Source organism: Triticum dicoccoides, chromosome 5B (genome assembly GCF_002162155.2).
Source record: "Triticum dicoccoides isolate Atlit2015 ecotype Zavitan chromosome 5B, WEW_v2.0, whole genome shotgun sequence".
NCBI lineage: Eukaryota > Viridiplantae > Streptophyta > Magnoliopsida > Poales > Poaceae > Triticum > Triticum dicoccoides.
Genome location: NC_041389.1, coordinates 652,547,013 through 652,609,819, shown reverse-complemented (window position 1 = coordinate 652,609,819; position 62,807 = coordinate 652,547,013). Strand labels below are relative to the sequence as shown.

General features: G+C 46.0%; 1 protein-coding gene, 1 long non-coding RNA gene, 3 other non-coding genes and 1 pseudogene across 5 annotated transcripts; all 6 read right to left on the bottom strand.

Annotated features, from left to right (window-relative positions):
* Positions 1-3,759: 3,759 nt before the first annotated feature.
* LOC119312359 lies at positions 3,760-12,063 on the bottom strand. The gene is made up of 9 exons (XR_005151309.1): positions 11,476-12,063; positions 11,290-11,396; positions 9,324-9,720; positions 9,005-9,082; positions 7,614-7,717; positions 7,425-7,531; positions 5,169-5,267; positions 4,997-5,089; positions 3,760-4,245 (listed from the first exon to the last, which is right to left on the bottom strand). It is a non-coding gene; the product is annotated as an uncharacterized LOC119312359 (long non-coding RNA).
* On the bottom strand, positions 6,535-6,738 carry LOC119313495 (annotated as a pseudogene).
* Positions 6,782-7,002, bottom strand: LOC119313491. Its single transcript, XR_005151770.1, has one exon. It is a non-coding gene; the product is annotated as a small nucleolar RNA U3 (small nucleolar RNA).
* On the bottom strand, positions 9,827-10,047 carry LOC119313493. The gene has a single exon (XR_005151773.1). It is a non-coding gene; the product is annotated as a small nucleolar RNA U3 (small nucleolar RNA).
* Positions 12,064-14,245: 2,182 nt separating the features above from the next.
* Positions 14,246-14,465, bottom strand: LOC119313488. The gene has a single exon (XR_005151767.1). It is a non-coding gene; the product is annotated as a small nucleolar RNA U3 (small nucleolar RNA).
* A 3,649-nt stretch (positions 14,466-18,114) lies between these two features.
* On the bottom strand, positions 18,115-20,055 carry LOC119312356. The gene has a single exon (XM_037588084.1). It carries the CDS (start codon positions 19,362-19,364, stop codon positions 18,486-18,488), a length of 879 nt encoding a protein of 292 aa, XP_037443981.1. The 5' UTR covers positions 19,365-20,055; the 3' UTR covers positions 18,115-18,485.
* Positions 20,056-62,807: the final 42,752 nt, after the last annotated feature.

The window sequence follows — 62,807 nt, the reverse complement described above, 5'->3', positions numbered from 1 at the left end:
CTCTCGAGGACACCCAAACCCTAGAAAAAATGATGTTGGTCTCCTACCCCCTCCCACCGCGCCCCTACCCGACAAACTCTCTCGAGGCCACCCAAATTTACCAAGTTAAAAGAGCGTTGTCATCGAGGCCACCCCAAACCCTTGAATCGTTGTCGAGGCCACCCCAAACCATTGAAGCGTTGCCGAGGCCACCCCAAACCCTGGAGAAGCAGTGTCGAGGCCACTAATATGATTCCTTATTGTGATTAGCTAGCTATTTCTACGTTTGCCACTAATATATCCATCTGTCATGTTTAAATAATAATTGCCATGTTGTAAATATTTGCAGAAACTATGGAGCACCCCCGAGATGAAGCAACAGAAGCGATGTAGGGGGACATGATCGCAAAAGGAAGTGATGTTGTTGCAATGTTTCTCAACGACACTGATGGTCTGGAAGGACAGAGTAATGAAGAACAAAGCTATGATTATGATGGCTTCGGTAACCCATTAATGCCGGTACAAGAAGAAGGCTATGATTATGATGGCTCCGATGACCCAATGTCGGTACAAGAAGGAGACCGTGATGACGGCTCCGGTGACCGAACCGAGTCCGGCCAGCTATATATATTAGTTAAGCATGTGCTGACTAGCTAATTGATGCATTCATTGTTTTCGTATGTACACATATTAATTAACTCTCATATTTTATCTTTTTTCTAGCCCTCCGGATCGAGCACAACTTCGGTAGAGAGACGAGGCCCGAAGAAAAAGTTGCGCTCGGATGAAAGGTTTGAGATCACAGCAATCGCGCGTGATGGCAAGCCGATTGAACCGTACCGGACAAAGGAAGTATTTGTTAATCAGTGCGGGGTTCTTGTTAGGGACAAGATCCCGATCAGTATCCAACAATGGTTAAAGCCTAAGAATAAAGACCCTGAGGTGTCTTATGTCTCCGATATGCAGAAAGAAGATCTTTGGACAATGCTTAAGGCAAATTTCACCCTACGCCAGAGGAGGATCTGGAGAAGCCAGTTATAGAGCAATTGATCAAGTCTCATGCTCTTAAGAAGATGGCAGAACTATTCAGGAGGTTGAAGAATGAGCTAAAAACATTTGTCGACAAAGAAATTACACCAGAATTCACCGGCCGGTTTGAGAAGATCAGAGATCACTGGCCCGCATTTGTGGTCCACAAGACATCGGAAAAGAGTAAGAAGATGTCAACGCCAAACAAGAAAAATGTTGGGAAGAAGCATCACCATCGCACGGGGTCAGGTGGCTACCTCAAAGCCCGACCTTTGTGGGACAAGGCTGAGAATGACCTGATTGCTAAAGGGGTCGAACCAGAGACATTGAATTGACCAGACCGTTGCCAGACTTGGTTCTTCGGGGTTGGCGGAACCTTAGACCCTGTATCAGGTAAGTGCATTTGGACGAAAGAGCAACTGCGAATACCCGTCAGGAGGCTTCAGGAGTATATCGAGAAAGCGCAGCAAGGGACGTTCATTCTAGACAGAGAGAAGGACGAGCTCACAATGGCCCTCGGGAATCATGAGCACCCTGGACGGACACGAGGCACGCCAGGCTCCATTCCTTGGAAGGTTGGGTTTCCGGACGCAGGGGGTTACAAATGCCAGGAGAGGAGGAAGAAAGTGGAGCATAGCCAACTGCAGGCGCTGCACGAAAGGGTACAAGGGCTAGAGGAACGAGAAGCAGATCGCAACAAACGACCTGCCGAAGCTTCCCTTGAAGCTACCCTGCCATCTCAGCGAAGAAGCAGCGTGGCTTCCACCGAGCAGACTCAGCAGCTGGAGCCTGTCTTCACGGCTCCTGCTAGCTACCCCGTGGATGCTATCACTGAGTCTCAACATTGCGACCTTATGGCGCGATGGATGACATTGAAAGTCAAGGCAGCTGTTGGCTCTGTTTTTCCTACTGAACCTGGCACAACCTACCACGGTCGGTCGATTCCAGAAGGATATGCTAGGGTGATGGTGGATCAAATAACGGACGGATTTGAGGACCTTGAGCTTGACCACCCTACGGGTGAAGGGGAGATTCGGCTGGGTTCTTCTTTGAAGACTCCGTGCCTATGGCGGAAGGAGCTCATCAACCTTCCGAACTGGACGCCTCCGCCTCGTCCTCCTCCTCCGGCGAGTCAGGGCACTCCGCCTCCTCCTCCGCCTCCTCCTTCGGTGAGTGATCAGGGCACTCAGCCTCCTTCTTCGGCGCATGGCGGCACTCTGCCTCCTTCTCCGCCTGCACCGGCGCGCCTGAGCAGCCAGCCTTCTCCTTCTCCACCTCATCAACAAGGGCGGAAGAGACCCGTCGCCGCTCCGGCTGCTCCGAGGCGTCGTCCTTCTCCTCTGCCTCGTAAGAAAGGAAAGACAGCTGCAGCCGCTCCGTCTGCTCCGGCGTCTAGCTGTACAGCCAGAGGCAGGCAATACAAATATGGTCCTTCTCTGAAGACTTCTGAGAAGTTACCATATGAGAGGAGCCAGGAGGAAAACACGAAGATCGTGCAAGCCGAAGTGAACAACTTCTTTGAAGGGGTGAAAGCAAAGAAACATCCACCTCCGGAGGAGAAGATAGATCTGGTAAAAGCGAAGCATACTCTGGCTGCCCTGAAGAAACCACCAAAGTCTCCGGCAAAAGACAACTATGAGCGCATTCTTAAAAAGTCATCTATCGCAGCGGAGTGGTCGGGAAGTACTGTCAGTGGTCAAAGGTTAGCAGAACGACGAGCTGGGAAAAAAGTTGCCCAGCTCGGCGAACAAGCGAACCAATCGTTCCCCCCGCTCCAGGTGTCTAGCGATATCGTCGCTAATCATCCGGGCGAGATGGTGCCCGGTTATAACAATCTTGAAGATTACCTGCCCGACGATGTACATTATGATTTCTTGGAGGTGGATGAACACAAATACGTGTACGGGAAGCCTCTCATCAAAGATGAAAGATCTCTAACAACGATGATGCGAAGATTCCATGATTGGTACATGAAAACCTGCAGAGAGTCTGAGGGGAGGAATATTTTGACGTTGAGAGTTAGAGAGGAGCATAACCTCGTTGGAATTGAACTGTTGAATGTTCCATTTGAGGAGTTCTTCAAGTTTTTCAATCTAAAGGCCCTCGATAAATTAATGATCACTTGCTACTGCCTGTAAGTAGTATTACTTCTGTCATTAAGTCTCTATATATAGGTCAGCTCTTTCATTGCATGTATTTTTAATTATCCTCACTATATTATGCAGATTGAAGATCGCCGAATTGAAGAAAAGACAAATCGGTGATATTGGGTTCATTAACACAAATCTCATAGATGCATATATGGTTAAATTTCAGGCCAAAGATATCGAGGCCAAGCTGCTACAATCGTTTGTATTAAATCAAAACAAAGCTATAATAGTCTTCCCTTACGAATTCCAGTGAGTGTTACTGTCTTGTGCATATTCGGTTTCCCTTATTAGTCGACGTTATAGTAATGTAATTGATGAGTTATGCATGCGTGCGTAGCTTCCACTATATTCTCCTAGAGATTAAGCTTGAGCAGGGACTAGTAACCTTCTTAGACTCGAGACGAAAATATCCCAAGGAGTATGCGGACATGACTCAAATTCTAGAGAAGTAAGTTAAATCGATCATTATCGCACCATATCGGCAACTTCAATTTGCTCATTTCCTGATATCAAGTAATTGTTTTCTTTGTCTGGCAGGGTTTGGAAAAAATTCACCTCAAAAACTCCGGGACTGCCGAAGAAGCTGCAATTATCAGTCCTTAGTCTTCTCAGTGTTCAGTCATGAGATTTAGCTCTCTACTAATCTCCAGACCTTCATTTTTGCCGTGCTCTACAAGAATTCTTGCCGTGCTTTATTTATTTTTCTCAGTTTTAGGATCAGTTTTTAAACCTTTTAGTTCAAAAAACTTACCGTGCTCTACAAGAATTCTTGATAAAATGGAGTTAGCATATGTGCATGAAGTTGGTAACTGTTTAGTCCCCAGTCTTTTGTTCAGATTTCACTTTCTTCCTTCGTCTTCTCAGTATTCTTATTATTCTTCATTTTCTAGTCTTTTTTTTCCTCAGCCTTCTCGCTCTTCATTGATCCCAAATTACTGCCTGGATCACGCCTGTGCAGGGTGGCCCATAGGTTGAATGACACTGATATTTTGAGTAGTTATCGGTGTCTCATTTCACTTGTCATTCTTGTCATCCAGCCATTAGTTCTTCAGATTTTCTTGCCACTGTTATATTATGTGCTATATACCTGTCACAGATAATTTGAGATGTGTGATTGCAAATAGATTATGTGGTTATCCAGCCATTAGTTCTTCAGATTTTCTTGCCACTGTTATATTATGTGCTATATACCTGTCACAGATAATTTGAGATGTGTGATTGCAAATAGATTATGTGGTTAAAACTGCCCAAAAATGAAAAATCAGACAATGTATAGGAGACCGAAAAAAAGAGACTGGCTAAAAAGTTTTAGTAGTCTGTCAGACAACCCTCTGGGTAAAGGATGCAGCGGTACGAGCGTATAGAACAGATCCTGTTCAAGTAAGGTCATACTACCTCCTGCCGCGCCTGGCTTATAAGCTGGTTCCGCTCCCAGCAAACTGGCGAGGTGGGACTAATGTTAGGCGTGCAGCTGCGCAACAGCGGCCCCTAGGAGCTTTTAGAAGGTCTCGTGGGTGCTGTGCTCGCCCGTGAGGTTGGGCTGCTGCCTGCTGAATACACAAGCCCGGCCCATCTGAGAAACATCTGTCTCGTGTGCCTTTTCCTTTTCCTTTTCGTTGCATAGTATCTGAGGAATGTTTCTGCTAAAAAAATTTCTGAGAAATGCTTTTCTTGGCAGGGGTATCTGAGAAACTCTAAATTGTTTTTTTTTTGCGGGTAATTTTTTTTTTGACGAGCCTTAAGTTCTCACAGTTTATCAGCACACTTGTCAATGTTAAAGCTCTCTCTGTTCCGAAAGTATGTACCAACTAGAACAGTAATTGTGCATGACACATTACCTTGTGCCACGAGCCTTAATTTGCGGGAACTTGAACTCCGTGTAGTTTGGATTCATGCACTTGATCCTTTCCCTTGTTGGAGTACCCCAAGACCTGCAAAGCACTGTGACTGAATGCAGTTCGCGGGAGAAAACAGTTCCAAATGTCACAGTACCGGAGTACAAGATTTCACCTTGATAATCCTAACCGGCTGATCAACTCCACTTTCCCCAGGAAAAATATATAAGCAAACGCCAGCACAATTATGTATCGAAGCAAATGCTTGGCATATCTGCAAAGTTACGAGATTACAGGAACAATGATTAGACGACGACCTATAACAATCATATCTTGTGCTAATACTCAGTATCAAAAGATAAATAACTGAAGGAACAACTCTGCTGCATGGCTAGGACATTACATTTCTGAAATAAACAACTGCAAAGAGCAAACAGATTACAGATGCATGGCAAAAATCATTAACTCAAATTTTATCTGTGGCAAGAACAAAATCAGCAGAATTAAGCATTAGCTGAAGCTGGCATTAGATGGTCTATTGTAATCCGTACTACCACAAAAATGTGCAAATACTTATCTCGGAAAAAAATGATTCGCCTATGTGATATATACTAAGAAAATGGGACCTTATGATTAACTAAACAAGTGATAAGTGTATAGTTTGACATAAATGAGGGGCGCTCTTTGAGTGATTCACTCTGTTGTACTGTCTAGCCATCCGGTTTACTGTTTCTGGAACAATGCCTAATTTGCACTTCCCTGTTTTTGTATCGCTTGCCTTGGAAGAACCTTTGTATGGGAACCCGTTTCTCGACATTTGGCCTGAAGAGTTGACAATAACAGGTTATATGCCTTTGACAATTAGTTGAGCATAGACCAGTTCAGACAACGCAAATGTCAGAGGTTTACCTGAAAAAGAAAAACAGAAGAACCAGTTCGAACCACATGTTCAGCGATGTAACTGACCGGCTATTTCATTAACCATCATATCAGCAAATTTCGCTTCACAGCCTATACCTGTTTGGGCAGACCATTTCGGCCTGCATGACAGGCTTCTTATCAATGCGTATCTCAAGGCATGGGTCCTCGAGGCCAACGGTGTCACACCCTATCACAAGGACTGGCCATTGTCGCAGAACTGCGCCTTTGCGGAGTAAACCTGCAAGTGCAAGTTCCAGGCCAGATGCATGCTCAAGCTGCAGCTCGCGCCGCCGGACATCATGTTCCAGAAGGTCAAGTGCAAGCTCGCTCTTTCAGATACAGATGACAGACACAACTGTTAGAGTACTTCTGGAAAAAGAGACTGGCTAAAAAACGGAAGGAAAAAAAGTTTTGTAGTCTGTCAGACAACCTCTGGGCCACCCTGTCAGGCATGAGAGCCAGGCAGGATGCATGCTCAAGCTGCAGCTCGCGCCGCCGGACATCATGTTCCAGAAGGTCAAGTGCAAGCTCGCTCTTTCAGATACAGATGACAGACACAACTGTTAGAGTACTTCTGGAAAAAGAGACTGGCTAAAAAACGGAAGGAAAAAAAGTTTTGTAGTCTGTCAGACAACCTCTGGGCCACCCTGTCAGGCATGAGAGCCAGGCAGGAACGATCCTCTACAGCCGTTAGATTGCCCCATCAGAGAAATCCTGGCCGTTAATCACGCTCTGGCCCAGAGGTCAGAATACATCAACCAGACTGAAGTGCAAGCTCGCTCTTTCAGATACAGATGACAGACACAACTGTTAGAGTACTTCTGGAAAAAGAGACTGGCTAAAAAACGGAAGGAAAAAAAGTTTTGTAGTCTGTCACACAACCTCTGGGCCACCCTGTCAGGCATGAGAGCCAGGCAGGAACGATCCTCTACAGCCGTTAGATTGCCCCATCAGAGAAATCCTGGCCGTTAATCACGCTCTGGCCCAGAGGTCAGAATACATCAACCAGACTGAAGTGCTTGCCTCCTTAATGGTAAAGGATGCAGCGGTACGAGCCTATAGAACAGATCCTGTTCAAGTAAGGTCGTGCTACCTCCTGCCGCGCCTCGGGTTATAAGCTGGTTCTGCTCCCTGTAAACTGGCGAGGTGGGACTAATGCTAGGCGTGCAGCTACGCAGCAGCGCCCCCTTTGTGTGAGCTTAGAAGGACTCGTGGGTGCTGGCCCGTGAGGTTTGGCTGTGCTTGCTGGACACACAGAACCCGGCCCATCTGAGAAACATCTGTCTCATGTGGGCCTTTTCTTTTCTTTTATGTTGCATCAGCTTTTCATTTTTGTTCGCTGCAATTAATTTTCTTTTTTTGTTAAATATCTGAGGAATTTCTTGGCGAGAATTTCTGAGAAACTCTAATTTTTTTTTCAGCACTCATATTAGTTCATGCTAGATTAAACAACATGCCCGTGCAGCATTTCTGGACATACTAAAAAAAACTCATAATATATGCATATTACCTTGCGCCATGGATGAGCCTTAATTCACGGGAACTTGAACTCTGTGTAGTTTGGACTCATGCACTTGATCTCTTGCCTTGTAGGAGTATCCCAAGACCTGCAAGGCACTGTGACTGAACATGTCATTCTAAAGAATACATACAGGTTGCAGGAGAAAACAGTTTCAACTGTCATACTGCAAGATATCACCTTGATAATCACAACCGGTTGATCAACTCCACTTTCCCAGGAAAAGGAGGCTGCGTATAAGCAAATGCCAACACAAATATTATATAGGCAAATGCTCGGCATATCTGCAAAGTTACGAGATTACAGGAACAATGATTAGACGATGACTTATGACAATCATATCAAAAAATAACTGAAGGAAGAATTATGTTGCATGGCCGGGACCTTATATTTCTGACTTAAACAACTACAAAGACCAAACAGATTACAGATGTATGGCACAACGCATTAACTAAATTTTTATCTGTAGTAAGAACAAAATCAGCAGAATTAAGAATTAGCTGAAGCATACAGTAGATGGTCTATCGTTGTCCACACTACCACAAAAATGTGCAAATACTTATCTCAGAAAAAACAATGATTCACCTGTGTGAATATATACTACTCCCTCTGTCCCCAAATGATACATATAAATTCAGTCCAAAAGTCAATTCTTTCTAAGTTGACCAAATATATAGAAGAAAATGTCAACTATTACAATTTGAATAAGTACATTATATGAAAATGTATCTAATGGTGGATATGTTGATATTGACTTGGTATTGTTTATCGTCATATTTTTGTATATATACTTGGTCAAACTTAGAAAGTATTGACTTTTTGACAGAATTTATATGCCATATATTTAGGGATGGAGGTAGTAAGAAAATGGGACCTTATGATTAACTAAACATAGAAGAAGAAAGTTGTACTCCCTCTGATCCAAATTAATTAACGCACACAGAGTAGAGAGCAACACAGAAAACCCCAAAGAGTTTTTTTTTCTTTATAATATCCATATAAAAAAATCAATGATAAGCAAATGCCAACCTACAGCAAAGTTAATTCATGTCAAGTCTAGCCTGGTTTAATAGTACTCGGCCTGTTTCAGAGGCCCACGATTTTGACTGAGGTTTCAACAAAATATCCTGTATAAAGCGATTGATGAACCTAAAATTTTCTGTTGGGATGGAAGCATCAAGTGAATTAAATGCAATAAGGATAATTACAAAATGCAAACAGATATAAAGTGGTGTCCTTATCAGAGAGAGAGAGAGAAATCAAGCTCTCTGATTTGAATGTACTGTGTATGATTCAGGATAATACGCTATTTAATGTCAAACATCACAGCTGAAGTGGTCCAGCAAGCAGAAAGACTGTTTGATACCATCGATCATCATCGCTGATGTGGCGATGTCAATGCAACCTCCTTATTTAGAAAAGGAAAAGTAGAGCTGCACCCACCTTACTGGGTAGCAACACAATGCAGATGACTAAAAGAATAAGAAAAGTAATGCAGGAGAGCACCAAGAAACCACACAAAGGAAATCACAAGATGATCATTTTCTGAGATCTACAAAAATGGTACCAACCAAATTGCACAGAATATGGTAATCTTCAGTAGGTTTAAGCATCAGAACTCCATGATCCTCAGTTGGATTATCTGTCTCCTGCAAAAGATGGGCATATTCAGATAACTAGAGATAAGCACAAAAGGACTGTCATCAATGTAAGAGACTTGATGCTCAAGCGTGTCTTGATTCCTTAAAACCTCCACTTTTGCACATGGACCAAATTTACATTGTGATAATATTTGTTACTAATCATAAGGGAACAAAGGGGAAGAGCAATCATTAGACAATACTGTTACCATAAACAAATAAAATATAAATCTGAACTCTCAGTATATACCTTACATCATGACAGCATTCTTTCTTAGAGCATTGCCAGTTGAACTACTTGGAGCATTAGAACCGATCTCACTTGAGGCACAAACACGGGGGAGGGGAAGAGATGACAAAAAACAGTCTGGAATATCATGGGAACTTGCCAGACAATTCAAACACATCGTTTATGAAGATGACAAACCGAAAAAGGAAAAAACTTGCCAGTTATGTTTGTCTTTCATCCCTCAATCTTCAGTTATCGTTCCCTTTGATTACTCTTCAGTTCCATCTCTTCAGTTCCATCCGTGTTCATTTTCTGATAGGAGAACGCGACGGGGTTGTTCGAGGTGGCACTGTCGGGAGAGGTCAGCTACCAGGCGCATTACACGAAGTTCAAGTTCCAGGCCAGATGCGCGCTCATGCTGCAGCAACGTCGTGTTCCAGAAAGTCAAGTGCATGCTCATTATGCAGATACTGTATTACAGAGACAACTGCAGTCTAAAAAAAGAAGGGAAAAAAAGATTTCGTAGTCTGTCAGACAACCTCTGGGCCACCCTGCACAGGCATGAGCAAGGCAGGAACGATCCTCTACAGCCGTGGATTGTACCAATCAGGGGGAATCCTGGCCGTTAATCACGCTCTGGCCCAGAGGTCAGAATGCATCAACCAGACTGAAGTGCTTGCCTCCTTATTGGTAAAGGATGCAGCGGTACGAGCCTATAGAACAGATCCTGTTCAAGTAAGGTCGTGCTACCTCATGCCGCGCCTCGGCTTATAAACTGGTTCTGCTCCCTGTAAACTGGCGAGGTGGGACTAATGTTAGGCATGCTGCTGCGCAGCAACGCCCCCTCGATGGGAGCTTAGAAGGACTGGTTCGTGCGTGCTGGGCTGCTGGCCCGTTGCCTGCTGGATACACAGAGTCTGGCCCATCTGAGAAACATCTGTCTCGTGTGGCTTTTTCGTGGCATCAGCTTTTCAATGTTTGTTCGTTGTAATTTATTTTCCTTTTTGTCAAGTATTTGAGGAATGCTTTTTTTGGCCGGATTATCTGAGACTCTCGTCTGCTAAAAAAACCGAGAAACTCTAAATTGATGAGCGTTGATTTTCTCACAGTTTGGGCCACCAGGACGTCTTGGGTGACGCGGCTGGCCGGCGGAGCAGGGGTTGGACTTGGTCCTTCTGCTTGGGGCTGGTTGCTCTCCTGCGCGTGCTCCGAGCCCTCTCTGTCCATGTCAAGGTGGAGGCTCGTGGCTTGGTCGGGGTGCCGGGCACGTGTTTTGGCATCGGTGTTGAGTTGTTTGGCGATGCCGAGGCAGCAGCCCCGGATGGCGGGATCCACGATGGGCTTTCCGGCAGGCTCCATGGTGGCGGTGGTGCCTTCACCTCTTGGCCGTGTAGGTGGCAAGGGTGTAGTGGCGAAGGCTCTAGCCTCCTCTGTTGGTACCCATGTCTGGTGGGGTTGGCCTAACTCTCGTTGTGGTGGTGATCGAGGCGCCTCCTAGTGAGTTTGGCGAGTTCCCGAGCGAAAGCTTCACACTTGGCGCCCACAGGTGTCATTATCTTCTTGAAGACGTAGTCGTGGGTCTCGTCCATGTGCCAAGGCTCCAGTGAAAACCCTTGTTTGTTCACAGACTCAGCAGCGCCAACGCATTGCGCGGTCACCCTCCTGGGGGCGTTGCCATGGAGTTTTGACGTCGTCGGTCGGTCCTAGGCGAGGTGTTAGGCCAGCTCTGGCCTTTTTGTTATATCTTTCTATCTGCTTTGTAAGAGGGCTTTCTCACTACATTGTATCATTCAGCCATGTATTGCACTGTGTTGTTGCTTTATATATAAAGTGGGGCGAAAGGCTGTTTTTCGAGAATTTTATCTAAGTTTATCAGCATCCTAGTCAACGGTAAAGCTCTCCCTGCTCCAAAAGTATGCGCCAACTAGAACACCAATTGTGCAGACCAGGCAATTTTGCATGACAAACACAATACATGCACATTTACATTGTGCCACGGACGAGTCTTAATTCGGGAGAACTCGAACTTCGTGTAGTTTGGATTTATGCACTTGATCTCTTCCCTTGTTGGAGTATCCCGAGACCTGCGACGCACTATGACTGAACAATGTCATTGCAAAGAATGCAGGTCGCGGGAGAAAACAGTTTCAAATATCATAGTACAGGATTTCACCTTGATAAGCTCAACCAACTGATCAACTCCACTTTCCCTAGGAAAAAAGAGGATGCGTGAATGGATAAATATTTTGAGAACAAGCTAGAGAGCAAAATGAAAGACTATATGCATGAATAAAACCTGCCCGAGAAGCAGTTCTGCCGTGACATAGCAGATATTCAGTCTGCCGTAAAAAAAACAGAACAAGTCCATGTCAGCAGTATATTCAGTTGCACCTAATATCAGTTCTGGTGCAGTGGTGCTCTGTAATATCTTATGCAAATGTAGGAGATATTCAGCTCTCACTTGACCTGCATATATGCAAAACATTACTTTCAAAACGATTTTGAAATCTCACTCATGACTGAACATTTCGCGTGTTACTTGGTTAAGCTTCCTAGACACCTGACGCAGCATGTTTCGCACCTGCACCCCTCTTTTCTACAGGACTGGCCACAAATCCAGCAGAGAGCACAAAGAAAAAATAACATAAGTAGGATCTCCATGGAATACACCTTGGAAACAAGATTTATTTCTTGTTTTCCAAGTAGTCCACAGAAGGCCAGCAGCACCGGCAGAAACAATAACTCTGTCTTTGCCAGTTGCCTTTACCTGTTTAGGCAGACCATTTTGGCCACGGATTGTGCTTGCAAATATGTTACCATCTTCAGCACCAGAATCTGCAACCACATCTGGCTCGGTCTCCTGCAAATGAAGAATTGAGTCACTTCATCTAGTAAAACAGGGTGCTTATAGACGTCATGATGTCAAACAGGCCGAAACCAGAGCATAAAACCATGCATTCCCAGGATGTAAAATACACTGCAAATCTGTGGCAGAGTGAGTCACATATTTATTTTATTTTTTTGCGAAGCACATATGCTTGCAACGAAATACTGATTCATTACACACACACACGCAAAATCAAGCAAAGCCATATTCACTATCCAGGGAGGCCGTATACCCTGTCTGCATTCACTATAAATGCAAGCTTTTGTAAAGCTTCAAATATATTTGCAACTAACGAAATTGTAGCTACAATAAATCCCCAAATGAATGGTCAGGGACTAACAAACAGCACATTGTGTCCAAAAGAAGCGAACCAACCACCAAAAAGAAAACTTGTCATACTTTATGAGGATTGTTGATAAAATGGACTGTGTAGTCCACAGTCTTTTGTTCAGATTTCACTCTCCTTTTTTAGCCACATCACTCTTTTTTTCTTAATTCATTGTTCTCTCTTTGTTCAGTACCTTAGTTATCTTCAGTCTTTAGTCTTTTCATCAGTATTCTTATTATTCTTCATCTTCGGTCTTCGTTATCTTGGCCTTCTTCTCATTCTTCATTCATCTCAAATCATTTTTTTTCGGTCACTTCTCAATTTTATGTTTTAGTTATTAGTGTCATTGTTCTCTCTTTGTTCAGTACCTTAGTTATCTTCAGTCCTTAGTCTTTTCATCAGTATTCTTATTGTTCTTCATTTTCGGTCTTCTTTAACTCGGCCTTCTTCTCGTTCTTCATTCATCTCAAATCATTATTTTTCTGGTCACTTCTCAGTTTTATGTTTTAGTTATTAGTGTCTCATTTCACTTGTCATTCTTGTCATCCAGCCATTAGTTCTTCAGTTTTTTTGTGTGTGTGTGTGTGCTAGTTATCATCAGTCTTGAGACATTGAAGGAGTATAAGAGCGAGGGGTGGATGGTGATCAGTCCTTCATTCTTAGTTTTCCACTGTTACTCATTCCTTCCGTCATCAGTTATCACTGTCTTTCATCCCTCAATCTTCAGTTATCGTTCCCTCCATATATTTAATTACTCTTCAGTTCCATCCATTTTCATTAACTTGACTGGCAGCGCCGGCGTGGCTGAGTTCAGGAAGGGGAACGCTACAGGGGTGTTCGAGGTGGAGGTGGCGCCGAACTGCAGGTAGATCACTGTTCACCGATACAACTGCAGTCTGACTGAATGTAGAATGAGAGACTGGCTAAAACGAGCACAAGGCAGTTCACCGATACAACTGCAGTCTGACTGAATGTAGAATGAGAAACTGAAAAAGAGACTGGCTAAAACGAGCACCGATACAACTGCAGTCTCTCTTTGTTCAGTACCTTAGTTATCTTCAGTCTTTAGTCTTTTCATCAGTATTCTTATTATTCTTCATCTTCGGTCTTCGTTATCTTGGCCTTCTTCTCATTCTTCATTCACCTCAAATCATTTTTTTTCGGTCACTTCTCATTTAACTTGACTGGCAGCGCCGGCGTGGCTGAGTTCAGGAAGGGGAACGCTACAGGGGTGTGTCAGACAACCTCTGGGCCACCCTGCACAGGCATGAGCAAGGCAGGACCGATACAACTGCAGTCTGACTGAATGTAGAATGAGAGACTGGCTAAAACGAGCACAAGGCAGTTCACCGATACAACTGCAGTCTGACTGAATGTAGAATGAGAAACTGAAAAAGAGACTGGCTAAAACGAGCACCGATACAACTGCAGTCTCTCTTTGTTCAGTACCTTAGTTATCTTCAGTCTTTAGTCTTTTCATCAGTATTCTTATTATTCTTCATCTTCGGTCTTCGTTATCTTGGCCTTCTTCTCATTCTTCATTCATCTCAAATCATTTTTTTTCGGTCACTTCTCATTTAACTTGACTGGCAGCGCCGGCGTGGCTGAGTTCAGGAAGGGGAACGCTACAGGGGTGTTCACCGATACAACTGCAGTCTGACTGAATGTAGAATGAGAAACTGAAAAAGAGACTGGCTAAAACGAGCACAAGGCAAAAAAAGATGTTGTAGTCTGTCAGACAACCTCTGGGCCACCCTGCACAGGCATGAGCAAGGCAGGAACGATCCTCTACAGCCGTGGATTGCCCCCATAAGGGGAATCCTGGCCGTTAATCACGCTCTGGCCCAGAGGTCAGAATGCATCAACCAGACTGAAGTGCTTGCCTCCTTATTAGTAAAGGATGCAGCGGTACGAGCCTATAGAACAGATCCTGTTCAAGTAAGGTCGTGCTTCCATTTGCTGCGCCTTGGCTTATAAGCTGGTTCCGCTCCCCTTAAACTGGCGAGGTGGGACTAATGTTAGGAGTGCAGCCACGCAGCTCCCCCTCTGTGTGAGCTTTTAGAAGGACTCGTGGGTTGGGTGCTGGCCCGTGAGGTTGGGCTGCTGCCTGCTGGAAACACAGACAGAGCCCGGCCCATCTGAGAAACACCCACCTCGTCTGGCCCTTTTTTTTCCATTGCATCAACTTTCCATTTTTGTCCGTTGTAATTTATTTTCCTTTTTGTTAAGTATCTGAGGAATGCTTATTTTGGCGGGAATATCTGAGAAACTATGAATTGTTTTTTTCAGTATTGTATTAGTTCATGCTTGATTAAACAACACCCATTCACTAATTACCAACGTACCTGTGCAGCATTTTTGGAAAAAAAAAACGCCATGCACTTGATAATATGCACACATTACCTTGTGCCATGGATGAGCCTTAATTTGTGGGGACTTGAACAACGTGTAGTTTGGATTCATGCACTTGATCTCTTCCCTTGTTGGAGTATCCCCAAGACCTGCGACGCACTATGACCGAACATGTCATTATAAAGAATGCAGGTCGCAGGAGAAAACAGTTTCAAATGTCATACTGCAAGGATTTCACCTTGGTAATCACAACCGGTTGATCAACTCCACTTTCCCCCAGGAAAAAGAGGCTACATGGATGGATGAATACTATGAGAACAAGCTAGATAGTAAAATACTCCCTCCGTCCCAAAATAAGTGCCGTTGATTTAGTACAACTTTGTACTAATGTTTTACTAAATCAGCAACACTTATTTGGGACGGAGGGAGTAAAAGACTATATGCATGAATGAAAAACCTATGGGGGAAGCAGTTCTGCCATGACAGAGCAGATACTCAGTCTGCAGTGAACAAAACCACAACAAAATAATGGCAGATATCTTGAGTAAATGTAGGACATATATGCAAAACATTACTTTGAAAACAATTTAGAAATCATCATATCTGGGTAGGTTACTGGCATAAGTGCGCACCCTTTTTTTGTTCTTATCAAGAAAGTTTAGCATGTTCTTTTCAAAATCGGCAGTACTCGAGCATTTAAATTTCTACCTTATTATAGAAGATAACTTACCAAGACTTTTGCACTGCCAAAATCACAGATTCAGATTTTGAGCTCGTGTTATGTAGGTTAACCTACAGTGGAAAGCTTACTAGGTTAGTAAAATGTATTACTCCTAGGAGTGGTGGTTATTCAAATCTGATTGGTAAATGTTCTTCCAGATGTAAAGAAAGCTCAACTAGCCAAACAATTCTGCAGGATTTGACGGAAGATATGTAAAGCACAACAGCACAACATATTAAGCATAGAAAAGGAGGTTAAAGATCTCACGAGAATGCTCTGTGGTTTGATATCATGGTGGCAGATGACAACACAATTATGTATATAAGCAAGTGCTCGGCATATCTGCAAAGTTACGAGGTTACAGGAACAATGATTAGACGACTTATAAGTTATAACAATCACATCTTGTGCTAATACTCAGTATCAAAAGAAAACTGAAGGAACAATTCTGTTGCATGGCCGGGGCATTATATTTCTACTTGAACAACTACAAAGAGCAAACAGGTTACATACCTATGGCAGAACTCATTAACTAAAATTCTATCTGTAACAAGAACATAATCATCAGAATTAAGCATTGATTGAAGCATGTAAACAATAAGAATACACTAATGTGCGTTTCATCGGTTATACAGTAGATGGTTTATCGTAGTCCCTAGAGATAACCTTCGTACTACCACAAAAATGCGCAAATACTTATGTCAAGAAAAAAAATGATAACATCTCATGGCCTGTGTGGTAACTAAGAAAATGGAACCATAAGTTTAGAGCAAAGCGCTTTCCACTCATTCTACAGCAGTCCATGAATCCAGCAGAGAGCACCAAGAAAAAATAACATTAGTAGGATCTGCGGGGAATGATTTATTTCTTGTTTTCCAAATAGTCCAACGAAGGACAGCAGTACCAGCAGAAACTATAACTCTGTCTTTGCCAGTTGCCTTTACCTGTTTATGCAGACCATTTTGGACACGGATTGTGGTTGCAATTACGTGTCTTGCTCAGTGTCCTGCAAATGAAGAATTGATTCACTTCATCTAGTAAAACAGGTGCTTATAGACGTCATGATGCAAACAGGGCGAAGCCAGAGCATAAAACCATGCATTCCCAGGATGTAAAATACACTGCAATCTGTGGCAGAGCGAATCACATTTTTTTTCAGAATGTCATATGCTTGCAATGAAATAATGATTCATTACACACGCATGCAAGGTCAAGCAGAGGCATATTCACCATTCAGGGAGGCCATATACTCTGTCTGCATCCACTACAAATGCAAGCTTTTATAAAGCTTCAAATATATTTGAAACTAACCAAATTGTAGCTACGATAAATCCCTAAATGCATCGACAGGAACTAACAGCACACTGTGTCCAAAAGAAGTGAATCGTCAGCAAGTCGTTTAGCCACCAAAAACTGTCCATATGGAATGGTCTCAGTGCATGTTAAATAAATCTGGTTATGAAGGCTCTATTTCAATTTAAAAGACTGAATTGATAAGTTTGAGGTTGATCCAGACAGATGAAACAAGGTAGCCAAAAAAAAGGAAGCTTTGCATCCCAATTTATGTTAACCACACAATGTTCCCCTCAAGTCTATCTAGGTTTGGCTGCACACAGAGTAGAGAGCGATACAACAAACCCCAAAAGAGTATCTTTACAATATCCATATAAAACAAACCAATGAAACCAAATGCCAACCTACAGCATAGTTAATTCATGTCTAGCCTGGTTTAATAGTACTCAGCCCGTTTCAGAGGCCCATGATTTTGACTGAAGTTTCAAAAAAAAACGTGTATAAAGCGATTGATGAACCTAAAATTTTCTGTTGGAATGGAAGCATCAAGTGAATTAAATGCAATCAAGATAATTACAAAATGCAAACAGGAAAAGAAGATATAAAGTGGTGTCCTTATCAGAAAGAGAGAGAGGAAAATCAGGCTCTCTGATTTGAATGTACTGTGTATGATTCAGGATAATACTCTATTTAATAATATGTCAAACATCACAGCTGAAGTGGTCCAGCAAGCGGAAAGGCTGCTTAATTCCATTGATCATCATAGCCGATGTGGCGATGTCAATGCAACCTCCTCATTTAGAAAAAGAAACGCTTCACCCACCTTACTGGCTAGCCGCACAATGCAGATGACTAAAAGAAATAAGAAAAGTGCTGCAGGAGAGCGCCAAGAAATCACAAAAGGAAAGTCACAAGATGATCATTTTGGGAGATTTATAAAAATGGTAGTACCAACCAAATTGCACAGAATATGGTAATCTTCAGTAAGTTGTAGCATCTGAGCTCCATGATCCTCAGTAGGATGATCTGTCTCCTGCAAAAGATGGGCATATTCAGATATCTTCAGATAAGCACAAAAAGGACTGTCATCAATGTAACAGACTTGATGCTCAAGCAATCCATGTGTCTTTGATTCCTTAAAACCTCCACTTTTGCACATGGACCAAAGTTACATTGTGATAATATTTGTTACTGATCATCAGGGAACAAAGGAAGGGGGAGAACAATCATCAGACAATACTGTTACCATAAACAAAAATTATAAACCTGAACTTTCAGTATACACACATGACAGCATTCTTTCTTAGAACATTGCCATAGTTCAACTACTTGGAGCATAATTGGAACCGATCTCACTTGAGGCACAAAACACAGTGGAGGGGAAGAGATGACAAAAACAGACTGGAATATCACTGGAACTTGCCAGGCAATTCAAACACATCGTTTATGAAGACGGCGAAACCGAAAAGGAATAGAATAAATTGAAAGAACATATATTGGAGCTTCCCATGGCACTCGGAAGAAGAGACAGACACTGAATGGAACATCTTGTTAGCACTGGGAAGGAGGCGGCCGCAGAAGCAACTTATGATCTGCAAGCACCTACTCAATCTTCCATGCATGTAGGATGAGCGAGAAGCCGAGGCCCTGCAGCTGGGACTCCCTAAAAATCTGCGAGTACGACCACGGCATCGACTTCTCGGGCGCCTGGCATGTCTGGAACATGAACACGGCGTTGCTCGCCGTCGTCGGCCCAAAGAGCCAGCTGTGGACGTCCCAGAACACCTCCACCGGCAGGCCGTCGACGAGGATCGTCTGGTTTCCCCTGAACTTCCATGCCAGCCTCTTCACCTGCATCACCGGCTTCTTGTCGATGCGTATCTCGAGGCACGGGTCCTTGAGGCCGACGGTGTCGCACTCTATGACAAGGTCGTGGAACTGGCCATTGTCGCAGAACTGGGCCTTGGCGGAGTAAATCTTCTTGCCGTAGATGTGCTCCTTCCTGGCGACGAAGGCGGCGTTGAGCGCCGGGCGGTTGGCGCCGGTCTTGCGGTAGGCGTCCTTCTTCATGTCCCCGAGCAGGAGGGCCAGCTCGAGGTCGAAGAGCAGCGCGACGTAGAAGCCCTCGAGCGGCTCGGGACCCGCGCCGAACCTGGCGGCGGAGAGGTCCCAGAAGATGTCGACCTTGGCGCCGTCGGCGTCGAGGCTCTTGGAGCCCTTCTTCTTGGAGAAGAGCCAGGGCTTGATGTCCGCCTTGCAGAGGCTCTGGCCGGCCAGGCCGTCGACGGCGACGCTGAGGCCCTGCCCCATGAGGCTCTTGCTCCAGGTGACGGAGACGACGCAGGGCCGGCCGGCGAGCTGCGTCTGGTAGAGGCAGGTGACGAGGTTCTGCGCCGCGCCCTTGCCGGCGCTGCTGGAGGAGGAGGCCGCGTCCGCGATCTGGACGCCGCTCTCCCCGAAGCAGGACGGGAAGTCCCTCATGGCTCGCTCGCCCGCGCCGCGCTTTTCGGCAAACACCTTGCGTGCGTGGAGCCCCCGCTCAGAGCCCGGCGGAGCTCCCCGCAATGCCGGACAGGGGGAGCGGCGGCGCGCGGCACCCTCCTGCCCGCAGCTACACGGATTGCTGCCGCAGGGGATTTCTCGATCCGGCCGCAAGATCCCCCGCCTTTACTGCCGAAAGCGGCACCGCCAAGCACCGCCCGGAAAGCAAGCGACCCAATCGATCCGGCAGCAAGCTTCCGCCTTCACCCCCTTCGACCACAGTCAAGCTCGAAGCTCGCACCTTCACCGCAGAAGCCTCCGAGGGGGGCGTGGAGAGGGGAGCAAGCTGGAGTGGGGAGAGCACCAGCAAGCAACCAAAGCAAAGCAGCAACCACTGGAGTATCTACTATCTACTACTCTATCTAGCTAGCAGCCAGAGGAGGGGGGAGGTGCGAGGAGCGAGGAAGCAAGCCAAGCCAAGCCAAGCCAAGCAGCGGCCAAGAAGTGAGAACAAGTAGTAGTAGGCGAGGCGAGCGGCAGTGGTGAGGAGGGGAGAAAGGAAAGGAAGGAGACAAAAGGTCCGGGGGATCAAATCAATGGGGGCAGCCCTACCAGATAACAACGCGGCACGCAGCGCTCACTGCCAGCCAGCCAACTCACGCTCACGGTGGAGGAGGAGCAGGTGCCATGACCATTGCCCTCCTCTGCCTCTCTCTCTCCCTTTTGTAACTGCTGCCATTGCCCATGGTTTCTTTCTTTTGCTTGCGTGCCACTACAGTACAGCTTCAGTTAGCACTGGCTTGCTGAAGGTCGGGACATTGCTGTTGAGACACCAACAAAAAAAAGCAGGGGTAGTTTCTGATCTTTTTTTTACTGGCGTTGGAATGTTGGATGATATCTGGATCAGTGGGCGAGAGATTCCTGAGGTACGTGGAGACAATTGTCTCTCATGCCAATTTGCTGCTTGCAACTGTCCAAAAATGTTTTGGCCCTCTCTTGTGTGTGGTGGAGTACTTTCTCTTGGGTTTTTGCCCCTCTCTTGAGGTGAGTAGAGTCTGTCTACTGCCTTTTGCCATGAAAATGTTGGGAGTTGTGGGAGGAGGACAAGTTCACATGCATTACAGTGCAAAATGACTCGAGTCTGTACACTGCTACAGCGAATGCAGTCAGTGTTTACTCCATGCACGCCTGCCCTGCCCTGCCCCCATCTCTTGATGTTCTTTTTCTTTTCTAGAACAAAATTTAATTACCTGTAATTTCTTCTTGTAGTGTGTGTGTGAGAGAGAGAGAGAGATTTTAATTTTTTGTAAAAAAATATGTGGCCACTTGGTTGATTATAGTACAGTGGGTGCAAGGTGGCTCTAGTACTTGTTTTGTAGGTGATGATGCCTCCAAACAAATCAAATAAAAATTAAAGGCAACTTGAGACTTGTGTTGCCATTGTCACCCCAATTTTTTTTAAATTAGAGATGGTATACACTTACATGTCGACACATGCTTTCTCAATTATTGCCCTCACATCAACTGCTTATACTTATACATCATCACATTATTGTATTTCTGTACATGCACTCCATGATTGGGTCATTGGGTGTGGCAAGTTAAATTCCACTGCATAGAATAGTGTCTCCCAAATTTGACTTTAGATCATGTGAAGCAACCAGTGATGCCGATGGTACCGTACCATAAATATTTAATACCACATGTGGCGTATAATATTGAGTTTCTACTAGTGAATAAATAGGTAAAGAAATGGATTGGAAAAAGAAATCAAACTGGCACCTAATTTTCTTTTGGAGCAACAAACCAGAACTGCTGGCCCAGAACCAAAAGTGACGTGAGGTAACTGACATCAATGAGAAGGACAACGGTTTTCCTGGGCCTGGGGCCCGCCCATCTCATCCGTTAACTGCACACCCACGAGCAAGCATTTACTCGCCTCCTGGAGATCCAAGGAGTACTCTTTCCTTTCTCTCTGCTTCGTCTCCACGCAAAGGCACACACAAATTTTACATCTTTTTTGTTTTTAATAATGATCAGAACCAACTTGCTTTTTATCACATTCAGAAAACAGTGTTGCGTTCTTTCTGAAGGTAAACTAATAAACACAAGAACTTATTTACTTATTCAATAATACATGCGGAAATAAGGGACATGTTATGCTACTGTTCATCGATGATATGTCCATAACATGTCACTGGATCTCAGTCCACTTGAGCCGGCCACCCCAATATGTAGAAAAATGATACCGTTGAACGCACCAAGGTTGGGAGAGTCATGATTAACATGCATACGAGCACCTGCTCCCAACCCTAGCCGCCTCCTCCTTCCAATCCTAGCCGCCCCTCCTCCCTCCCTCGCCGCCGTCTGAGGCAGCCGTCGGGCAAGCCCGGGGACCCGGGGTGCCAAGGATGGTGGCGACGGGGCCTCGGTTGCCCTGCTGGGAACCCCAGATCTGGAGCGGCGGCTCCATTGGCAAGGCACGGCCGGCTACCAGCCGTGCGGGTGGTGGATCTGGTGTCCTGCCCGCGCGGGCGGCGGAATCCGGTGGTCGTTGGCAGTCGGCGGCGGCTTCTGCGACGGTCGGTGTGCACGATCTGGCGCGTCCCTTCCTCCCCTGTTCGGCGTGCGGGCCATCCTGGTCGGGCCGCGCTTCCTCTTGGTCGCCGATTCTGTACAGGAGGTGTTGCTGGTGGCAGAGATCTAGTTCAGGCGAAATCACTGGCCGGGCATGACCGGCCGCGCCGACGACGATGCCTGAGGACGCCGTTTCCCTCCTAGGAGGCGTCGGTATGGACTTATCTCCTCACTTCACCTTCCCCTAGGTTTTCCGGGCAAAATCCCTAACTCTGTTGGGCGGCGGAGGTGCTCACGGCGTCGTTACCTTCTTAAGGCGCCACTTTGGGAACCTTGGGGTTGGGCGACGCTTGTGGGTGGTGGGCGACAGCGGTGGTGCGGCCCTTTCCTAGCATGGATTTATGTTCGTTGCTTGGAGATGGAGTCGCGTAGGTGGAGGTCATCGGCTGGCGTCGTGGTGGCGTTAATGATGGAGGACCTGCCGAGGCTCGTGTAGGTGGAGGTCGTCGTTTGGCGTCGTGGTGGCGTAGATGGCGGATGACCTGTCAAGGTTGTCACCTCAATCTGCTCTGAAGATGGACCAGTGGATGATGGCGTCGACGACACATGTGAGTGCGTCAGACCGGTTTGAGCCTCGGACCCGGCAGATGGCTCGGTCGGGGCCTCCGGCTTTAGATGTTAGGCTTAGGTGAGAGGTATGGGTATGTGGCCCTGTTGGGGAACGTAGCATAAAATCAAAATTTTCTACGCAACACCAAGATCTATCTATGGAGAGACTAGGAACGAGGGGAAGGAGAGTGCATCTACATACCCTTGTAGATCGCTAAGCGGAAGCGTTTAAGAGAACGGGGTTGAAGGAGTCGTACTCGTCGTGATCCAAATCACCGGAGATCCTAGTGCCGAACGGACGGCACCTCCGCGTTAAACACATGTACAGCCCGGTGACGTCTCCCATGCCTTGATCCAGCAAGGAAAGAGGAAGAGGTTGAGGAAGACTCCATCCAGCAGCAGCACAACGGTGTGGTGGTGATGGAGGAGCGTGGCAATCCTGCAGGGCTCCGCCAAGCACCGTGGGAGAGGAGGAGTACTTGGGAGAGGGGGAGGGCTGCGCCAGGGGCAAGGGTGAAGCTCCCATGCGCCTCCCCACTAGATATAGGGGTGGAGGGGGCTGGTTTCTTGCCCTCCAAGTCCATTGGGGCGTTGGCAAAGGTGGGAGGAAAGAAATCCCATCATTTCCTTCCCCACCGATTGTTATCCCCCCTTTTTAGGGATCTTGATCTTATCCCTTCGGGATATGATCTTATTCCTTCTAAGGGGGGATCTTGGTGCGCCTTGACCAAGGGTTTGGGGCCTTGCCCCCACTACCCACGTTCATGTGGGTCCCCCATGCTGGTGGGCCCCACTCCGGAACCTTCTAGAACCTTCCCGATACAATACCGAAAAATCCTGAACATTTTCTGGTGGCCAAAATAGGACTTCCCATATATAAATCTTTACCTTCGGACCATTCCGAAACTCCTCATGACGTCCGGGATCTCATCTGGGACTCCGAACAACATTCGGTAACCACATACAAACTTCCTTTATAACCCTAGCGTCATCGAACCTTAAGTGTGTAGACCCTACGGGTTCGAGAACCATGCAGACATGACCGAGACGTTCTCCGGTCAATAACCAACAGAGGGATCTGGATACCCATGTTGGCTCCCACATGTTCCATGATGATCTCATCGGATGAACCACGATGTCAAGGATTCAAGCAATCCCGTATACAATTCCCTTTGTCTAGCGGTGTTATACTTGCCCGAGATTCGATCGTCGGTATCCCGATACCTTGTTCAATCTCGTTACCGGCAAGTCTCTTTACTCATTTCGTAACACATCATTCCGTGATCAACCCCTTGGTCACATTGTGCACATTATGATGATGTCCTACCGAGTGGGCCCAGAGATACCTCTCCGTCAACCGGAGTGACAAATCCCAGTCTCGATTCGTGCCAACCCAACAGACACTTTCGGAGATACCTGTAGTGCACCTTTATAGCCACCCGGTTACGTTGTGACGTTTGGTACACCCAAAGCATTCCTACGGTATCCGGGAGTTGCACAATCTCATGGTCTAAGGAAATGATACTTGACATTAGAAAAGCTTTAGCATACGAACTACACGATCTTTGTGCTAGGCTTAGGATTGGGTCTTGTCCATCACATCATTCTCCTAATGATGTGATCCCGTTATCAACGACATCCAATGTCCATGGTCAGGAAACCGTAACCATCTATTGATCAACGAGCTAGTCAACTAGAGGCTTACTAGGGACATGGTGTTTGTCTATGTACCCACACATGTATCTGAGTTTCCTATCAATACAATTATAGCATGGATAATAAACGATTATCATGAACAAGGAAATATAATAATAATAACTAATTTATTATTGCCTCTAGGGCATATTTCCAACAGGCCCAGCTTGCACCCCTTCATCATTTGGATAGGAGTAACGGCAGATGCTGCCAAGATGGCGGATTCAGGCATATATTGTTGTTATACTTTGTAAGTGAAGGAAATATGCCCTAGAGGCAATAATAAATTTGTTATTTTATATTTCCTTATATCATGATAAATGTTTATTATTAATGTTAAAATTGTATTAACCGGGAACTTGATACATGTGTGAATACATAGACAAAACATCATGTCCCTAGTATGCCTCTACTTGACTAGCTCGTTAATCAAAGATGGTTAAGTTCCCTAGCCATAGACATGTATTGTCATTTGATGAACGGGATCACGTCATTAGGATAATGATGTGATGGACAAGAGCCATCCATTAGCTTAGCATAATGAGCGTTCAATTTTATTGATATTGCTTTCTTTGTGTCAAATATATATTCCTCCGACTATGAGATTATGCAACTCCCGGACACCGGAGGAATGCCTTATGTGCTATCAAACGTCACAACGTAACTGGGTGATTGTAAATATGCTCTACAGGTATCTCCAAAGGTGTTTGTTGGGTTGGCATAGATCGAGATTAGGATTTGTCACTCCGAGTATCGGAGAGGTATCTCTGGGCCCTCTCCGTAATGCACATCATATGAAGCCTTGCAAGCAATGTGACTAATGAGTTAGTTACAGGATGATGCACTATGGAACGATTAAAGAGACTTTCCGATAACGAGATTGAACTAGGTATAGAGATACCGATGATCGAATCTCAGGCAAGTAACATACCGATGACAAAGGGAATAGCTATGTTGACATTGCGGTTCGACCGATAAAGATCTTCGTAGAATATGTGGGAACCAATATGAGCATCCAAGTTCCCCTATTGGTTATTGACTGGAGAGGTGTCTCGCTCATGTCTACATAGTTCTCGAACCCGTAGGGTCCGCACGCTTAACGTTTGATGATGATTGGTATTATATGAGTTATGTGTTTTGGTGACTGAAGGTTGTTAGGAGTCCCGGATGAGATCACGAACATGACGATGAGTCTCGAAATGGTCGATAGGTAAAGATTGATATATTGGAAGGTGGTATTCAGACACCGGAAGGGTTCCAGAGTGTATCGGGTACAAACCGGAGTACCGGAGGGGTTACCGGAACACCCCGGTGGAAGATATGGGCCATATGGGCCATGGAGGGAGGCTAACCAGCCCACAAGGGGCTGGAGCGCCCCCAACAAGGGAGGAGGCCGAATTGGACTAGGGAAAGGGGGCGCCACCCCCTTTCCTTCTCCTACTCCCTCTCCTCCCCCTTTCCACCTCCGTAAGAAGGAAAAAAAGAGGGGCGGTGGCTCCCTTGGCACGCCCCTGGTGGCTGATGTCTACTACACAACCTTCTTCTTGTAGACGTTGTTGGTCCTCCAAGTGCAGAGGTTTGTAGGACAGTAGCAAATTTCCCTCAAGTGGATGACCTAAGGTTTATCAATCCGTCGGAGGCGTAGGATGAAGATGGTCTCTCTCAAACAACCCTGCAACCAAATAACAAAGAGTCTCTTGTGTCCCCAACACACCCAATACAATGGTAAATTGTATAGGTGCAGTAGTTCGACGAAGATATGGTGATACAAGTGCAATATGGATGGTAGATAAAGGTTTTTGTAATCTGAAATTATAAAAACAGCAAGGTAACTAATGATAAAAGTGAGCGTAAACGGTATTGCAATGGTAGGAAACAAGGCCTAAGGTTCATACTTTCACTAGTGCAAGTTCTCTCAACAATAATAACATAATTGGATCATATAACTATCCCTCAATATGCAACAAAGAGTCACTCCAAAGCCACTAATAGCGGAGAACAAACAAAGAGATTATGGTAAGGTACGAAACCACCTCAAAGTTATCCTTTTTGATCTATCTATTCAAGAGTCCATAGTAAAATAACATGAAGATATTCTTTCCGTTCAATCTATCATAGAGTTCATACTAGAATAACACCTTAAGACACAAATCAATCAAAACCCTAATGTCACCTAGATACTCCATTGTCACCTCAAGTATCCGTGGGCATGATTACACGATATGCATCATACAATCTCAGATTCATCTATTCAACCAACACAAAGTACTTCAAAGAGTGCCCCAAAGTTTCTACCGGAGAGTCAAGACGAAAACGTGTGCCAACCCTTATGCATAGGTTCATGGGTGGAACCCGCAAGTTGATCACCAAAACATACATCAAGTGGATCACGTGATATCCCATTGTCACCACAGATAAGCATGGCAAGACATACATCAAGTGTTCTCAAATCCTTAGAGACTCAATCCGATAAGATAACTTCAAAGGGAAAACTCAATTCATCACAATAGAGTAGAGGGGGGGACATCATAAGATCCAACTATAATAGCAAAGCTCGTGATACATCAAGATCGTGCCATAGAGAGAACACAAGAGAGAGAGAGAGATCAAACACATAGCTACTGGTACATACCCTCAGCCCCGAGGGTGAACTACTCCCTCCTCATCATGGAGAGCGCCGGGATGATGAAGATGGCCACCGGTGATGGACTCCCCCTCCGGCAGGGTGCCGGAACGGGCTCCCGAGAGGTTTTTGGTGGCTACAAAGGCTTGCGGCGGCGGAACTCCCAATCTATCTTCTTTTTCGATGTTTTTAGGGTATATGGGAATATATAGGCGAAAGAAGTCGGTCGAGGAAACCTCGAGGGGCCCACGAGATAGGGGGCGCGCCTAGGGGGGTGGGCGCGCCCTCCTATCTCCTGGCCTCCTTGAAGCTTCCCTGGCTTGTACTCCAAGTCTCATGGATCATGTTCGTTCCAAAAATCACGCTCCCGAAGGTTTCATTCCGTTTGGACTCCGTTTGATATCCCTTTTCTTCGAAACACTGAAATAGGCAATAAAACAACAATATGGGCTGGGCCTCCAGTTAATAGGTGAGTCCCAAAAGTAATATAAAAGTGTATAATAAAGACCGTAATCATTCAAAACAGATAGTATAATAGCATGAATGCTTCATAAATTATAGATACGTTGGAGACGTATCAGCATCCCCAAGCTTAATTCCTGCTCGTCCTCGAGTAGGTAAATGATAAAAGAAAGAATTTATGAAGTGTGAATGCTAGCAGGTGCACTGATCAATGATAATTTCAATCACCTTTTCTAGCATGATTATATGTCATTAGAGTAGTTCATCTCATAAAACTTCCCACGATCAAGTAACAAGCTATTCACATGTTAAAGCATAGACCATAAACTTTCTTGAAAACTAGCAAACTTAATTCTTAGTCATCAAACAATTACAATTCATCTTATTTTCAGTAAGGGTCTATGTCAGAGCTTTGATTTAGCAAACTCCACATACTCAAGTATCATATAGTCTTCTACAATTACTAACACTCATGCAATACTTGTGGTTATGAAGTTTTAATCAGATACTGAGAAAGATAGGGGCTTATAGTGTTGCCTCCCAATGTATTCACCTTTGGGTGATGTCAACAAAAATAGTTCATGCTAACTTACATTCATCTTTGGGTGGTTATCAGGATCTTTCCAACACGAGGTGCTTGCCAAAGGATAAAATGAAAAAGGGAAAGGTGAAGATCACCTTGACTCTTGCATAAAGTAAAAGACATAAAGTAAAAAGATAGGCCCTTCGCAGAGGGAAGCAGAGGTTGCCATGCGCTTTTATGGTTGAATGCACAAAATCTTAATGCAAAAGAACGTCACTTTATATTGCCACTTGTATATGGACCTTTATTATGCAGTCCGTCGCTTTTATTGCTTCCATAACAAGATCGTATAAAGCTTATTTTCTTCACACTAATAGCTCATACATATTTAGAGAGCAACTTTTATCGCATGCACCGATGACAACTTACTTGAAGGATCTTACTCAATCCATAGGTAGGTATGGTGGACTCTCATGGCAAAAACTGGGTTTAAGGATATTTGGAAGCACAAGTAGTATCTCTACATGGTGCAAGGAATTTTAGCTAGCATGAGGGGGAAGGCAAGCTCAACATGTTTGAATGATCCTTGACAATATACTTTAACTGAGATGTGAGAAAACATAACCCATTACGTTGTCTTCCTTGTCCAACATCAACTCTTTAGCATGTCATACTTAATGAGTGCTCACAATTATAAAAGATGTCTAAGATAGTATATTTATATGTGAAATCTCTCTTCCTTCAATATTCTTTCATGAATTGTTCAAATGACCAATACAATGCATGCTAACCTTCAATAAATTTACAACCTCTACTTCTTAGATGTGAAGTCATTACTCCCCATGGGATAAGAAAATGAGAGATATATATAATTTCAGATTTATGACATTCAACTCATTCAACCATTTACTCATAGGATATAAGTGAAGCACACGAGTAAATGACAAACTACTCCAAAAAGATATAAGTGAAGATCAATGAGTAGTTAAATAGTTATGCAACTATGTGAAGACTCTCTCTCATTTAAGAATTTCAGATCTTTGTACTTTATTCAAACAGAAAGCAAAGCAAAATAAAATGACATTGCAAGGATAACACAACTCATGTGAAGAAGCAAAAACTTAGGTTCAAGCGATACTAACTGATAATTATTGAAGAAGAAAGGTGGGATGCCTATCGGGGCATCCCCAAGCTTAGATGCTTGAGACTTCTTGAAATATTATCTTGGGGTTCCTTGGGCATCCACAAGCTTGAGCTTTTGTGTCTCCTTAGTTCATCTCATATCATGGTTTCTCTATTTCTCAAAAACTTCCTCCACATAAAACTCAATAAGAACTCGTGGGATAAGTTAGTATAAATCAATGCAAAACCTTATCATTTTCTACTGTAAAAAATCACTAAAATTATTATTCAACATTGCATACTAAATGCCTCTGCAAATTTAATACTCCTATCATCAAATAGAATCATTAAACAAGCAAACATATGCAAACAATGCAAACATAACATCAATCTGCCAAAACAGTATAGTCTGTAAAGAATGCAAGATTCATCATACTTCCCTAACTCCAAAAATTATGAGAAAAATACTATGTTGTAGAAGATTTATCAGAGCTCAATTTTAAAAAATTTCCAACATTATACCATTCTCTTAATTTTCTAGGGAATTGTTGCCACAACGGTAAACTTTCTGTTTTCAAACAGCAACATGTATACTAGCGAAATAAGCATGGTAAAGGCTATCCTTGACATTTTTATTGAAAATAGAGATGCAAAACATTATTCTAAATAACAGAAATCAAATGCTAACAAAAGAAAATGATGCTCCAAGCAAAACACATATCATGTGGTGAATAAAAATATAGCTCCAAGTAAAGTTACCGATAAGCGAAGACGAAAGAGGGGGTGCCTTCCGGGGCATCCCCAAGCTTAGGCTCTTGGTTGTCCTTAAATATTACCTTGGGGTGCCTTGGGCATCCCCAAGATTAGGCTCTTGCCACTCCTTATTCCATAGTCCATCGAATCCTTACCCAAAACTTGAAAACTTCAACCACACAAAACTCAACACAAAACTGGTAAGCTCCGTTAGTATAAGAAAATAAGTCACCACTTAGGTACTGTTGTGAACTCATTCTAAATTCATATTGGTGTTAAAACTACTGTATCCTAACTTCTCTATGGTTCATACCCTCCGATACTACTCATAGATTCATCAAAATAAGCAAACAGCACATAGAAAACAGAATCTGTCAAAAACAGAATAGTCTGTAGTAATTTGTATCATTCGAATACTTATGTAACTCTAAAAATTCTGAAATAAATTGGTGGACCTGAGGAATTTTTCTATTAATAATATTAAAAAAGAATCAACCTAAAAGCACTCTCCAGTAAAAATATGGCAGCTAATCTCGTGAGCGCTGAAGTTTCTGTTTTTTTACAGCAAGATCATGAAGACTTCACCCAAGTCTTCCCAAAGGTTCTACTTGGCACAAACACTAATTAAAACATAAAACCACATCTAACCAGAGGCTAGATGAATTATTTATTACTAAACAGGAACAAAAATCAAGAAACAAAAATAACATTGGGTTGCCTCCCAACAAGCGCTATGATTTAACGCCCCTAGCTAGGCATGATGATATCAATGATGCTCACATAAAAGATAAGAATTGAAACATAAAGAGAGCATCATGAAGAATATGACTAGAACATTTAAGTCTAACCCACTTCCTATGCATAGGGATTTTGTGAGCGAACAATTTATGGGAACGATAATAAACTAGCATAGGAAGGCAAAACAAGCATACCTTCAAGATTTTAAGCACATAGAGAGGAAACTTGACATTATTGCAATTCTTACAAGCATATGTTCCTCCCTCATAATAATTTTCAGTAGCATCATGAATGAATTCAACAATATAACCAGCACCTAAAGCTTTCTTTTCATGATCTACAAGCATAGAAAATTTACTACTCTCCACATAAGCAAATTTCTTCTTATTCGGAATAGTGGGAGTATCATAAGCGACTTGAATACTATAAATTGTTTCCACATTCAAAGAGTAATGTTCAGAAAAAGGGTAATCATAATCATGACAAGTTTTATAAATATAATCATCTCTACTTCTTATAACATAAGTTTCATCACAATAATCATCATAAGTAGCAACTTTGTTCTCATCATAATCGATTGAAACCTCTTCCAAGATAGTGGAATCATCACTAAATAAAGTTGACACTCTTCCAAATCCACTTTCATATTCATCAAAATAAGATTCAATATCCTCCAAAATAGTGGGATCATTACTTCCTAAAGTTGACACTCTTCCAAACCCACTTTCATCAATATAATCATCATAGGTAAGAGGCATGCTATCATCATAACAACTTTGCATATCAAAACTTGAGAGGCTAAAAATATCATCTTCATTAAACGTAGCATCCCCAAGCTTGGGTCAAACATTAATTTCAGCAAATATATTCTCAAATATGTCATTCTCATCAAACATAGCTTCCCAAAGCTTGGCCTTTTCATATCATAAGCATAATCACTCTCATCATTAATAGTATGGATAGCACCAATAGTATAGCAATTATCATCATCACAATAAGTAGTAGGAGCAACATCATTTGGGAGGGATACCTTTTTACCTTTGTTGCTCCTTCTTTTCTTTTTCTTCTTCACATTATGTGTGGGTTCAACTTCCTTCTTTGAGCTCCTTATTGATGAGATTGGTTGAATAGAAAGCTCCTCCTCGTTACCTGATTCATCATAAGAAATAATAGGAGGATATTGGTAAGTATCTTCCCTTTCATTAGTATTCTCTTCATCTTCTATTTGCTTTCTTTTCTTTATGTAATTGGCAATATAAGGATTTTCAATGCAATTCACTGCACAATACATATAAATTTCCTCTAGATCAAATTCAAGAAGGTTATAACGGGCAAATTCTGGAAGATATTTAGTTAAACCTTTCATTTCTTCGTAACCCATAAGCAAACTAAGTTCATTATAATGTGCAAGGGTGATCAAATCATCACAATTTTTGGACATGATTCGATCATGAAACAATTTGCATCGGAGATGTAAATGACCACTTTCATTGCAAAGTTCACAAGTACGGCAAAGGAAATATAATTTTCAGCACTCTCCCTTAGCCTTTCTTGCAACAATTTAGTTTCTACATGCTTATGCCTCTTGCAATATCTATCTTCTCTATTTGGTGTATCTATGCAAACTCAATGCTCTCCACAAAAATCAACATGCTTATAGGAGACATTTTCATCATAACTAGTGCAATCATCATTAGTACTATGGATATTCAAAGAGTTCATACTAACAACATTGCAATCATACTCATCATTCAAGGATTTAGTACCAAGCATTTTAATGCATTCTTCTTCTAGCAATTGAGCACAATTTTCCTTTCCATCAAACTCACGAAAGATATTAAAAAGATGAAGCGTATGAGACACACTCAAATCCATTTTTTATAATTTTCTTTTATAGACTAAACTAGTGATAAAACAAGAAACAAAAAGATTTGGTTGCAAGATCTAAAGATATACCTTCAAGCACTCACCTCCCCGGCAACGGCGCCAGAAAAGAGCTTGATGTCTACACACTACCTTCTTGTTGTATACGTTGTTGGGCCTCCAAGTGCATAGGTTTGTAGGACAGTAGAAAATTTCCCTCAAGTGGATGACCTAAGGTTTATCAATCCGTGGGAGGCGTAGGATGAAGATGGTCTCTCTCAAACAACCCTGCAACCAAATAACAAAGAGTCTCTTGTGTCCCCAACACACCCAATACAATGGTAAATTGTATAGGTGCACTAGTTCGGCGAAGAGATGGTGATACAAGTGCAATATGGATGGTAGATAAAGGTTTTTATAATATGAAATTATAAAAACAACAAGGTAACTAATGATAAAAGTGAGCGTAAGGTATTGCAATGGTAGGAAACAAGGCCTAAGGTTCATACTTTCACTAGTGCAAGTTCTCTCAACAATAATAACATAATTGGATCATATAACTATCCCTCAACATGCAACAAAGAGTCACTCCAAAGCCACTAATAGCGGAGAACAAACGAAGAGATTATGGTAGGGTATGAAACCACCTCAAAGTTATCCTTTTTGATCTATCTATTCAAGAGTCCGTCGTAAAATAACATGAAGCTATTCTTTCCGTTCAATCTATCATAGAGTTCATACTAGAATAACACCTTAAGACACAAATCAATCAAAACCCTAATGTCACATAGATACTCCATTGTCACCTCAAGTATCCATGGGCATGATTACACGATATGCATCACACAATCTCAGATTCATCTGTTCAACCAACACAAAGTACTTCAAAGAGTGCCCCAAAGTTTCTACCGGAGAGTCAAGAAGAAAACGTGTGCCAACCCTTATGCATAGGTTCATGGGCGGAACCCGCGAGTTGATCACCAAAACATACATCAAGTGGATCATGTGATATCCCATTGTCACCACAGATAAGCACGGCAAGACATATATCAAGTGTTCTCAAATCCTTAAAGACACAATCCGATAAGATAACTTCAAAGGGAAAACTCAATTCATCACAATAGAGTAGAGGGGGGAGAAACATCATAAGATCCAACTATAATAGCAAAGCTCATGATACATCAAGATCGTGCCATAGAGAGAACACGAGAGAGAGAAAGAGATCAAACACATAGCTACTGGTACATACACTACTGGAATCAGCTTATTTGCCGTCTGCCAGTTCTTTGCCTTCAGCTGGCGGACGGCAAAGAGGCACTTTGCCGTCTGCTTGCAAAAAACAGACGGCAAAGAACTGACAGACGGCAAAGATGCCAGTTGCCATCAGCCAATTATTTGCCGTCTGCCAGCAGATGGCAAAGAATCTTTACCATGCGCTGGAGGACGGCAAAGAGGTGGGGCTATCTCTTTTTTTGTGGGTACAAAGAAAATCGTTGACCCCCACCTCCTCTCTCTGTCTCCCCTCTCTCCGCACGGCCCCCACCTCCTCTCTCTCTCTCCCTTCTCTCTCTCTCCCGCTCGTCTCTCCCTCTCCCTCGCGTGAGCACCTATGGCGGCCGATTTCGGCGAGCTCCGACGGGATTCGACGCCGCCCAGCACACCCACGTGACCCCCTCGCCCCTCTCCTCCATCCCCTCCGACCAAATCTGACTCACGCTTCCTCCAGCGACCACGCGTGACCCTCCCCTGCGGCTAGGGTTTCGGCCACCACATCGCCGGCGTGGCTCCGGTGTTGCTCCGGTGACTCAGGTGAGTCTCTTTACTCCTCCTCGTCACATCCATCCCTCTCTTTCTCACCGCGTCGCGTCACGTCTCCTCTCCCTCACAGATCCATCACGCCGGGAAGCCATGGACGGGAAGGACGCCATGGACGGGAAGGACCCCGTGGAGGACGCAGCTCCACCACTGCCCCAACGCCATCCAGGTCCGCCCCTTCTCCTCTCCTCCCCTCTTGGATTTCTTCTTTTCCTGCCTTGCACCCGTCCACTCAAGTTCTAAACCAAACAAGAAAAATTATCAATCTTGATTTTGTTGCATATGCAATAATGGTTGAGTAGGACTTAGTTGTTCACTTCTATAATTGTGCCATAAATCGGTTTACTCTGCTTGAGGGCTGCCGTGGTTAGCTCGATTTGATAGGGTCCTTACTACATATGCTGCAGGGATTTAACTTGACTTGTTAATAATGAGTGTCAATCAATCAAACACAAGGAAACTATAAATGCTTACTATTTCGTATAGTGATCGTTGTGTTGTGTATAGGTAAAACTTGTGTTGTCCTTATCTACTTCGGAGGCATCATCATGTGTTGTCAATTTAGTTTCTGCCATGGTTTTGGTTTGGTCCTGCTTATGCCAAATCGATCATTCATTGCTTCCGAACACTCTACCTTTAATATTTGCTTCTGTAAAACCGGCCTTTCTTCTATTGAATGGAGTGTTTGCTTGCTATGCGGGAAAAGTAGCTCATTCATCGCTGATTTGGCATGTGCAACCAAAGTGGACGGACCGCATTTAGGTCCGGTCGCCGTGAGGATCCTCTGGCGGTGCTGGATGTGCCATGGCGCGGTGGTGCCCCCGGGTGGCGCCTCCGTGCTGCGGTGCCCCTGGTTGGCGCCTTCATGCCCGTGCTCTCACTGGCGCTGCCGTTGTGGTGCTCTCTGGCAAGCTCCGGCTTGTTGTGGTGGTGTTGGTTGTGATGCTGGTCACACCATAGTGACGGTGTGGCTGCATCCTGCTTCGGCTACAACTCCTTTTGGTGAGCTTCTCCTTGCTCCCCTCCTGATCTCTCTAATGCATAGCTCTTGATCTTGTTGGATGTGAGGCTCTATTAGCTGTGGTTAGCTGCTATAGATGAGCATCAACTTGTATTGGAGCTCTCTGTGATGGATTCTTGCTGTGTCAGGGTTTTGGTCAGTGACCATCTATGTGTATTTGTGAAGTATATATACTCCTGTACTGCTCTGTTCTGTGTAGTTGATCCTGGAGTTGTTACTTTGGTCAGTTACTTTACTCATGAACGGATACTCACTTGTTCTTAGTTATTTTACTTCTAATACTGATATGAACAGATACCACTTGGTTTGGCTATTCCTATTTGTCTCTTTCTAATAGCCTATGAATAGATACTATACTTGGTTTTGGCTGTTACTTTCCTAGTTTTCTACTGATAAGACAGATACTACATCTGATTTGGGCAGTGATGCTGGTCTGAGCCCCCCTCTCTTAGGCTTAATTTACATGTGACTATCCCTGTGTTGTGATGAACTAGCCCTGGAACTTCCAGGCTGTCTGAGCACATAATCCCTCAAGTATACCTTGAGGTCTTCTGTAGCTCTCCTTAATAGTTATCTCTTCTAAGCTGCTGGTGGTTGGATGTGTTGGGACTTGGTCTGGTTGGCTGGTTGTGATGTATATCTCCTCCTGGAGCTTTGTTTTTGGCGTTGCACAGTGACATGTACCTATTGTCACTAAACAAAACTGATTGTGGTGATGAAGTCTAATCTTTGGCTTTAATCACTAGTTTTTAGTTGGCTTAATTCCTGGAGCTAGTACTGATAGTGGTTGTCGGTGTCAAAACCGGCGGATCTCGGGTAGGGGGTCCCGAACTGTGCGTCTAGGCGGATGGTAACAGGAGACGAGGGACACGATGTTTTTACCCAGGTTCGGGCCCTCTTGATGGAGGTAAAACCCTACGTCCTGCTTGATTAATATTGATGATGTGGGTTACAAGAGTAGATCTACCACGAGATCAAGGAGGCTAAACCCTAGAAGCTAGCCTATGGTATGATTGTTGTTCGTCCTACGGACTAAGGCCATCCGGTTTATATAGACACCGGAGAGGGCTAGGGTTACACAGAGTCGGTTACAAAGGTAGGAGATCTACATATCCGTATCGCCAAGCTTGCCTTCCACACCAAGGAAAGTCCCATCCGGACACGGGACGAAGTCTTCAATCTTGTATCTTCATAGTCTTGGAGTCCGGCCGATGATGGTAGTTCGGCTATCCGGACACCCCCTAGTCTGGGACTCCCTCAGTAGCCCCTGAACCAGGCTTCAATGATGACGAGTCCGGCGCGCATATTGTCTTCGGCATTGCAAGGCGGGTTCCTCCTCCGAATAATTTATAGAAGATTGTGAACACCAGGATAGTGTCCGGCTCTGCAAAAATAAATTCCACATACCACCATAGAGAGAATAACATTACACAAGATCAATCTGTTGACGTATTCTGCGGCGTGACGTCACACCACTTCCAAGCCTTTACTCGAATTGTTTTCATTGTTCCACCTCAGCGCGTTTAGCGAGGCGGTTTCCTTGGCACGTCTTGTCGAAGCAGAGATCGTGTTCCCCTTATTCCGGGATTCTCATCAATACGGACGTGGGTAACCCAACCGCGCCATTGATTGCGGTGCTTGGGAGATAAGCGAGTTTTATCAGGCTGGTGGGGACGCATGTTTCCGTCCGCCCATATAAGGGGATAAAGATCCAATCCTTTTACCTACGCCTTCTTCCTCCTTGGCTTATCCATCTCCGCGAACTCGAGCTCTAGCGCCCAAGCCCGCACATCTCACCTCAACCTTCTCCAAATATGTCCGGAGCGGGAGGCAAGTGGATGGCCTCCTCCGTCACGGAGGGGCATATCCAGAAGCTGCGCAGCGTCGGATATTTGTCCAGCGACATCGCGCATCGGCTCCCCAACGAGGGAGAGCTCATCCCCACCCCCAGGCCCCATGAGAGGGTAGTATTCCTTCCCCATTTCCTCTGCGGACTGGGCTTCCCACTTCATCCCTTTGTCCGGGGGCTCATGTTCTACTACGGCCTAGATTTCCATGATCTGGCCCCGAATTTTATCCTCAACATCTCGGCGTTTATCGTCGTGTGCTAGGCCTTCCTCTGCATCCAGCCCCACTTCGGCTTGTGGCTCAAGACCTTTAGTGTCAAGTCGAAGGTTGTGAAGGGCAGCCAAGCGGAGTGCGGAGGCGCCATGGTGGGCAGGATGTCCCACGTTAGGTGGCTGGAGGGCACCTTCATGGAAACCATCAAGGGGTGGCAATCGGGGTGGTTCTACATCACCGAGCCGCGTGACGCCGATTGGGCGGCGGCCCCCGAATTCAGATCCGGCATCCCTACACGGCTCACCTCCTGGAAAGAGAGTGGCCTGATCTGGGGGGATTCGGAGGAGCTAACCGGACTCCAAGCCTGTATCCAGAAGCTGGTGGACAAGAAGCTCAAGCTTGTCAATGTAGTCCAGGTCATGCTCATCCGCCGGATTCTCCCGTGCCAACGACGGGGTTTCAACATGTGGGAGTTCGATCCAGCGCAGCACCAGACCCTGAGCGGGCTCTTCGACACTACGTACGAAGATGTCTGGAAGGTGCTGTTCAAGGGCGCCGAAGCTCCCGCATCCGCTACCGAAGATCGCGGATTCTGCTCGCAGCGCCCGGCTGACGAGGTAAATGATTTTGTCCTTTAAGGGATGCTTGTTATTCATAGTTTGACTCTATGCGGGATCTAAACTCCCCTTCCTTTGACAGGACTGGCTGAAGAAGGCCGCACAGGCTATCTACCCGGCCCCATTGCCAGAGGACCCAGCTGACGCCCGCCTAATGGGGCTGCTGGCTCCAGCACCCCACGTGGTGCCAGAGAAGAAGGCCAAGAAGAAGGCCACGGGGACTCGGAAGAGTTCCCGTTTTCAGGTGCTATCGGACGACGAATCCGAGGCCGACTCCTCCCACCAAGGCGAGGAGGAGAAGAAGCAAGCCTCTCCCCCAGCGGGGGAGGGAAGAAAAGGAAGGCCTCCCCAACAAGGGAGGCCGAAGGGTCCAAGAGGGGAAAAACTCTTCCCCCGGACTATTCCGCCAACGCCAGTGATGACGACGAGGACTGGCCTCCAAGGGCCAAGCCTCTGGCGAGATCGTAAGTATCCGGACTCCCGAATAACTTCAAGGTTTTCGTTTTCCGCCACATTATGTCTTTCTAATGCCGCATACAACCCTGCAGTCCGCCTAAGGATGATCTCCCCACTTCGTCGAGCGGGTCCTTAGGGGCGTCGGATATGGATTCTCTTTCGACTGCCTCCACCCCCCCGTGATGCGGACGATGCCGAGGTGGGATCCCAGGAAGGGACCCACCAGGAGGAGAGGGCCCCGGAGGTGTCGCAGGACAACCTCCCGGACTTTGCACCGGACTCAGCCCCGGAACCCATAGTGGCTCCGGAGTCCGGCGGGCGACCCCTTCGTAAGAAGGGCAAGACCGCGACGCCGGCTGCCTCCGTCCAACCGGAGGTGCCAGATAATTTGCTGGAGGCGCTCAACGGCGCCTCCATCTAAGAGGAACACCGCACTGTTATGAGTGCGGTGATTCAGAAGGTTCAGCTCGCCAAGAGCGGGCTGACCGAAGCCTGCAGCAGCCTTCTAACAGGCTTTGAGGTAAGAATTTCAATATATGTAAAATGGTACCGCATAGATAGTAGCCCCTGATGCTCGGTTCGGTGTTCGGAAAGAAAAGCCCGACTGAGGATCTTTAGAAAGATAAACGCAGGAGTCATGAAAATATGTCAATATGGGATTGCAGGCTGTGCTGCTGACCTCTGCCGCACTGACTGTGGAGGTCAAAACTTTGAAGGAAACCCTTGAGCTGTCCGAGAACGAGCTCGGCCATGCTAAGAAGCAGCTCGAGGAAAAAGAAGGTGAGTAATACCTTATGAAAATTGTACCTTACAGAAAAGGATTTGGTTGCAAGAAAAATGACAAGGATAACTGGGGTATTGCAGGGGCCACTAACGAGGTGGCGACCCTGAAAGAGGCGGTGGCCGCGGCCGAACGCAATGCGGCTGCGGAGCGCACCGAGCGAGAGAAACAGGAGGCGCGGGTGGCGGAGGTACAGCAAGAGCTCCAGGATCTCGTGAGGAAACATGAGAGCCTGGAGCGTGACTCGAAGACTCGAGAGTCTGAGCTTGCCACGGCTCTTGAGAGTGCCAAAGCCGCTAAGGCCGAAGCCTACAAGGCCCTCCAGGAGATCGAGGCGGTAAAGAAAATAGCAGCGGGTAAGGCATTTTTCATGCAAAGTAAGCATGTGAGTGTTAATTACCTATCGCTTACCCGAATTCAGAGCTCTCCAGGAGTGTTCGCAGATCTTCCTCGCAGCGTGTCCGATGCTACCGCATTCTACCGGGCCAAGGAGGGGAGCTCGACGGAGAAGGTCTTCTGGTCTCAGTATGCTGAGGCCGAACATCCGGTGCCCCTTAGCGACCAGCTGAAGCAGCTGGTCGAGCTCCACAAGGCGGCCGAACAGGCCATGAAGGGCCTCATAGTTCGGCTGTGGCCTAAGGAGGCCATGCCTGAGAGCTACTTCGGCCTGGTGCGGCGGCTGGTGGATGCGTGCCCGTGGGTTGAAGTCATCATGCACTCCGCCTGTATTGAGGGTGCCCGTCGGGCCCTTGCCCGCGCAAAGGTGCACTGGGGCAAGATGGATGCCCAGAAGCTTGTGACGGACCCACCACCAGAGGGCAAGGAGTATCGTACGCCCGAGATGTATTATAAGAGTGTGCTGAAGGGCGCCCGCACTATTGCGAGTGAGTGCTCCAAAGATGTAATATTTGAGTAGACTCGCATTTTGTTATCCTGTGCGCTGAAAGCTTCATTCATATGCACTAAGCAACGCTTGTTAATTTAAAATATTACCTTATGTGCGGCTGCTTATCAAATCTGAGAGATGGCAAGTCGTCGGCTTCAGCCCCCATGCCACGAGTGCTGGGGTGTTCGGGATAAACTCGAGCGCTCTTGTTCCCATTTTTGGGTCCATCTAGGGAGGCGCTCAACACAACGAACAAGGCAACTGGACTTATAATGCTTGAACACTCTCACTTAGCCATAGAATTCTATAATTTTAAATTTCGGCGAAGCCCCTAGTTTTCGGAAGGCTGAATTTGGGGCGCTATCCACGCCTTGGCCGGACAGAATCCGGCTCCTCGCTCGAAGAGGCATAAGTCTTTAGGGACTCGCAAAGAACCTCTCGAACAGCGACCAGCTCTCGCCTCATCATGACGGTCAGTTTTAGCTTTCTCCACTGAGGTGTTAACCCAGCTCAACTGGGGCGCAATCGCAGTGGTTCTCCCAGTGCTACCTTAGCCGATAAAACGGAACGTAATGTACCAAAACATGGGAGCCGGGCAAACCCAACTATTGACCCAAGAACATGATTCGGAGCCGATGCATATAATGCTATAAGTTCGGGGTGCCGCACTTGTGAAAGTGTTCGGACTTATCACACCATAACGCGGGAAACATAAGCCCCTGGTGTATTTAGCCGTACCAAAACGTACGGATGCAACATGTCATAGATGAACATATGTGTAAGAAAGAAATGCAATTGGAAGCAAAAATATGCTGCATTACTTTATTCAAATAAAAACTGCTGTAAGTGCAGGACGATACAAGTGGTGCGGTAAGCAAGGGATGGGACTGTTTAACATGTCCCCCTCCAGGGGTAGGCTACGGAATAATGCATAAAACAGATTTAATGCTCATAATGGAGACCACCTGGATTTTCGTTGTAGCCTTTCTCCTTCCCTGGCTGTTGTATCGTGGGTTCGGCATGTCTGCTGCCGGACAGGGCCTCTGACGAACGGAGTCCTGTAGGTAAAAAATAAAAGGAAAATAAAAAAAAGAAACGACACACTTAAGAGCCCCTGGTGCGGTTGAGCCGCAGTCTGGGCTTATCGTGGTCGAGCCCCTCGCCCCATGCCCATGGTATCTTCAGAGCGTAATGGAGTACGTGAAGGGTCTGTCTTAATGTTTTACAGGGGCTGGGGTTGGGGCCGCACTGCTACGCGTGCTCGGAACGTGCCAGGTGGTCGTGTTGTAGGTTACTCCGGGCATGCTTAGCTGTGTCCGGCCGCTTAGCAGCCGGACTCGAGAATTGCCTTAAAAGGTTGCTTTGTACTTCTGCCGCGAGAGCCGCTGTATGTTCCTCCGTTCGGAGGGAGCGTTCAGTGTTTCCGTTGACCGTGATGACTCCTCTAGGGCCTGGCATCTTGAGCTTGAGGTATGCGTAGTGCGGCACCGCGTTAAACTTTGCGAACACGGTACGTCCGAGCAAGGCATGATAGCCGCTGCGGAACGGGACTATGTCGAAGATTAACTCCTCGCTTCGGAAGTTATCCGGGGATCCAAAGACCACTTCCAGTGTAACTGAGCCTATACAATTGGCTTCTACACCTGGTATGACGCCTTTAAAGGTCGTCTTGGTAGGTTTAATCCTTGAGGGGTCTATGCCCATTTTGCACACCGTGTCCTAATAAAGCAGGTTTAGGCTGCTACCGCCGTCCATCAGGACTCTGGTGAGATGTAATCCATCGATGATTGGGTCTAGAACCAATGCGGCGAACCCACCATGGCGAATGCTGGTGGGGTGGTCCCTTCGGTCAAAGGTGATCGGGCAAGAGGACCATGGATTGAACTTCGGGGCAACTGGCTCCATCGCGTATACATCCCTGAGTGCACGCTTCCGCTCCCTTTTGGGTATGTGCGTGGCATATATCATGTTCACCGTCCGCACCTGTGGGGGGAAACCCTTCTGTCCTCTATTGTTCGGCGGTCGGGTCTCTTCCTCGTCGTCGCTATGTAGCCCCTTGTCGCTGTTTTCGGCAATTAACTTGCCTGCCTGCTTGAACACCCAACAGTCCCTATTGGTGTGGTTAGCTGGCTTTTCAGGGGTGCCATGTATCTGGCACAAGCGGTCGAGAATTCGGTCCAAATTGGACGGACCCTGAGTTGTTCTTTTGAATGGCTTTTTCCGTTGACTGGGTTTAGAGCCTCTGAATCCGGCATTGACTGCCGTATCCTCACTGTTATCGCCGTTAATGCGGCGTTTGTTTTTGTTGCGACGCGACCTGCCACTACGGTCCTTGATATCCCGACTGCCAGAATTTTTGTTGAGGTTGTTGCTGCGTGCTAGCCAGCTGTCCTCACCCGCACAGAAGCGGGTCATGAGTGATGTAAGGGCTGCCATGGATTTCGGCTTTTCCTGTCCCAGGTGCCGGGCAAGCCACTCGTCGCGGATGTTATGCTTGAAGGCCGCGAGGGCCTCGGCATCCGGACAGTCGACGATTTGGTTTTTCTTGGTTAAGAACCGTGTCCAGAATTGTCTGGCCGATTCGTCTGGCTGCTGAATTATGTGGCTTAGGTCATTAGCGTCTGGTGGTCGCACATAAGTGCCCTGGAAGTTATCGAGGAATGCGGCTTCCAGGTCCTCCCAACTCCCAATTGACTCTGCTGGCAAGCTGTTGAGCCAATGCCGGGCTGGTCCTTTAAGCTTGAGGGGAAGGTATTTGATGGCGTGAAGATCGTCACCGCGGGCCATGTGGATGTGAAGGAGATAGTCTTCAATCCAAACCGCGGGGTCTGTTGTGCCATCGTAGGATTCAATATTGACGGGTTTAAACCCTTCTGGGACTTGATGATCCATTACCTCATCTGTGAAGCACAATGGGTGTGCGGCGCCTCTGTACTAGGCGATATCGCGACGAAGCTCAAAAGAGCTTTGTCTGTTGTGTTCGGCCCGGCCGGACTTACTGTGTCCGGGGTGACGGTGATCGTCACGTATCGTGGGGCGCCCACGTGATCCATAGATCAATCTTGATTGTCTTGCCTTATCCTCCAATATGTCTCGCAGGTCCGGAGTGTTCCCCTGTGGCCTTGTGCTTTTCGAGCGATGTCGGGGTACGGGTCTAGTGAAGGGCCTTGAGGCCTCTCTGTCGCGACCACGGGGTGGTCGATTAGCCGTATTGTCTCCTGGTGAAGCGGGATCATATGCCTCCACCTCTAATCGGGGGAGCAGCTTACGTTTGGGGTAGCTTTTGGAGGGGCGTTCGAGTTCATGCTCTTCGGCCGCGAGGACTTCGGTCCATCTGTTGGCTAGCAGATCTTGATCACCTCTAAGCTGTTGCTGCTTTTTCTTGAGGCTGTTTGCCGTGGCCATAAGCCTGCGTTTGAAACGCTCCTGTTCGACGGGATCCTCAGGTACGACGAATTCGTCATCGTCGAGGCTTGCCTCGTCTCCGGAGGGAGGCATATAGTCCTCTACCTCTTCTTCGGCCGCTCTCTCATGAGGGCTGGCGTCCCCCTCCTCCTGTGCTAGATCTTGCTGGAGTGGGTTGTCTTCGGCGCTATCCGGTGTATTATTGTCTCCGGTGCCGGAATCCTCATTCTTGCTATGGCGGGATTTAGAGCGGCGCCGCTGACGCCGACGCTTGGGCTGTTTCTTGGAGGGGTCATCCTCCGCTATTCCTTCGCCGTTCCCATCCTTTGGGATATCCACCATGTATATGTCGTATGAAGAGGTGGCTTTCCAGTGCCCGGTGGGCGCTGTTTCTTGGTCGTCTCCGGCATTGTCGTCCATACCGTCGATGTTCTCAGAGTCGTGATCTAGCATGTCGGTTAGATCGTCGACAGTGGCTATCAAGTGGGTGGTGGGTGGGCTCTGAATTTCTTTGTCGTCCGTATCCCAACCGTCCTGGCCGCAGTCCGGCCAGGTCTCTCCTGATAACGAGAGGTACTTTAGCGAACTCAAGATGTCGCCAAAAGGTGAGTGTTGAAAGATGTCCGCCGCGGTGAACTCCATGATCGGTGCCCAATCAGATTCTACTGGAGGGGGCGCGGGAGGTCCAGAGTCCGGCAAGAAGTCCGGCACCTCGGAGTCACGAGCTTCATGGGGGACAAGATCGGTGTTTGGCTCTATCGCCGTAGAGGTTGTAGCCCCCAAGGAGGTGTCTAGCCATCCATCCTTGGTCTGCGCGGCCGGCTCCGAGTCGAAGATCGGAGCGGGTTCGAGTGCGGCCTCCAGGGTACTGTCCGGCTGCAGAGCTAAATCATGCCCATCGTGACAGTACGGCACGCTCGGCTGTGGCTCGAATCCGTCGAGGATCAAGTCCCCGCGGATGTCAGCCGTGAAGTTCAAACTTCCAAATCTGACCTGACGGCCAGGGGCGTAGCCTTCGATCTGCTCCAGCTGGCCAAGCGAATTGGCCCGCAGTGCGAAGCCGCCGAATACGAAGATCTGTCCGGGGAGGAAGGTCTCACCCTGGACTGCATCGTCGTTGATGATCGAAGAAGCCATCGAGCCTATAGGTGACGACACAGAGGAACTCTCAGTGAAAGCACCAATGTCGGTGCCAAAACCGGCGGATCTCGGGTAGGGGGTCCCGAACTGTGCGTCTAGGAGGATGGTAACAGGAGACGAGGGACACGATGTTTTTACCCAGGTTCGGGCCCTCTTGATGGAGGTAAAAACCCTACGTCCTGCTTGATTAATATTGATGATGTGGGTTACAAGAGTAGATCTACCACGAGATCAAGGAGGCTAAACCCTAGAAGCTAGCCTATGGTATGATTGTTGTTCGTCCTACGGACTAAGGCCATCCGGTTTATATAGACACCGGAGAGGGCTAGGGTTACACAGAGTCAGTTACAAAGGTAGGAGATCTACATATCCGTATCGCCAAGCTTGCCTTCCACACCAAGGAAAGTCCCATCCGGACACGGGATGAAGTCTTCAATCTTGTATCTTCATAGTCTTGGAGTCCGGCCGATGATGGTAGTTCGGCTATCCGGACACCCCCTAGTCCGGGACTCCCTCAGTGGTCTTTGTGTTGGCATTTAACTTACTGCTAATTGTGGTGGCTTCTTGATTGGGTCCTTGGCTGGTTCTCTTCTTTGGCTCTTTGGTATTGGTTTACTCTATTTGGCTTTCTAATTAAGATCACTTTGAAAATCAGGATCTTAACTAAGATTATCTTGATCTCAAGTACTGGCTCCTACAGCATTGCATTTCACCAAGTGAAATGCTACATTTCTACTCCTAACCCATTCTCTCTTTCTTAGTGTTTTTGTTATGCAGGTTGGTAGAAAAGAAGAAGATCCAGAGAAGATCTTAGTAATAAGATAGTTTTTAGGAAAATAGATATTTAGTTTTAGATCATTCCTTGTAATATTTGTTGGATATGTGTTCATGGATATGTGTTGGATATATATGTGTTCATGACTATATATTGGTAACATGTGTTGGATATGTGTTCATGGATATGTGTTGGATATATATGTGTTCATGAGTATTGGTAATATGTGTTGGATATGCTATATTGGTCATACATATAGTCTGTGTTTGATTGTGTTTGATTTTCTGTGAAAATGAATTGATATAAGAAGAAACAGAATTAATGCCTATTTGGTCTCTTTGCCATCTGCCAACAGATGGCAAAGAGCCTGCAGCCTTTGTCGTCTGCCAACAGATGGCAAAGAGCCGTGCCCTTTGTCGTCTGCCAGCGGATGGTAAAGAGTCGTGCCCTTTGCCGTCCGCGACTGACGGCAAAGGCCTCTTTGCCGTCCGCCACTGACGGCAAAGGCCTCTTTGCCGTCCGCTGCAAAAAACAGACGGCAAAGAAGGCCTTTGCCGACCCTGTCTTTGCCGTTGCTGTTTGCCGTCCGCCATCCTAGCCTTTGCCGTCCGCCATGGCTGATGGCAAAGTACCAGATTCCTGTAGTGATACCCTCAGCCCCGAGGGTGAACTACCCCCTCCTCGTCATGGAGAGAGCCGGGATGATGAAGATGACCACTGGTGATGGATTCCCCCTCCGGCAGGGTGCCGGAACGGGCTCCCAAGAGGTTTTTTGTGGCTACATAGACTTGTGGCGGCGGAACTCCCGATCTATCTTCTTTTCGATGTTTTTAGGGTATATGGGAATATATAGGCGAAAGAAGTCGGTCGGGGGAGCCTCGAGGGGCCCACGAGATAGGGGGGCGCGCCCAGGGGGTGGGCACGCCCTCTTATCTCTTGGCCTCCTCGAAGCTTCCCTGGCTTGTACTCCAAGTCCCACGGATCATGTGCGTTCCAAAAATCACGCTCCCGAAGGTTTCATTCCGTTTGGACTCCGTTTGATATCCCTTTTCTTCGAAACACTGAAATAGCCAATAAAACAGCAATATGGGCTGGGCCTCCAGTTAATAGGTTAGTCCCAAAAGTAATATAAAAGGGTTATAATAAAGCCCGTAATCATTCAAAACAGATAGTATAATAGCATGAATGCTTCATAAATTATAGATACGTTGGAGACGTATCAATGGCCGGCCTCCTCCTCCCTCCTTTATATATGGGGGCAGGGGGGCACCCCAAAGGCACAACATTGTCTTAGCCGTGTGCAGTGCCCCCCTCCACCGTTTACTCCTTCGATAGTATCATCGTAGTGCTCAGGCGAAGCCCTGCGCGGATCACATCACCAACACCGTCATCACGCCGTCGTGCTGAGAAACTCTCCCTCGATCCTCTGTTGGATCAAGAGTTCGGGGGACGTCATCGAGCTGAACGTGTGCTTAACTCGGAGGTACTGTACGTTCGGTGCTAGATCGGTTGGATCGTGAAGACGTTCGAGTACATCAACCGCGTTAACGTAACGCTTCCGCTTTTGGTCTACAAGGGTACGTGGACATACTCTCCCTCTCTCGTTGTTATGCATCTCCTAGATAGATCTTGCGTGATCGTAGGAATTTTTTTGAAATTGTATGCTACGTTCCCAACAGCAAGGTCCTCAAGAATAATCAATAAATGGTCGTATGCATCTCCCGTATGCGGAGCCGAGAGTCATCCTCGTTTTAAAAAAAATGAGCTTGGGATACATCCCTTTTTCAATCATGTTTTCTAACTCCATGGAAAGTATCAAAGTAGGTTCCTGTCAGTGATCAATGTACGAGCCATCACATATTGACAAACAACCGCCAGCGATAGGTACCTACTCTTGTTAAACCAACTCTTGTTGTTTAGATGATCCACTCACATTATATACAATAAGATTAATCACTTGGGTGTTTTCATTATAGCCTCTTTTCAGGCTTCATAAAAAAAAGCTTCCGTGAGTAGAAACTTCAAATTAAAATTATTTTTGTAAATTTTACAAATACCATTTTTCATCAGATATGTGTGACTCTCATATATATGCACCCACCCCACTTGAACTAAATCAACATCTCTATACATGTGGAGTAGAACACTAAACACCTCACTGCAGGTACAAACTCTGTTGTTCATGAAGAAAAAAATGTTCCGAGCCCATCTCATTTACTCACCGCAAGCCTACTGACAAAATGATAGGCATTGGTGGTGCGGAGTCGCTAAACTTTTTGACACCGTCAAAATCGTGAATGCTTTTTTTTTTGGCGATCTTTGAATGCTTTCTTTTTGTAGGTGATATTTTGCTGATGATATAGCCAGCCATCAATCGGTTGCACATTCAGATGTGTTGCTCTCAACGTTCGCATGCAGTCAGTGTTCACTTAAAAGCTCATATAGCTACTGCCATGCACAAATATTGAATATGTCATGTGAAGCTGATACTGCTCGATTTGAATTTTACAAGTGTAAACCAAGCAAAAATTAATGGCCATGCGACCATGACGATGTCTTCGCATGACCATATTGGCAAGTGAAACTTAAAGGATGTAGGGCCGTCAGATAGAAATGGGAGGGGAGGTGGACCCACATATTCTCTGTATTTAAAAGAAAAAAAATATTTTAGAAGTTTTTCAAAGTCCCAAAAAGCTTACTTGTATATTACTAGAATGAATTATATATATAGAAACTAAAATTTCTCATGGGATTTTTTGTTGATCTGCAATCTGCATGGAGAAGACGAAGACCTAGAGCTAGAAAAGCATTATTAGGGCATCTCCAAAGCTAACCTGCAAATTTCTCTAGTATATGTCTGTTTTATGTTCGGGTGTGGTCCACGGACATGATGCGGGAGGGAGATAGGGAGCCATCCAATACTAATCAAAGTATCTGGTTGGGAGAAAAAAAAATAGATGGGTCATGCATGTGGTGGGATATTTATGGTTTAGTGTCCGGTTGAGAGGAAAGAGAAAAGAGGTGGGTCATGCATGTGCAGTTGGAAGAAGAGAGAGAAGAGAATGACCATGCCTATGATTGGTCAAGTGCATGTCCGAAATCCGGCAAAGCTTCCCGCGTTTGTCTCTTGGATACGGATATCGAAATCCATACGTCCAAACTGATAAGCGGATATATACAGGTTTCCGTTGGATGGCAAAAATGGCCCGTACACATAGTGGAGGTTTGAGGGTCAGCTTTGAAAATGCCCTTATGCGTTGTAAGTTTTTTTTAACCTGAACTATAGGACTATCATTATACGGTGATTTTCATTATATAAAAGTAATATTTGCAAAAAGAGAACAAAAAATACAAAAAGAAGTTAAAAGAAATAATTATCAAAAGTTCTCCATCGGCAGTACGAATGCAGAAGTTCTCATGAAACTTCAAACCTGTACATGTAAGATTTTTTTTCAGATAATTATCGAAGAATAAAAATAGTTTTCTGTTTGACAGAAAAGGAGGCGCATACTCTGGAGCTCTACTCAGAGGTATCGTTCATTCATGGGTCAGTTGCCAAAAATGGATGAGCGAAGAATGAAATATTGCAATGTAAATTGCACTACCATAGACAGAGTGCTCTGCTGTCAACCTACCTGAGCACCAGAAAGCATGCAAAGTTCCAGATCATGGTACATCATCATGTGTAATCTAGATAGGATGTGCTGTGTAATCTAGGTAGGAGTAGTAGAACTAGAATAATGCAGACTCGTGGTTGTCACTTTGCTTTCTGACGCGCTGGCAAATTTGGCACGATACCACCTGCACACTGCATGCCCAGCTTTGCTTTGCATGCAAATCTGTGTGCAGCTGAGCTGGGTTGGGTATCTCTGATGCCTGCGCCCAGAAAACGTTAGTGGGATAGAGTTATTTTGGGGGGTGACAAGAAGATTGTGTTGCTGTGTCCTTTAAAAGAAAAGATGTGTTGGTCCTTCGAATAATGGAGACAATTCATGGCCGATCGAGGGGATCATAATATGGCCCCACTATCTTACAGGAGAAATGTATTTTTTTTTAATTTTCAATACCGCAAAGCAAAAGAGAAAAATGCATTGATGTTTATTGATAGCTACTTATTGCTTTTCCTGTAATATATATGGAGTATCGTGTATCTCTGAGAAAAATATATTATTTTGTGCAACAGCTGGGTATTTCTGATACTTGCATCCAGAAAACGTTAGTGGGATAGAGCTAATTTGGGGGGTGGCAAGAAGATTGTGTTGCTCTGTCCTTTAAAAGAAAAGGATGTGTCGGTCCTTCGAATAATAGAGACAATTCATGGCGGGTCATAATATGGCAGTCACTGTCTTACAAGGAAAAAAATTCCAAAAAATACAATGCTAGTACTACAAAGAAAAGGGGCAAAAGTGACGTACCATTAGCATTTCCTTCTTCTTTAATTTTCGGGGGAAGTATATTTTTTGATCTCTCGACTGTTTTGAAAGTCGATATTTCGTCTCTAACCCCAAAGCTGAAAAATAGTTTCTTAACTAGTAATCCCTCCGTCCAGAAATACTTGTCATCAAAATGAATAAAAGGGGATGTATCTAGATATATTTTAGTTCTACATACATTCCTTTTTGTTTATTTTGATGACAAGTATTTTCGGATGGAGGGAGTACTAGTAAAATTGCATATCTTTTGATCTAGCATCTCGTTCCAAGAGGTTTTAGTGATGAGGTAGAATGGTTTTGATTGAGACATGTCACTTTGGCAATGTTCGAGATATCTTGACCTTTGCCACGTAGGCAATTATCTTCCCAGGAGGTCGGGCATCTTCTGAGGACTGAGTATATGAAAAAAATTACAAACAAAAAAAATGCATGTTTATGTTGTAAAGGAAGAACAAGCTCTTGCATGCCCCTGATTCTGTGATAATGATCACAAGAAAAAGGTAAAGGTAGCTATTGAGTAATGCCTTTACATCATAAGGGCAAAAGCCTACCATCAGGGACAAAAGGTACCATACATTACCATTATATAAGATCTTTTATATATGATGCTGGTGCATTGATGTTAGCTGTAAGGATACCAGATGTTGGTAAGTATACAATTGTTTAGGATTGAAGAAACAAACAAGATAACTAAAAAAATGTGTTAGTTAAGTGGCCTCCACCCTAGCTTGTTTAGCAAATTTTCTCAAGAAGATAACTTCCATTCATATGGCATATGTTTTCTTGATCGAGTGGAACATCGTCCACTCTAGTCTCATCTGAAATCCATCATCTTCTACGCTAGAATTTCAAAATAATTCACACTTGCTTTTGTATGTAAACATAAACGAAAAAGCAATGGGCCTTTTGGTTGGTAGAATTCCAAACATGTGGGAATAGAAGAAGAATAAAATGTGAAAAGACAATTTGGGCACATAATTCACACTGGAGGAGCCATCACACTGATTTTTGTATGAAAGATACACGGATAACACACATGTTGAATTCTACAATAACTCAAAAGACAATGATGCGCAATAAAAGTTGTTTTATTGCACCACAAGAAAAGCTTAACAAGCAGAATGCCTGGGTGCCATATTTTCAGTTACATCGCACAATATACATCAGTTGGAAAGAGGTCATGCTTCTAGAGCGTTGGGTGTGGTCAAACCGTGGTCTTTGCCCGCTATGTAAACATATGCAGGAGTCCATGTCACACCTTTGTATGTAAGTGTCGCCACAGGATCGTATCTCGGGGATGATCAAGGACCGAACCAAGCCTACCGGCAACAGGCAGAGCTCCGCTCCACTTCGCTCGTGAGAAGTCAGCCTTTATCTTTATACTTGAATTTGAATCACAACATAACATCAAGCATATATGGAATTCAAGGTGTGTCTGTGTGCGTGTATGCACCGACATGCTTTGAGCTCTGGTCATCGGTAGTCGTATTCAAACCCTCCCTGATGGTTTGAATCTTTTTCCTTCGTTTCAAAAAACAACAGTCTTGAATATGTTGGAATCAAACAGGTACTGTACATGCGCATTTCGAAATCGCCCAAGAAATCCGCATCCAGCAACTAGCACCACTCGGGCGCTCACCATGATGGTGACACCAGTTGGCGGGCCACGGAAACGGAGGCACCTCCACACCGCACTGTCCGTCCGTCCCTACGGCTAGGCAGGCACTCACAGCTCACACTGTCGCACACGACACGCGCACGGCGTCAAAAGTTGCACTCATCGCTCATGACCGATACTCCTACCATACGCTGGCTGGATAGATAGTCATACACAGACACGGTGTGCGTGACACTGACAGCGCCGTGGAGGCGGAGGGAGGAGCGTGCGTGCATGCACGCCCATGCCACGGTGCCTGCCCGGGCCGGGGGCCTTTGCTTGATCCTCACTTATCCCTCGCGCTTTTGGGGGCATGGAAGATTAAAGAGCCGGTCTGGGGGGCAGAACGCTTGCTAATTGCTATTGTCGCTTTGTCAGGATCCCCGGTGATGAGCCTCTGCTTGCTTTTGTGGTGCTGCTACTAGTAGAGTTAACTTTTCTAGTACTAGCTAGTAGTAGTAGCAGTCCTAGTGATGCTCGATTACCCGACCATCGGCGCGGCTCGTGTTTCGCTTAGCTTTTGATTTGGATTTGGACTTGTGCAAAATCGGAACAACTAAGACCAGGGTATATTTGCCTTTAGTACCTCTTTACTTATTTCTCGTCATATCCAGTAAGCGCATATCAAGGTGAGTGTCTAAATAATCAACTAAGAGCAACTTTAATGGGGCGACCTATTTCATCCGTCGCCATTCATTTGTGTCGGCGCGAACAGAAAAATTGGCCCAACGCGCCGACCCAAACGGACGCGCGTCCGCCTTTCGTCCGCGGACGACCCATTTCCAGCCTATTTTTTAGCCGGATTTGCGTCGACGCGGACACGCGACGGACGCGCGCCCTCTTCTCCCCCGGGGCCCACTGGTCTGTGTCACATCGCTCTCCCCAATCCAATAGCAACCCTCGCCCTCCTCATCCATCGCCGACGCCGCCGCCCATTTTTTTGCCGGCGAGTGTGCCAACTGCCGGGGCCTCCACATCCGCCCAGCTAGGCCGTCCACTCCCACGTTGCCCGCCGCTGCCGTCTTGCCGCTGGAAGCCGACTGGTTCCCACCCCCCGCCCCCACCCCACCACACAGCCGCCCCCGACCAAGAAGCCACCTCGCCGCCCGGCCAGATCCTCACCGGCACGCTCATCGAAAGCCGGCACGCTCGTCGGACACCGGCAGGACAGCAGCTGGTCCGTGCGCGCCGTGACTCCCTTCGCCGGCCGTCTCCTTCGCCGAAGCCCGCAAGATGTTCGACAGTTTGCCAAGGTACAAAATGCTCTCCGCCGACGAGTTCTTTTTTCACAATTTCCTTTGCGACTCCGACGATTCGTCCTCCGATGACGAGGAGGAGATATTGGCTGCCGTGTTGGTCCATAACCACCTCAATAGCCAACGACCATTGTTCCGTGGCTTCATTCCGGGCCACCTTTTGGCGTTGAATCGCAACCGGGAGAGCGGGCATTTCCTTCTTTGAAAGGATTACTTTGATACAACAAACCCGTTGTTCAAACATCAGAAATTCCCCCGCCGTTTCCGTATGTGGGCTCATGTTGGCAACCAATAGATGTATCTTTTTTATTTGTTTGCAAAACTATGTGAGAGCTATGTGAGATCTTTTTATTTTTATTTGGCTTGTAATAAACTATGCAATTTTATTCGGTTCAAAACGATTTTATTTTGATTCAAACTATGCAAAATGCAAAAAAATAGAGGGGCAGGCAGCCACGCCGGCACATATGGGTCGGCGCGTTGGGCACCCTGCCCATATCTAAAATAGGGCGGACACCGGGCGGGCGGCTGACCCAAACGGACAAAAAGCGGACGAAATCGCCGTCCATTTGGGTCGGCCCGTTGGAGTTGCTCTAAGGACACTTTTTTTAGGCGCTTATGTGCATGGTTAATAGCATCTACAACCGGACTTGACAAATCCACCATCTAAAACGTCCGCGGACGCGGTCTGAGGGTACTGACTGAGCACCCCTCCATCGTCGCCATTTCCGCCGCTATACGGGCCTCGGCGGCCGTTATCCTCTCCTTCCCATGGCGGGCCGCCCGTTCCCGGTGGGACTCATAGTCTGCCTAACCGGCGAAGGGGAAGGAGAGGTGTTCCGGCTGCCGGAACCGTGAGGATCCAACACCAGAGGACCCGAGCGCCCGGTGAGCCGACGCTATGGCGTCGCAACGGACGAATTCGTCCATTGGCCGGGTGCTGTCCTCCCAGGAGCGGGGGTGTGCAATGCGGACTGTCATTGCCTCCTCCAACCCACACGGGATGACTTCCCAGTCGACGGATCCGAATTGTTCGTAGTTCGATCCGCTGCCTACCATGGCGGAGAAGGCTGGAACCCGTCGGAGGTGAGCTCGGGTGGCGGAGGAGAGTGGAGTGAAGTGGCTAGGGACGAATATAAGTGTGGCGGGTGGACCAGCATGGGCCGGGTCCGACGTGACGGGCGTGCCCGAACGACGGGCGCCCCTGTATCCACCTCATATTTCGGCTGGATACGAGGGGGGGTGCCGGTCAGCCCGGGCGTCTGAGACCCCTTTGAGACGTTTGTCTTGATCGAAAAAACGTGATCGATCAGTAACCGAGCGACCTGTCCGGGCGTATGAGACGGATTTGAGAGGTCCGGTTGTAGTGCTGGCCTAATAGGCAGCTCCTTGCTTAGGCCAACTCCACCGCGCGACCCCAAACAGACGTCCGTTTTGTCCGGTTTCTGTCCGTTTGGGTAGGGATTTGGGGTCGTGTCCGGGCCTGTCCTGGGATGCGGTGGCCGTGCGCCCAGCGCGCGGCCGCATCCATTTGCCCATCCTGTCCGCGTATATTTCTTTGCAAGTCCTTAACTTTTTTTTATCATTCATTTTTGGTACATGATAATACATCATTACATTTTGACTAGTAAAGCAAGGCCGAAGAAAACTAGAACCACAAGAATACATTTGAGAAGATACCCAACTTCCATAACTACTCCCTTGAGTTGGGTTAGCGTCTTCTCGATGCACTCATTGTTGATCTGTGGAGGAGGCACGACGTTGCACCCTCCTTTCTGCCGACGAGCTATGCACTTGATGCGGTGGCCCAACCTCCTATGCACTTCATGAGGGGCAACGGTGCGCCGACGAGCTTTTGGGCAAGCATCGAGCCCGATCGGCCGCCATTCGCGTATCTGCCGGCGGGCCACCGACGGTGCAGATCCGAGCGGTTAGAGGACGAGCCACTGCCTGCATGTGGCCTTGCGGCCCTGCCAGGGCCTTCCGGCGAGGTTCCCGGCCAGTCCATGGCGCGGCCCGGCCTCCCACAGCCGGGCGAGCTCAAGACCGACCGGATCCGCCCCAAATCCGGCCGGCGGGCGCGCAAACAAGGTGGCCGTGCTTGGGTAGCTCGGCGGCGACGAGAGGAAGGGGCTGGGCAAGCGCGCGTCCGAGTTGCACGGCTGCAATGGCAGCGGGCTGCCGGCGGCGGCGAGGGGAAGAGAGGGGAAGAGTGGAGTGGATGCGGCCGGAGGGAGGGAGGGGGGCGGATAGAAAAAGGCCCGTCCTGTGCCACCGACGGGCGGGCCAGGGGAGGACACGCGCAGACGACCCGCGCGTCCGCGTGGTGTCCGTTTCACACCAAAAGCGGCGCAAACTTGGGCCGCGGATGGGTCGAAAACGGACACAAAGCGGACACAAAGTCTCGTTTGTTCTTTTTACTCCAAACGGACGGGGACAGATAGGATAGGGTCGTGCGATGAAGTTGGCCTTAGGCAACGATTCCGACCTTAAGGCTTCAAATTCAACGCGTGAGATTGGTGCTTGAGTCATCCAGTTTTTAGAGGAAGTCAACCAAACAGCGCTGAACGCACGCGCACGGCACCAATATAGGTCGTCGCGGTCTCTCATCGTGATCGTCCTGCCAGTGCCAGCAACTCAGCGTACGCTCGTACTGTACGGCGGCCGTTGCCCAACGTACTGGATCGCTGCCCGTTGCGTCGCATGGATTCAATCGCCGATCCGGTCGGGTGTGTACGTGAGTGACTGACTCGAGTCTTCTGTGCAGCCTGCACTGCCGGGCCGGCCGGCCGTGCTCCGTGCGCTGCGCCCGGATCACAAGTCTCGTACTCCCTCCGTTCCTAAATACTCCCTTCGTCCGAAATTACTTATCATCAAAATTGATAAAAATGGATGTATCTAGAACTAAAATACATCTAGATATATCCATTTTAATGACAAGTATTTTCGGACGGAGAGAGTATTTGTCTTTCTAGAAATTTCAACAAGTGACTACATACGAAGCAAAATGAATGAAGTTACACTTTAAAATATGTATATATACATTTGTACGTGATAGTTCATTTAAATTTTTTTAAAAAGACAAATATTTAGAAATGGAGGGAGTAAGCACTACGCGCAGTGCACCATCACTCATCTCACGGTGTGACGGCCTCAAAAACTAACTCATTCACGCGGGTGGTCATGCATGCTGAACACCTGCCGTTGCCCTTGTATGGTCGACGTGTAAAACAAGCTTAATTTGGGTCATTGGGTGCCTTATTTTTGCTAAGTTGGTACTATTAACCAAGAGCACGTAAATAAAGCCTCTTTGCCACTATTTTTTTTTGGCTGTCGGGTGGAGCTTTCCTGTCGATACGTACGGAGGGGAATTGCGGGTGTGATGTGCATGCATGCACGGACAGCCACACGTGCCCGGACCCGGATGTTTTTGCTTGTCTCACGCCCGTGGAGGCGAACGGTGCACGCCGGATTCCCTACGTTCGGACATGCGCACGTGCCGCGTCAAATCGTACGTGACGGGGCAAGCCTAGCTAACCGATAAGTACATGTGTACATTGTTCTTTTTTCTTTGCGGGAAGTGTACATTGTTCTAGTGCTGATCATGATCGTGTACGGGTGGTTGGGTTGATTCCACGAACTATATGCATTCAGCTACGGAGATTGTTGACCGATCGGTTACCATGCATGCAGATGCAGGCCCGTTGGTAGCGAAATCGAACGCAGCCTCTGCTTGCACTTGCCGCCGCCGACGGCGACGATTCAGAGCGGCAGACGGTAATTGATTGGTCGCGGCATCGCGTTCATAACTCCTCCGTCGACCGGCCTTTGGTTCGGTCCAACGGTTTTCCCATTCGCATTCGCATTCAAGGCGCGGCTCTGTCAGTTCGTTAGGGCCTGCCAGGGGCACATGCATCACTGCCGCTGAGAAGAGGTGCCAACTAGAGAGAGAGAGAGAGACTGCTGCTGAAAAACAGAAGTTCAGAATTCAAACTCTTCAGATTCATGGCAGCTGCCTGATTTTGTTTTTCTTTTGAAGGATACCGATCTCATCGGTAGGAATGGAAGCGCATGATGGGCAAGAACGGCCCGAGCCGGACCAGAGGTTGCCAAGCAGGCCGTGACAAACAGCATTGACACTCAAACCTGGCCCTCGACCCAAAAGAAAAAAACGAAATCCTCTTTTGACGCATTTTGCGTCAAACTGTCGACGCTATTTTCAAATACGAGAGAACTGGATGAATGGTACACGCACGATCGATCTTTTGAGTAACTGAGCCGGCCCATCTCCTGCTGTATGCATGACTTTCAGTTTCGGTTTTGGGATCCTTCTAGGATTCCTGAACTGTTTCTTTTATTTTAATGTTTACAACTTTTAAAAATGTTCAAAAAATGGGTTTCAATTTTTTTCCGAATTTTAAAAACAAATTCGCATTTTACAAAAAAGTTCTGACTTTCAGAAAATGTTTTTGAACACATATTCCAAAAATGTCCGCGCTTTCAAAATTTGTTCAGGATTTTTAAATTGTTCTCAGTTTCATAATTTTGTTCTCAAATTGGGAAATATATTTGGGATTTCGAGATTTTGTTCCCGTTTTCAAATTTTACTCATAAAGTTTACGAAAATATTTTCAAAAATAGTTTGGGAAACTCAAAAAATATTCACAAATTCAAAAAAAAATCATAACCTGGGCACGTTTGTAAAAGAGGTTCATAAGTTCAGAAAATTGCTTGATTTTTGGAAATTTGTTCGTTATTTTTCAAGAAGTGTTAAGTTTTGCCGCTGTGTTAGTTCTTTAAGTGTCGCGCTACGCATCTATCAGTAGAGCTGGTCAATTGCAGTTGCTAGCAGCACGCTACACATCAATACGCTGTCGCAGGTTCTATTCCCAGCTAGCACGCGCTCCTTTTCTTTTCTTGTCATTTTTCACGTCGCTACACGGTGCCACCGTAAATGCCACCGTCAAAGAGTAAAGATATAGGGCATTCAGTCTTTTTTTTTGTGTGTGTGCGCGCGCGCTCTGGCCTACTTTGAGCTCTGCTGTCCAGCTGGTCATGGGTTGTTGTATTCAAACTCCCCTTAAGGCCAACTCCACCGCGCGACCTTAAACGGACGTCCGTTTTGTCCGGATTCTGTCCGTTTGGATAGGGGTTTGGGGTCGTGTCCGGGCATGTTCTGAGTTACGGTGACCGTGTGTCCAGCGCGCGGCCGCATCCATTTGCCCCATCCTGTCCGTGAGGGCCAAAAATGCCCAAATTTGTATCAAACTAGTTTCCAACCCAAATATTTGTCTGAAAATTAAAATAGTTTTACAACCCAATTAAAATTGTCTTTAATAAAATAGTTTTACAACCAAATCGAAATTGTCTTGACTGAACATAAATTGGACCAATACATTTATTGGTTGCCAATGTGATCCCAGACGTGCTCAACCAAGTCATTTTGAAGATTCAAATGAGTGTGCCAATCACGCATCTCACGATGAAATTGGACAAACTGTTCAAATGTGTTGGAAATATGAGCAATTTACCGAATGATTTTATTAACAAAAATACTAGATAAAGCATGACTAAAATAGCAAATATAAAGCAAGTCATGCAATCTGACAGAGAGAAGTTAAACATCGTCTGCATATATGAAGTTGAGCTAAACACATCTAGAACAGACACTAGATGAAGTTGCTTATACGAAACAGAACCTAACATACGAAGGGCAGAAACTAGAACCAAGAACTGTAGCAGGACTTCTAACAGAAAGGAGAAGAACACGTACGGCACAGCAGCAGCAGAAGCGCTGGACTTGGGGTCGTTGTCCTCGCCTGCCATGTCGTCGAGGAGGTCGTGGACGTCGGGGAAGAAGTCGTCGTCGGGGAAGTAGTCGTCGGCGACCGGATCGTCCATGATGAAACAACCAGTAGTCGCGCTGAGCGCTCCCCAAAAACCTTATCACCCTTCTCCCGTACAGGACTCAAAAGGTGCGGTCTCGGAGGCCTACTGTCCCGACCTGCGGTGCACGCCGCAAGCCGGGATGAGGAAGAACGTAGCAGCAGCGCAGTGTTGGGGAACGTAGTAATTTCAAAAAAAATTCCTACGAACACGCAAGATCATGGTGATGCATAGCAACGAGAGGGGAGAGTATTGTCCACGTACCCTCGTAGACCGTAAGCGGAAGCGTTATGACAACGCGGTTGATGTAGTCGTACGTCTTCACGATCCGACCGATCCAAGTACCGAACGTACGGCACCTCCGAGTTCAGCACACGTTCAGCTTGATGACGATCCCGGACTCCGTTCCAGCAAAGTGTCAGGGATGAGTTCCGTCAGCACGACGGCGTGGTCACGATGATGATGCTCTACCGGCGCAGGGCTTCGCCTAAACTCCGCGACGATATGACCGAGGTGGAATATGGTGGAGGGGGGCACCGCACACGGCTAAGGAACAATCCGTAGATCAACTTGTGTGTCTATGGGGTGTCCCCCTGCCCCCGTATATAAAGGAGCAAGGGGAGGAGGGCTGGCCAAGGAGGAGGAGGCACGCCCAAGGGGGGAGTCCTACTCCCACCGGGAGTAGGACTCCTCCTTTCCTAGTAGGAGTAGGAGAGAAGGAAGGGGAAGAGAGAAGGGAAGGAAGGAGGGGGTGCGGCCCCTCCCGCTAGTCCAATTCGGACTAGGCCTTGGGGGGCGCGCAGCCTGCTCTAGGCAGCCCCTCTCTCTTTCCCGTATGGCCCAATAAGGCCCAATACTTCTCCCCGGCGAATTCCCGTAACTCTCCGGTACTCCGATAAATACCCGAATCACTCGGAACCTTTCCGAAGTCCGAATATAGTCGTCCAATATATCGATCTTTACGTCTCGACCATTTCGAGACTCCTCGTCATGTCCCCGATCTCATCCGGGACTCCGAACTCCTTCGGTACATCAAAACTCATAAACTCATAATATAACTGTCATCAAAACCTTAAGCGTGCGGACCCTACGGGTTCGAGAAATATGTAGACATGACCTAGAACTATTCTCGGTCAATAACCAATAGCGGAACCTGGATGCTCATATTGGCTCCTACATATTCTATGAAGATCTTTATCGGTCAAACCGCATAACAACATACTTTGTTCCCTTTGTCATCGGTATGTTACTTACCCGAGATTCGATCGTCGGTATCCAATACCTAGTTCAATCTCGTTACTGGCAAGTCTCTTTACTCGTTACGTAATGCATTATTCCGTAACTAACTCATTAGCTACATTGCTTGCAAGGCTTATAGTGATGTGCATTACCGAGAGGGCCCAGAGATACCTCTCCAACAATCGGAGTGACAAAACCTAATCTCGAAATACGCCAACCCAACATGTACCTTTGGATACACCTGTAGTACTCCTTTATAATCACCTAGTTACGTTGTGACGTTTGGTAGCACCCAAAGTGTTCCTCCGGTAAACGGGAGTTGCATAATCTCATAGTTACAGGAACATGTATAAGTCATGAAGAAAACAATAGCAACATACTAAACGATCAAGTGCTAGGCTAACGGAATGGGTCATGTCAATCACATCATTCTCCTAATGATGTGATCCCGTTAATCAAATGACAACTATGTCTATGGTTAGGAAACATAACCATCTTCGATTAACGAGCTAGTCAAGTAGAGGCATACTAGTGACACTCTGTTTGTCTATGTATTCACACATGTATTATGTTTTCGGTTAATACAATTCTAGCATGAATAATAAACATTTATCATGATATAAGGAAATAAATAATAACTTTATTATTGCCTCTAGGGCATATTTTCTTCAGTCTCCCACTTGCACTAGAGTCAATAATCTAGTTAACATCGCCATGTGATTTAACATCAATAGTTCACACCTATATGTGGTTAACACCCATAGTTCACATCGACATGTGACCAACACCCAAAGGGTTTACTAGAGTCAGTAATCTAGTTCACATCGCTATGTGATTAACACCCAAAGAGTACTAAGGTGTGATAATGTTTTGCTTGTGAGATAATTTTAGTCAACGGGTCTGTCACATTCAGAGCCGTAAGTACTTTGCAAATTTCTATGTCTACAATGCTCTGCACGGAGCTACTCTAGCTAATTGCTCCCATTTTCAATATGTATCCAGATTGAGACTCAGAGTCATCTAGATTAGTGTTAAAACTTGCATCGACGTAACCCTTTACGACGAACCTTTTTTCACTTCCATAATCGAGAAACATATCCTTATTCCACTAAGGATAATTTTGACCGCTGTCTATTGATCTACTCCTAGATCACTATTGCACTCCCTTGCCAAGCTTAGTGGTAGGGTATGCAATAGATCTGGTACACAGCATGACATACTTTATAGAACGTATGGCTGAAGCATAGGGAATGACTTTCATTCTCTTTCTATCTTCTACCGTGGTCGGGTTTTGAGTCTTACTCAATCTCACACCTTGTAACACAGGCAAGAACTCTTTCTTTGACTGTTCCATTTTGAACTACTTCAAAATCTTGTCAAGGTATGTATTCATTGAAAAACTTATCAAGCGTCTTGATCTATCTCTATAGATCTTGATGCTCAAACCTGGCCCTCGACCCAAAAGAAAAAAACGAAATCCTCTTTTGACGCATTTTGCGTCAAACTGTCGACGCTATTTTCAAATACGAGAGAACTGGATGAATGGTACACGCACGATCGATCTTTTGAGTAACTGAGCCGGCCCATCTCCTGCTGTATGCATGACTTTCAGTTTCGGTTTGGGGATCCTTCTAGGATTCCTGAACTGTTTCTTTTATTTTAATGTTTACAACTTTTAAAAATGTTCAAAAAAATGGGTTTCAATTTTTTTCCGAATTTTAAAAACAAATTCGCATTTTACAAAAAAGTTCTGACTTTCATAAAATGTTTTTGAACACATATTCCAAAAATGTCCGTGCTTTCAAAATTTGTTCAGGACTTTTAAATTGTTCTTAGTTTCATAATTTTGTTCTCAAATTGGGAAATATATTTGGGATTTCGAGATTTTGTTCCCGTTTTCAAATTTTACTCATAAAGTTTACGAAAATATTTTCAAAAATAGTTTGCGAAACTCAAAAAATATTCACAAATTCAAAAAAAAAAATCATAACCTGGGCACGTTTGCAAAAGAGGTTCATAAGTTCAGAAAATTGCTTGATTTTTGGAAATTTGTTCGTTATTTTTCAAGAAGTGTTAAGTTTTGCCGCTGTGTTAGTTCTTTAAGTGTCGCGCTACGCATCTATCAGTAGAGCTGGTCAATTGCAGTTGCTAGCAGCACGCTACACATCAATACGCTGTCGCAGGTTCTATTCCCAGCTAGCACGCGCTCCTTTTCTTTTCTTGTCATTTTTCACGTCGCTACACGGTGCCACCATAAATGCCACCGTAAAAGAGTAAAGATATAGGGCATTCAGTCTTTTTTTTGTGTGTGCGCGCGCGCACTGGCCTACTTTGAGCTCTGCTGTCCAGCTGGTCATGGGTTGTTGTATTCAAACTCCCCTTAAGGCCAACTCCACCGCGCGACCTTAAACGGACGTCCGTTTGGTCTGGATTCTGTCCGTTTGGATAGGGGTTTGGGGTCGTGTCCGGGCGTGTTCTGAGTTACGGTGACCGTGTGTCCAGCGCGCGGCCGCATCCATTTGCCCCATCCTGTCCGTGAGGGCCAAAAATGCCCAAATTTGTATCAAACTAGTTTCCAACCCAAATATTTGTCTGAAAATTAAAATAGTTTTACAACCCAATTAAAATTGTCTTTAATAAAATAGTTTTACAACCAAATCGAAATTGTCTTGACTGAACATAAATTGGACCAATACATTTATTGGTTGCCAATGTGATCCCAGACGTGCTCAACCAAGTCATTTTGAAGATTCAAATGAGTGTGCCAATCACGCATCTCACGATGAAATTGGACAAACTGTTCAAATGTGTTGGAAATATGAGCAATTTACCGAATGATTTTATTAACAAAAATACTAGATAAAGCATGACTAAAATAGCAAATATAAAGCAAGTCATGCAATCTGACAGAGAGAAGTTAAACATCGTCTGCATATATGAAGTTGAGCTAAACACATCTAGAACAGACACTAGATGAAGTTGCTTATACGAAACAGAACCTAACATACGAAGGGCAGAAACTAGAACCAAGAACTGTAGCAGGACTTCTA

Excerpts from the sequence above, each read along its gene's own strand:
- LOC119312356 (XM_037588084.1), bottom strand. The coding sequence starts at position 19,364 with ATGAGGGACTTCCCGTCCTGCTTCGGGGAGAGCGGCGTCCAGATCGCG.